Source organism: Malania oleifera, chromosome 7, assembly GCF_029873635.1.
Source record: "Malania oleifera isolate guangnan ecotype guangnan chromosome 7, ASM2987363v1, whole genome shotgun sequence".
NCBI lineage: Eukaryota > Viridiplantae > Streptophyta > Magnoliopsida > Santalales > Ximeniaceae > Malania > Malania oleifera.
The window spans coordinates 66,846,849-66,918,937 of NC_080423.1; the positions used below are offsets into that span (position 1 = coordinate 66,846,849).

Here is a 72,089-nt window from a genome sequence, read left to right on the forward strand (position 1 = left end):
TTGATGCAAATTGTGTCGAACAATCAAAAAATAAGAAAGAAAAGAAGAGAGAGTTGCCGCCGCATAGAGAAAGAGTTGTCCAGTCTTGATCAACTGCTCCGATCAACAAGCATTTGAGGTCCGATTGAGCTGAAAATTTGCAGGGATGTTCATGACACGTGAATATTTATTTTGAAAATGGAGATTGGATTTTGAGCATTCGGGGTTGTTTTTCAGCCCATGGACAGTAGCCTCAGTTTTCTGCCACCATATAGAGAGAGAGAGAGTTATTCAGTCTTGATCAACTGCTCCGATCAACAAGCATTTTTTGCCCGAGTGAGCTGAAATTTTATAGGGATGTTCATGACATGTGAATCTTTATTGTGAGCGGTGGATATTGGATTCTAAGCATTCAATGTTGTTTTTCATCTCGTGGTCAATAGCCTCTGCTTTTGTGAAATCTTTCTTTAATTTTTGTAGAAGTTGATTTAAGCCAAGAAATTCTATTTATTGAAGATAGTTACTGATTGTATGTCTTTAGTTGATACTAGAAAAGACTCATATATTTTTGTAATTATTGATAGTGGAATTGTTTAAGTGAATTACGGTCCTGTGGTTTTTACTTCTCACACCGAGAAGATTTTCCACGTAAAAATCGTGTCTTGTTCTTATGGTGTTTGGATATATATTTTCTGCGTATATATTGCTCTATTTTTATATTTTTCAGCAAATTTACACAAAGAGAGAGTTTGAGTATTGTTGTTTCTCTCAACAGGTTCTTGGTGCATCGTTGCTTTTCCTTTCAGTGACCCGTTCAATGGAGATGTTTTTGAATTTTGTCTTGGAAAATCCTTTTTGTTGTGAATCACTTCAATATTTTTTCCATCCTTTTCTAAAAATGCTAAGAATTATTCCACGGATAACATTCACTTTTATGACAAGACAACGTGTTGTGGAAATTGAATCAATAAGGGTGATTGATCACAAGATGATTGAAACCAGAATTATGGGATGCATCCATGATTGTGAGTCAACGTCATTAATTTCTCTTTTAGGTTCCCACAGATAAGATAAGCTGTTGCCGTTAAATTTTGGTCTGCGATTTGTTGGCTCGATCACGATCTCTATCTCCTAAAATATAGATTAAAAAAGGCTTGGAGAACCCACAATATATTCTTAGGAATCACTCCGATACTTAAGTCAAGAATTAAAATGGTAAGTATGGAATGACAACAATATAACACTTATTATTAAAAACTTATTAAATTTAATATATTTTTTTTCTTTCTAAAAAACATCTTTTCATTTAATATTATTAATACGTTTGATTTCAGCATATTTTCTTTTTAAATTTTTATTTTATTTATTTTCTTTCTCACTTATTTTGCAAACCAAACATGCAGTAAATCGATCACATATTTCCATCAACATCGAGACGTGCTTAATGGACATAATAGTGTCTATTTCACGTCGCTGCTACATAAATGTGAGGAGAAAAAAAAAATCATGACTTCCTAATACGACACAAGCGTGTTAATTGGGGCCCGGCTGTTACATCAATGACCAAAACTTGGAAGCGTGTTAATTGTCGTCAATGTCTGGTGCTTTATTCATTATCGGCCACAATTTAAACTATTATAATCTATATTCTGTCCCTTTCCCATTTTAAACTACCAAACATAATAATCAGTTTGTCCTGTTAATTCTGAAATCAACAATCAATGTACAGTACATATATAATGTGCATTGAAAACATCAATATGTAATAATAATAATAATAATAATAAAGACAAATTAGCTATATTTGGTAGTTTTCAGATAGAAATGAGAGAGTATATATGTAATAATCATGGGTTTGAATCGCGGTAGTGGGTAGCGTGCCATAATAATAACGAGTGTAACGAGAAACGATAATAGCGGATGTTTCATAACGGGAAGCGGGTGTAACAGTTGTAAATTTTATTTTAAGCATACATTACTTTATGCATATTAATGTAACTTGTGTTTAGTGACCCTAAGGTCATGAGTTCGGATTTTTCTTTAGAGTTTATCCTGATGAATTACTAGATGTGCGTCAATGAGCGGGCGGCTTTCACCTCTTTGAATTTGGTGTCGCACCATAGTGTCCAAAGTGACGTGATGGTGGTTAGAGTACACAAATTATATATATAAACATATATATATATATATATATATTAACATACTTGTGTGTTTAAAATTATTAATTAATGCATCTCTTGTGAGTATTTAAAGAAATAATAAATTTTGTATCATTGTCATCCTCATCATAAACTTTTCCCTCTCTCGTCACATGGTTTATTGAGAATGATTTATGAAAGAGATGAAAAAGTGAGAAGAAAGGTAAAAAATAAAATAAATTCTTTGACGTAACAATTCTGTAGCAGTTACATAGGTCGTAGCAGCCTTTACGTAACGGTCGCAGTCCATAACGACCGCTACAGCCGTAATTTTTCTTCCCTCCCATTTTGCGTTATGTAACGGTATCGAAAACTCAAAAAACCATTACGTAATGCCGTTAAGTAATGGTCCGTTGTTTAAAACCATTGTAATAATAGCTTAACTTGTCACTTTTAATAATAATAATAATAATAATAATAATAATAATAATAATAATAATAATAAGGAAAAATGCACTTATACCCTTTAAATTAAACCATCTACTACAAAACCTTAAACTTCTAAAAAAAACTACTTAGCACTTCTTAAACTATCTTCATAGTTGTAACAAAAAATAGTTATGTTTAGGGGATAATGTTATGTATATGGTACATGAATTGTTAAAAATATTTTAGACAAAATTACCCTTATAAGTCTTAAGGAATATTACTATTAATAAATTTTATGCAAGGAGTGTAGCAAAAATGTGGAAGAAAACAAAAAATTATTTTGGGGAGTGAACAACAAAAACAAAAAACAAAAAAAAAACAAAAGAAATAATATATTAAAGACTGAAAAATTAATTGAAGTATGATATAAAAAAAGGATAAAATTTCAAGAATTAAATAGTTATCTCTATAAAATAAAATACACTATATTTGCATCACATGGATAGTGTAATATATATTAATAAAAAAAACATATACTATATATTATAACTTTTACTTATTCACATAACATATATGTTAGGAATTACATTTTACTATCTAAACAAATTAATTAAAGAAATAATGTAAATTAATGAATAATAATTTTTTATTTGCTCATAAAACTTAATACATTTATACATAGTGAATATTAATGGTATTTGAAATCTTATAATTTTGATAGTTTTGCGGTTGTTTGGTTCTTGCTGTGAGAAGTTGATATCAAGTTAGATGGATTGAAATTAAAATTAAAAAGGTATAAAATTATTTTTATTATTTTAATCAAGAGACGTCACCTTTGTTATCTTTTTAATAGTTTAGTGGGGTGTGTCATTTTTTTAAAAAAAAATTAAAGGGACATTTATAATGAATGATATAATTTAGGGGATGCAAGTGTATTTTTCCTTAATAATAATAATAATAATTGAACCAACATCCTTTTTTCTCAATTTTTATTTGGATTATTGTATTATTAAATATGACTTTTACTTAACCTTGAAAGCTGGTCGGTCTCCAACTTGACCAGTTGAACCAATTGGTCCAAACTAGTTTATTTGACCTACATTTGATTTGTATTTCTTAAAATTTAAATTTTACTTCACCACATTCTAAAATCGTATAATACCACTATTTTGATGGCTAACAAGTTGCTTAATAAATTTCAATTAGAATATAAATTCATGAGTTGTGGCGCTAATATTACTATAGAGTATAAATCCATAAATCAACATCTAATGCAATCAATAAATAACAAAAACATATATAAATTGTTTATAAAATAATAATTAAAGTATCATAATATATATACATATAACAATGACACTAAAACCACCATCACTTCTTTCCAATATTCTAAAAAAATTTAGAATATAATTTAGAAACCAATGTTTCAAAAACTAACTCAATCATCCAATTCGTAAAATTGAGAACCAACTCACTTTCAAGCCAAGTTGATAAAATTAGAAAAAAGTCGATGAACTATCTACTATCCTATAAATTTGAGATCTTAATTTTAACCCATTCAACATTCACTAACATTCAACTTTACAGCAATAGTTGCAACGATCGAGCAATTGACAAGAGTCGGAGTCTGCGAGTGTTTTCCATCTCTAATGAAGTATTTATGTATACATTGGCTACTTCGTCTTTGAAGTTCGGTACTCGAGACTGCTAGAAACTTACTTGAGGTCGAAATTAGAGAGACACGGGCAGCTGTCAGAAATTGCCCAGTGCTAAGGCTATGTATTTGGGTGGTTGAGGAGAGAACATCGTTTGGAGATAGAGGAGGAAGTGTCGGTGATGTCGATCGGCAACTCATGTGAGAGGAGGCCGACCGGTGAAGTATCAAACACAATAGTTGATGGATTAATTAGTGATGAATTGAGCAATTCATTGAAGGGAGATATGATGAACGAATGGAAATCAATTAGTTTCTACAAGGACAATGAACGGAGAATATTAATGAAGAGAAAGAGAAAGGGACGAGACTGTTGTGCTGCGCACAGTATGTGGAGATGGCAGCACCTCCCCGCAGCTTACGTTGAAATGGAGACCTGCTGTAAATGGAGACCAGTAGCACTCCACCAACCTTGCCTACCATGGCTGACATTAAGCCACTAACCTTTGAATTTTACCTTCCATCCATGTATATATATAATGTGTGTGTGTAATCCATGTGTGGAGTGAGCAGAGCTGCGTGTATGAGTGTGTGAGGCAGAACAGAGAGTGTAGAGTTGTGTGCGTTGTGTGTGTGTGTGTGTGTGTGTGTGTGTGTGTGTGAGAGAGAGAGAGAGAGAGAGAGAGAGAGAGAGAGAGAGAGAGTTGAGTTGAAGGTGGTAGTCTCCTCCTCCTTGTATTATTCTCTCGGTTATAGTGAATTGGTATATGCTTAGTGGACGTAGGTCGATTCGGTTGAACCACATAAATCTAGTGTTCCATTTCTTATTATTTATTTTCACTCATGTGTGATTGTTGCTCCTAGATCCACCCTAATAATGGGTATTAGAGTAAGGTTGGAGCAAAATTGCTAGATTGGAGCCTCTATCCAGTAAAAAAAGTGGAACATTTTATCTAAGCTCCAATGCCTTTATGTCTATTTCAGTTGCTATAGGAAATGACGACAGCAACATCTAATACCAATGACTCGGTCACATGAGTAAGAAAGGACTCAGGATGATTCACTCAAAGAGAAAATTGAGTGGTCTATGATTGGTTGAGATTGGCATATGCAAGGATTGCATATTCAAGAAACAGAAGAGGGTCAGTTTCCAGACAAACACACGTGCCCCAAAAAAGAAGAGACTAGAACTAGTTCACTCAGATGTATAGGGACCGACGCCCGTCTCATCCATAAGTGGAAGGAATTACTTCGTCACGTTCATTGACGATCATTCTCGAAAGATATGAGTTTACTTCTTGAAGTATAATTCGAAAGTATTTGATGCTTTCAACGTATGGAAAGCAATGGTTGAAAATGAAACTGGTTTGAAAATCAAGAAGCTAAGAACCGACAACGATGGTGAGTATGAAGACACCAGGTTCAAGGAATTCTGCTATGAGCACGGTATTAGGATGGAAAAAACTGTGTCAAGTACATCTCAGCACAACGGCATAGCCAAGCGGATGAATCGAACGTTGACTGAAAGAGTTAAAAACATGCGTATACAGTAAAACTTACCATTACAGTTCTGGGCAGAAACAGTTAGCACAACAACATACTTGATTAATAGGGGTCCATTAGTACCATTGGACCACTGTATACTAGAAGAGGTATGAAGCGGAAAAGAGGTGAGACTTTTACATTTGAAAATTTTTTGTTGTGTTGCATATGTACATATCAATGATCATGTCAAAAACAAGTTTGATCTTGAGTCCCGGAAATGCACCTTTGTTGGTTATGATGAAGATGAATATGGGTATCGCATTTGGGATCATGAAAATAAGAAGTTGATTAGAAGTAGAGACGTGATTTTCAATGAAAAGGTGATGTACAAAGGCTGGCACACAGCAAAATCCATTGAACCATTTCAAAGAGAGTCAACCTATATAAATATGGATGATGTCTTAGAAGATATCGGGATGCAGCAGCAGAATGCCGAGAATCCTTAGGAGAAGGAACCAATAGAGTAGATCGTCGCACCACCGCCTCCTACTCTAGTTCCAAAGCTTAGGAGATCTTCTCGACCCTGTGTACCGAATGGAAGGCATACGGATTACTTACTTCTTACAGATGGAGGACAGCTCGAATGCTATGATGAAGCATGTCAGGTGGCAAATACGAAAAAGTAGGAGCTTGTGACAAAGGACGAGATGAAGTCCTTAACCTCCAACAAAACATAGGAACTAGCTGGGTTGCCCAAAAGTAAGAAGAGTCTTCACAACAAGTGGATGTACAGGATCAAAGAAGAGCAGGATGACTCTAGAAGGTGTAAGCCTCAGTTGGTAGTCAAATGCTTCAAGCAGAAGGAAGGGATTGACTACACCGACGTCTTTGCACCAGTTGTGAAGTTGACAACCATTAGATTAGTCCGTAGGAGTCCAACATATAGGAAGGTGGTGATTATATAGAAGCTGAAATTGTGCTCTTCAGTTGGTCTTCATGCTTAAAGACAGATATGAGCACATCATTTGCCTATACACTGGTTGAAATGGTGTCTCCGTCTCCAAGTGGGAGATTGTTGAACTGCGCACAATATGTGGAGACGGCAACACCTCCCCTGTAACTTACGTTGAAATGGAGACTTGCAGTAAATGGAGACCAGCAGTCCTCCACCAACCTTGCCTATCATGACTGACAACATTAAGTCATCAACCTTTGAATTTTACCCCCCATCTATGTGTGTGTGTGTGTGATGCGTGTGTAATCCATGTGTAGAGTGAGTAGAGCTGCGTGCATGAGTGTGTGAGGCAGAAAAGAGAGAGTGGAGCCGTGTGCTGTGTGTGTTGTGTGAGAAAGAGAGAGAGAGAGAGTTGAGTTGAAGGCAATAGCCTCATCCTCATTGTATTATTCTCCTAGTTATAGTGAATTGGTGCGTGCTCCGTGGACGTATGTTGACTTAGCCGAACCACGTAAATTTGGTGTTTCATTTTTTGTTATTTATTTTTACTCGTGTGTGATTGTCGCTCCTAAATCCCCCCCAACAGGGACAAACAGAGAAAAGATGAATGGTCAATTGAACAGAGAGACGTTGGAGATGAGAAGCATTGAATGGGTAGATAGAGATTTGTCCCCTTAAAATAATATTATTTTTTGAAAAGACTTGAGTAATGTGTTGGGAAAATAGTAAATTTAAATTGTTAAAAATTTTAAATTTGAAACTTCTAAAAAAATATTTCTTAAAAAAAAATTTAAAACGAATGAAGTCTGAGTTTTTTCCTGTTTTATCCTTTTTTTAAATATATTAAATAATACCTTTTTTGGAAAAATATTTCCCGGAATAACCCTAACGTAATCTCGTTACTTGGAGTAGCGAGATTTGCCACGTGTCATTCCTACAAAAAAATATTATTTAATAGATTTTTTTAAAAAAAATGATAAATCGGGAAATAAATTATTCTGCGTGATAAATTATTTCCCGATTTATTACACAGAATAATTTATTTCCCGATTTATCATTTAAAAAAAATATATTAAAAGAATTTATTGCATAATAAATTGAAAATTTGAACTTTTTTTAAATTACCAATGTTAATTGTACCTGAAATTAATATATATATATATATATATATTGACACAACAAAAAAAATTACTTTAATATTTATTCAATATAAGATTTTTTATCAATATCAATATCAATTAAGAAAAATACTTATTATTAACACTGCAAAACTACGAGCAGTAATTTCAATATTTATTCAATACCAGATTTTTTTGTGATAAAATGCTTCTTCACTGTACAAAAATGAATATAAAAAAATAAAAATGATACCATAGTTTAAATTCTAATTATTGAGATTAATTAGGCGGTTTGACGTCACTTGAGATGTTCCAAAAGACCCATACATATTAAAATTATGAGTAATAAAAAATAAAAAAATAAAAAAATTAGGGGATATTTTAATTCAATTAAATTATCAATTTTTGGGATTTAAAAAAAAAAAAAAAAATTAAAGAACCAAAGCAATGCATAGAAGGTAAGAATTACAGATAATTATATGGATATTTTAGAAACTTTTAAAATAGTGTAATATATATATATATATATATATATAGTATATAATAATTTTATAAATGATTTTTTATTTTAAAATTTGAATAAATTTTCATAACTTTTTATTATTATTTCTTAAAATAAGAAAATTTTAAATGTAAAAATAATTTTTTATATCTCCTATGAAAAATAATAAATATAAAAAGGGGAGAGACACAAGTGTTTTCTTATAATAAAATTTATTTTGGATCGTCATTAATACTGTCTTGCCCGCGGTCAACGGCTAATTTCAACTAATTATTATATATATAAATTTTCCAATCGCAGGACGGGTATATAAAGTTTCTCAAAACGTTCGCGATTTATAAATGCTAATTACTCAAAACTAATAATAAATGCTAAATTTATTATGCAGAAAAATTTATTTCCTGATTTATCATTTTAAAAAAAAATATATTAGAAAAATTTATTTTTCGATTTATTATTATTTTTTAAAATATATTAAATAATATATATATTTTTGGAATGATAAGTGGAAAATCTCGCTATTTCAAGTAGTGAGATTACGTTAGGGTTATTTCGGGAAATATTTTTTCAAAAAAAATATTATTTAATATATTTAAAAAAAAAGAGGATAAAACGAAAAAAACTCAATTATCTAACTTACCATCCACATTATATATAATTTTAATTTTTGAAAAGCACAAATTGATGAAAAAGGAAAGAGAATATCAAACTCCGTGAACAATCCACTAAGTGTGAACTTATCAAAGATTTATTTATCAATGAACTTAAATTTTAGAATTACTTCTTTCGTTTTCAGAAATTGAAGGAGTGAAATGTTAACACGGGAAGGGAATGTATAGCATAGTTTTCAGCATAATTTTGCATTCAGCTGAAAACGTTCCTCCAGGCGAAAAGCAAGAGAGGGGCCCCGGCGGCTTGCGCAGTGCGCATTAGGCGTATTTTAAGATAATACCCTGCCTCAAAGTCTATCGGCCAGGCCTGTTTTCTCCTCCCCTGCTTAGGGCTCTCCTGTTCTCCCCGTTCCCCCTCTCCCTTTCTCTCTCTCTCGCTCTCGGCTCAGAAGTCGGAAGTTCCGCTCGTCTCTCTCTCGATTTTCCGAAGGTCTGTCTGAATTTTCCTTTTTTTTTTTTTCTACTTTTGACGTTTTTGTAATTGTATTGTGCATTTTTTTTTTCAAAGGATAATTGTGTGATATATTCGTAGATTTTGTGTGATCTGGTTCAATTATTCCAAATTTCCGTTCGTCGTATTATAGAGGCATGCTTGGTTTTTTTTTTTTATTCGATTCGTGTTTCGTCTTTGCGTGTTTTGGTGGGACATGGAGAGGAAACTTGGAGAAACAAAAAAGGGGTCTGAATTTTTTCATAAAAAATGAATTTGCATTTGTTTGACAAAACAGCTCAAAACATGAGATTCACAGTTTTGGTTAGTAATCTTTTCTTGCAACTTTTGGCAGCTAGACGGAGTGTAGTTGTTTGATTTGATTTTCTTTTGGGTGGTTGCTCAAGCTATTAGGTTCTCCAAAAAATTTTAAAAAAAAAATTTGTACTGTCAGCTTAGAATAATGGATGGAAATTTACTAGGTTGTTTTACCCAGAATTCTTGTTTTGTGCATGGTATAATTGATTAATGAGGTATGCTTGGGTAATATATATTCGATTATGGTAAGCTAATTGAAGCAAGATTTTATATTTTTCCTTTCCAAGCATATATATATATATATTAAATAAAAAAATTGCAACTTTGTTTAACATAGTTTGATTTCATTTTCTCCAAATGATTTCCTTGTTGATCATTTTTTTTTCTTTCGAAGTGGTGGGGATCTCATGGATGTGTACCAAACTCCTTGGGTTGCTTTATTTAATATTTCTAGGATTAGCATTTATTAGGCTGTTATTATGGCAGTTGGCTTCAAGTATAATAATGACAGCATCACGATATTGCCATGAGAACTAAGCGAGCATAGTTTTTGAAGATTTATATCTATGTGAAAGCTAAACGGGAAAAGAATTGAGAAATTTCAATAACACTGCATTTGTGGACTACGGACTACCTCACTTGAGAATATTGCCTAGAAGCTATAGCTTTGAAAGCATGAAATTTTTTGCATTTCTCCATTTCATATGCAGTAGGTATGGTCAATGTTTGAAGTCTATTTCATCTATATCGTTATTGAAAGAATGATTGGATGAAAATTCTCCTCATTCTTTGGTTAAAACACACCTTCACACGGGTATACATTTGAACATAGGGAGTCAAATATTACTTTAATTTATTAAGGAATTAGTTTGTTCATTGCTGCAAGTGTCAGCACCTTTCCTTAAAACCCCAATAGTGCTGCTGTAATCTCTGAAGCATAAGAACGTGTTTGAATATTACTTTAATTTATTAAAGAATTAGTTTTCTCATTGAAGGGGAGCTTATGCTAAGGTTGTCGCTGTGTGACCTGGAGGTCACGGGTTCGAGTCATGGAAACAGTCTCTTGCAAAAATGCAAGGTAAGACTGCGTACTATAGATCCATTGTAGTCTGCCCCTTCCTCGGACCCCGCATATGCAGGACCTTTGTGCATTGGGCTGTCCTTTGAATTAGTTTGTTCATTGCTGCAAATATCAGCACCTTTCCTTAAAACCCCAAATGTGCTGCTGCAATCATTGAAACATAAGAACATGTTTAACTTTTTTCTGTATAATATGTACAATGGAAATAGTGAGTTGCTTTCATGAGTCCTCTGCAAATCATATAATGGCACATCTGATGTATGCAAAATCCAAAGGGTGTGTGTGACTTGTAAATAATTGGCAACAACTGATTTTTTTAATTATAAAAAATAAGTCCAACCATGGAGAACTGCAATCACATCCTTCCCATTAAAGTTTGGTGATTGAGATCCTTGTCTTGATATCATGTACTCTTTCCTCAACTAGACCACCCTTTGCCGCAGAAGAAGATTTCATTGCATGAGCCAAGAATGGCTCCAGGTGAGGAAAGTCCTTCACATGCAGACCTTCACTGTGTTGAAGAATTATCGTTACCACAATGTTGGACCATTTGGTTTATTTATCTTCCAGGTCTGATTGTGGGCTTGGGATTTTAAATTACTCAACCCAGCTAAACCATGATTGGGCTGAGATTAAGGTTTATACATACAAGAATCATCCAAATAAGTATAACACCATTGTTTAGATTAGGAATGGATAGCCCAAGAACATGCATACCCCAGGATAAAAAGATTTAGAAACCCTAGAGCATTGGTTTAATTCTCACTATTTTTTGTCCATCTTTTAGCTTAAGATGACAAATTCTTGGTGCTTGTTCCCATAATTATAAAGGGTTCTTTGAGAAATTGGTTTTTAGTGTCTTATAAACCCATTGAGATTCTTCTGATTCTTTTATTGGATCAGCTTCTTTAGTTTCTCCTTCAATTTATCCTAAGAACGGATAAGGTTCTCCATGTTTAACTGGTTTAAATCCTTTATTACAAATGAATTCATGAGTTTGGGTTCATGATGTGTAATAAGATTTTTTCTTACTAGTCAGCATAAGATAATCTCCCGTCATGCACATTGGATAATAACATTGGGATTTTTATATCCCCAATTGGATTTACTGGTGTAGAAGTTTCACCAATTTCGCCTAATTTTTTATTGGCTACTGTCTCCAAGATTTTTTTTTGTTTGGGTATTTTTTGCAAGGTCTATAGACTCTATGTTACCTATTTTATTTATTTTAGACTCTATTATCCTAGTATTTTTTTTCTTTCACACTATTTATTAGAAATCTTCTAATAGTTGAAAGTTGAAATTACACATTTACCCTAAAACAAACATGAAATTACATACCTCCTAAAATACACAAATATTACAAACAAGCCCCCAAATAAACTTAATCCTACATTAACTAAACTAAGCACATAATATAGTATTAACTAAACCCAACAATACTTGTCCCAATTCTTTTGAATTATTCTCCAACGAGGATCCACCCATGATCTTTCTTCTTTCCTATATCCAATCTCCCCAAACTAGAGAAAATTTGGCCTCGAAAAATGTTGAGGATCAAAAGTAAGAAGCAACTTGTGTTTGAGTGATGCACGAAACCCCGTGCCATTGGCACCATAGACTTGAATTGAGAATTAGCATTATCAAACATCAGGGAATGATAAACTCAACAATAGAAATGTTTGAGAAACTTTGGATGTCGTCATACGCTTGCATTTCCTTGCTTGTAGTAACTTCAAGTTGAGTAACTATGATTGATTCTTTGTCTTGGTTGATTGGTAGAGTGGGCTTCAAAATGGTCTTCTTATCTTTGTAGTGAAAATTTTGTGTTTTCATGTCCTTTGAGTCACACCCAAATCATCCAACCAAGGAGAACCATGGAGTACATGGACAATATTCATGGTTATGATATCACACCAAACATTATTAGAATAATCACCCATGTGAATAGGAACCAAAGATCTTTCACGAGCACGTAAAGTAGTATTATCAATCCAAAATATGTCATTAGGATTTGGGTGGAGTTCCGGATGAAGTTGCATACGAGTAACTCTATTTCTAGAAATCACATTCATAAGACATCTTCGATCAATGATAATTTTGCAAATATTTTCTCCACACTTAAGAAAGGGGTTAAAAAGCTTGAAATTGTGCCCAAAGTATGATAAATGACATTCTTTTTCCCAATAATTTATCACCATATTGCTGCAGCATCTCAATTTAGAGATGTGTATTTCAAAAGATTTAAAGGGAGATAATGATGGAAGTTTCATTGCTTTAGAGAGCCCAATATATTCAGGGAATGTTTTATGCGAGAGGCTAGGTCAACAACAATAAACAAATAGGGTGATGGATTAAATGAGTAAACTGATGTTGATAGTGAGTTTGCCTGTGATGTCCCTTTATTAGGTGAATTCCATGAACAATATGGGTGCAACTCAAACCTTTTAAGCACTATAGATCGTGGTGCTTTCATGTCAAAGATTTCCATGGAAGGTTTGGAAGGAATTCCCATTTTTGAGGATTAAGGATTGAGCATAGTTAGTAGGATTTTTGCACCACCTTGGAACCATGTCCTAGATCGCACGCATTGATTCATGATATGTTTGCGATTTGGATCACTTGGGCATGCAATTCAAATCACTAAAAGTGGGACCTAATTCTACTCCACATTCAAATGAACAAGAAAAATAGATAAATGGGATTTTAAAAATGACTTGGCCTTATTTCTTGCTTTTGTTCCCCTTTCATGGTACTTTCTGGTTCCGCTGTTACCATAGTTCTCTTTCTTATAAATTTTTTTTTTCTCCTTTCTTTAGCATTTTTTTTTTTCAAAAGATTTCCTGTCCCCACTTTGTTTGTAATTTCTGTTCTCTTTCTAATACACATTCCTTTTTTTTTTTTTATGGTTAAATATAAAGAAAAAGGCCTTATTTTTTGCTTTTGAATGGAAAGCCACGTCTAACTAGAAAGAGGGTGGGGGGAAGTGAGCTTGACCAGATTCGACGGGGAATCATTGCTGTGAAATACAGGCTTGAACATAATGATTGGGTTTCCCAGGCTAACAGTGGACCATATGGTGTAGGGTTGTGGAATTTCATCAGGAAAGGCTGCAATGATTTTGCTTCTTGTAGCAGGTTTCAAGTGGGGGAGGGGGCACAACATTTATTTTTGGCATGATTCGTGGTGCAATCAAGAAGTTCTTAGTGTCTTATTTCCAGCCATCTATAACTTGGCATGTGATAAAGATACCTGCATCAGTCAACACCTTTAAACCACATATCAGTGGCTCTTTTGGAAACATCCCCCTTCCTTAGAAATGTGGAAGATTGGGAGCTCAACCAACTCATGAACTTCTACAGCTTTCTTTACAGCTTCCAATACCATAATGACACTGATTTTCCTATATGGACCTTAGATGAGAAGGGGGCCTTCACTGTTAGATCCTTATACAGGAAGCTCTTCCCTTTAGATGAGGAGGGGGCCTTCATCAGTAACCTTTTGGTGCGTTTGGAAAGGGAGGAATAGGCGAGTGTTCAAAATTTCAACCTCAACAATCCAAAACAGCAAAGAACTTGTTTACTGCAGTCAATACCTGGAATAGTAGGACTGTATTTAATGATTATGATGTAATCTTTCATTTGTGTAACACCTTTCAGGGTGTTTGATTTTCTGTACCATGGGATGGTGTCCCCTTGATGCCTCTTCAATAAAGTTTCCTTTACTTATAATAATAATAATAATAATAATAATAATAATAATAATAAGTCAAGGAAATTTACTTATTATTGTTATTATTATTAGGATGGAAAAAGAAATTCATTAAGAAAGAAGAATGTACAAAATGGATGAGAAATCCTCACATAGCGAAAGAAAAGAAAAAACAAAAGGAAGCTAATATGAAGAAGAAAATAAAATAAAATTCAAGCTAATAGGACCAATCATTTGTTTAGATATCACAGAAAGCCATACTTCAAAAACATTCAGTAGAGAACAACCACAGGGAGCAAAAGCAATGCTGTCTCAAATTGAATATATAGATGAAGCACAATCTCAAAAAATCCAAGCATCTCTCTCCAGTTAGATTACCTATTTACAAAAATTTTGCGCTACCGCAAAACCCTCACCTTCTTTTGCATTCTGGAAGAATGATTCGTTGCAATGCGTGCCCTAGGCTTGAGAGTTGTCAGATTCTCTGTGATTTGCGTGTAACATTCAATTGTGGAAGTCCTCGGAGTCATTGTTTCAATAGGGAATTTGAAGAACATGTCACAGAAAATGAGGTTGATGGAGGATCACTTGTGGATAGTTCCATGTGATCATATTTCATTTGTATATCTAAAAATCACGGATTTTTTTGTACTAGTTTGGGGATGTTTGTTTTCTTCCGTAATTTTCAATTACTTCTGGTTTATTTTATGATTTTTAATTCTTTTGGGGTTATTTTGTAATTTTTAATAGTTTTATCTTTACAGTTTCATAGTTGCCTATAAATATAGGCTTATGATGTATGACTGAGCAGCTTTTTGATGATTGAGTTTCATGTATTTTCTCTCTCACAGCAGCCTCTTTCTCCCTCTCCCTTGGGTCTATTTTCTCCCTCTTCCTCTCTTTATTTTCCTCCTCTTTCCCTTCTCCTGTGTATTTCTCTCTCTGCTCCGTTCTATTTTCTGATCTGTTTCTAATCCTATTCTGTCCTGCAGCTGTTTCTCCCATTTTCTCCTTTTCTTCTGTTCTTCTTTCTACTCCTGTGCTTCTTCTTTCTGTTTCTGCCTCTCAATTCCCTCGCTCTGTTTTGGCTGTAGCTGTCCTACATCAATTGGCATTGAAGCATACTTTGTTCCATTCATGAATCCCTCATTGTCACCACTATAGTAAGCCCCCATTACTGTGCATCCCATACCATCTCATCTACGGTTCAAGCTTCACATCAATCCAACCATCTGCCTCCAGAAAAACCCCTAGAAAGCAAAACCCTGATCCTTTCCCCTTTAGAAAAACTCCAGGTGAAAAAAGATAGGGGAAAAATAAACTAACCTTTTCTCCTACAGCAAGTCCATGCCCCTCCCCCCCCCCCCCCCCCCCCCACAAAAAAATAAACAAAGCCCTAACCCTAATTTGTCCCCCTAAAGACCGTAGAAATCAAGATCCTAACCCTCATAGCAGAGAATTATACCTTGAAGTGGACGAGAGATCGCCATGGCGAAAAAATAAAAGAAAATAAGAGAAAAAACTAAAAAGGTAATTAAACAAAACTGAAAAATAAGCAGACTAATTAAGGAAACCTGTTTTTAAGCCCTTCCTTTATAATTGATAGAGCTCTATCATCTTGTTAGTTCCCACTGACCTTTGAGCCCCATATCCAATCAAACAGAGGAGACGTATAACAAATGTCCCCCAATGCGTTAGAATATTTGGAAAAAAAATCCATCTTCTTGCGACTCTTGTCAAAAACAGTCCACTATCAATAAAAATAGCAATTATTATTATTATTATTAACCAAGAACTCCAGTCCCCATACAAGGCCTTTGAAAAACCTAGGCAACACCAAACTGGAAGCAAAGGCTCACCTTCCAAGCATGCTAGGTTAGTAGAGAATTAGTTCTCATGCAGAATCAAACCAAGACCTCCTATTATCAGAGGGCTTGTAGCTTGCCCATGTCCACTTGATCCAAGCCCTGGGAACAGTAATACTAACAATAACAATTATTATTATTATTATTATTATTATTATTATTATTATTATTATTATTATCAGCAAAGGGAAATACTATTAATTGTAGGATAAAGTTAACCAGGGGATGCTGCCCAAGTACACTAGAAACAATGGAAGCAACACAACCCCGCTGCAAGGTGTCAAGGAAATCAAGGATTACAAAAATGTCCCTCCAACCAGCCACTTTGCCAATTAGAAATCATAGTTATCCAACAGTCTTGATGCCTGAAGGGGTGAAATTATTCCTTCAAGAGCTCTCCTATTCCTTTCCTTTCACATTACCGGAAAAAAAGCAAAGGGGATGAGGGAAAGAGACTTTTATTTGTCCTTGTTAGAGCGGATTCCTTTCCATGCCTATAACTTGCCCTCCACCATAGTTACAGTTGAAGGGACTTGCGGAATAGCCCTAAGATCCGGTTGTAGTGCATATGGAAAACAAAAAAAATGATCAGATCATGCAATCCCTAATTACGTGATTAGGATTATACCTGTGAAATCTGTTTGGTTTGGTCCCAAATCTGCAAGTACGAAAACGAGCTCTTGAAGATGACCAGGAATCTTCTACTGTATTCCTTGAACACACCGTGCTCCTGAGAGAGTGGGTTCATAAGCGACTGCTAGGGTTTTCTTCTCTCACGAAAATGTTTGCCTCTGTGAGAGTTTTTTCGTCTCTCCTAGCTGCTGAATGGAGTGCTTGTATATAGGCTACAGTAAGGACTTTTGGGCAAATATGACTAGGACTTCCCACTTAATTAAGAATTCCTAATTCGACCCGAATTTATCCTTAATTATGTTAATTATAATTCATACCACTAAAGAATTATAATTGCACTCCCTGTCATATTCGAAATTAAATTTCGAGCTTCTATTATTAAATTCTTATTTATCTTCCCACGTAAAGATTACTGATACCCATCTATTAAATTAAATTACTGACAATTTAATTAATTGACATATTAATTCCCTCAGACCTTCCACTTAACTTATTTGATGTGCCGGATTCAGAATCCACCTGCAGGGTTTGACACTAATACACAATCAAAACTTATAAGCTTCCTCAAGGGGGTATCATCAATGCCAATATCGGGACATGGATTCCATTAATAATTAATGTTCACCATACTCATAATGTCATCACCCAACTCACTAAGTATTTTGACCTATAAAGAATCTCACTCTTCTATGAATCAAAGTAATAAACACTATATGCGCGTGTCTAATAATCATATCAAGATTGAGAGCATAAGCACTCATAATGACCATGAGGTATTAATTGTTTTATATAGTCAGTATAAAAACAATTACCTCAAGATGGTCCTGTTACTAGCACAAGGAGTTGGAACTGTACCATTCCCAATAGTCAAGATAGACCTATTAGAACCTTATGCTACAGTCCTACCAATGGTGTCTCCAATTTCATTTAAGACTGTGAACAATAAACTTATATTCTATGAAAACTGATGATCTAATCTTCTGTGTATAAGCCGTACTCTACACACTACTATAAGAATAAAAGACACACATGCATAATCATTAAATAAATAATGTAAGACAAACATTTCTCATAAAGATTCTCATTAAAATGGAATAATTGAAGTTATTAATAAATACTAAAATCGATTACACAAAGCATGTCTTTCTGTATAAATCTCTAACAATCTCCCACTTAGACTCAAAGTCATGCTGCCATACATCTCACTCCCACTCCCTTTACATGACTATCAAAAGTCCTAGCTGATAAGTTCTTTGTAAACGGGTCTGCCAGGTTGCTTGCCAATGCAATCTTGATCACCATTACATCACCTCTCTGCATGATATCTCATATCAGGTGATACTTGCGCTCGATGTGTTTTGCCCTCTTGTGGCTCCTGGGTTTCTTTGAGTTAGCAACCGTCCCGCTATTATCACAATAAAGTGTAATAGGCGATTGTACCGAAGGCACCACTCCTAGATCCAATAGAAAGTTCTTGAGCCAAATAGCTTCCTTGGCTGCCTCAAAGGTTGCCACATATTCGGCCTCCATAGTGGAATCTGCAACACATGATTGCTTGATACTCCTCCAACTAATGACTCCACCTCCTAGGGCAAACACATTTCCTGAGGTTGATTTTTTGGAATCCTTATCTGACTGAAAATGTGAGTCTGTGTACCCAATGGGTACTAGATTATTTGCTTGATAAACCAACATATAATCCTTAGTCCTTTTCAGGCACTTGATTATATGTTTTACCGCAGTCCAGTGTTCCCGCCTTGGGTTAGACTGATAACTGTTGACTATGCCTACGGCAAAACAGATGTCAGGTCTAGTGCAAAACATAGCATACATGAGGCTTCCTATTGCTGATGCATAAGGAACTGCCTTCATGTTCTCTACCTCAATCGATGTTTTAGGACATTGATCCTTGGATAGAGAGATTTCCTGTCTGAAAGAGAGTAACCCTTTCTTGGAATCCTACATGCTAAAACGGGCAAGAATCATATTGACATAAGTAGCTTGTGATAAGCCCAACATCCTTTGCTTGCAATCTTGCAAAAGCTTGATCCCAAGGATGTGACCTGCTTTTTCCAAATCCTTCATGTCGAGCTATCCGGATATTAAATGAAGATAATACCCCTACATCGTTTCCAATGAGTAAGATATCATCGACATATAGCACCAAGAATACCACCACGTTTCCATCATGCTTTTTGTATGCACATGACTTATCAGGGCATTGATCAAAACCATAAGATTTAATTGGCTTGATCAAAACGGATGTTTCAAGACCTAGATGTCTACTTAAGTCCATAGATGGACTTCTTAAGCTTGCACAACATGTGTTGTTGGCTTATTGCTGCAAAATCATTTGGTTGCACCATATAGATGCTCATCAAGACTTCCATTTGCCAAATTTCATGATCAAAATGAGTTGCAATGGATAAGAGAATATAGACTTGAGCATGGCTATCGGCAAAAAAGTTTTCTCATAGTCGATTCCCTCCTTTTGAGTAAACCCTTTTGCAACAAGCTTAGCCTTGAAGGTTTCCACCCTCCCGTCTGCTCCTCTCTTCTTCTTATAAATCCACTTGTATCCGATGGATTTTATCCTCTCGGGTTGCTCTACAAGATCCCAAACTTGATTAGAGTACATAGACTCCATCTCTGATTTCATAGCCTTCTTCCAGAGTTCTGCATCTTTATCTTGAAGTGCTTCATAGTAGTTGCCGGGTTCAGTATCCAGTTCTTCAGGGATCCTATCATAAGACTCTCCTAAGAACATATACCGTTCAGGCTGGTGTACAACCCTCCTACTACGACGAGGCACGTTTTGCTATGTTGATCCTGATCCTTGTGCACCATCATTCTGCCCTGGTTGTACAACTAGCGTATTGATGGCAGTTGCATGTGATGGGTCAGACTCAACTCGAGTTATAACATTCCTCCCACTATGACGAGGCAATGAGATGTCAATAACTCTGTCTTGTGGTGGTTCTTCTTGCACTATTGGTATAACTAGTATATCTCTTCTCAACTCTTCTAGAACAATCCTACTTCTGGGTTTGTGGTTCATTACATAGTCCTCTTCTAAGAATCGAGCATGGTGCTAACAATGACCTTTTGATCCTTAGGACAATAAAATAAACCACCTTTCATTCTTCTAGAGTAGCCAACAAATAAACAGAATTCTGTCCTTGATTCCAACTTATCTGTTTTCCCTTTTAGCATGTGTGCTAGACTACCCCATAACCAAACATGTTGCAGACTAGGTTTGCGCCTAGTCCACAATTTTGTGGGTATAGTAGGTACTGACTTAGATGGGACCAAGTTTAGAATATAAGCTGCTGTTTCTAGTGCGTGCCCCCAAACGAATTAGGCAAATCTGAATAACTCATCATAGATCTGGCCATGTCCATAAGAGTCCTATTCCTTCTTTTTGTTACACCATTCTATTGTGGCATACCAGGTGCAGACAACTGGGATTCAATTCCCTCCTTTGATAAGTAATCCACAAATTCTCTTAAGAGATACTCGCCACCACGATTAGATCGTAGTTTTTTGATACATTTACCCTGACGCTTCTTCGTTTCTGCCTTAAATACCTTGAATTTCTCAAAGCATTCAGACTTACGGCGCATTAAATAAATATACCCATACCTTGAGTAATTATCAATGAAAGTAACGAAATGCTCAAAGCCACCTGTAGCCTGGATATTCATGGGGCCACACAAATCAGAGTGAATCAGTTCTAATGCCTCTTTTGCTCTATAGCCCTTGGCTGAAAAGGGTCGCTTGGTCATCTTACCTTCTAAGCAGGATTCACAGACTGGTAGTGCCTCCACTTCTAATGAGCCTAATGGTCCATTCTGAACTAGCCTTGAAATCCATCTCAAATTAATATGACCTAAGTGTAAGTGCCAAAGATAAGTTTGGTTCAATTCAAAAGGTTTCTTTCTCTTACATAGTAGTTTATCAGTGTTATTCAATTCATTTAGTTGTACTGTGGGAGAAACATGATTAATAATATAAAGACCATCCACCAATGTACCAGAATAGATAAAACGTTTGTTTAACTTAATAACAACTGAGTTATTAAAATAAACGGAATATCCGTGTTCAACAAACTTGGAAATTGAAATCAAAATCCTTCTAATGGAAGGTACATAAAGAGTCTTTCAATATTAAAATCCAAAATTGCTTGAAAGAGTTAGGTAGCGGCTGGAGAACGATATCGACCTGGGTTTCCCCATTGATTTCAGCTCCAAGGATCTCTAGCTCATTGAGAAGACCAATCATCTTTAGAACATGATCCTTTATTGGGGTCCCTTTTGACATAGTAGTATTCATAAGTTCCTTCATAGCAGTCTGCCTAGCAGCACGATTTTGATCCCCAAACATTTCTTTGAGGTTTTGCATTATGTCATAGGCAGAAGGCATAGACTGATGCTAATGTTGTAGAACATTCGACATAGACGCCAAAATGTAGCACCGCGTCATCTCATCCACCTTAATCCATTTCCGGTAAGCCTGCGTTTCCTCATCGGTTGTCCCTTCGCCGGGTTTCTGTGGACATACCTCTACGAGCACATACTTGTACTCTGCAGTCAGCACAATATCCAAGTTCCTTTTCCAGTCAATATAATTAGGTCCAACCAGTTTGTTTTCTTTGAGAATAACAGTTTGGGGGAATTGAAAGCCATTTTAATCTTGAGAATCACATATTATAATAAAATATGATGAGCAATAATAAACTTTTAATTCAATTAAAAGAATATGGTTCCCTCTACCAATATTTTCTTTTAAAGAGTCTATCAGCAACCTAGCACACCGTGAGTAGTATACCTAATTACGTAATTAGGATTAAACTTGCGAGATCTGTCTGGTTTGATCCCGAATCTACAAGTATGAAAACGAGCTCTTGAAGACGACTAGGAATCTTCTACTGTATACCCTGAACACGCCTTGCTCGTGAGAGAGTGGGCTTGTAAGTCGTTGTTAGGATTTACTTCTCTCACAAAAACGTCTGCCTCTGTGAGAGTTTTTTCATCTCTTCTAACTACTGATTGGAGTGCGTGTATATAGACTACAGTAGGGACCTCTGGGCAAATATGACTAGGGTTTTCCACATAATTAAGAATTCCTAATTCGACCAGAATTTATCTTTAATTACGTTAGTTATAATTCATATCACTAAAGAATTATAATTGCACTCTTTGTCATATTTGAAATTAAATTTCGAGCTCCTATTATTAAATGCTTATTCATCTCCTCACATAAAGGTTACAGATACCCGTCTATCAAATTAAATTACTGACAATTTAATTAATTGACATATTAATTCCCTAAGACTCTCCACTGAACTTATTTGATGTGCTGGATTCAAAATCCACTTGCAGGGTTTGACACAATCCAAACTTATAAGCTTTCTTAATGGGGTTATCATCAATCCCAATACCGTTCCATCAATAATTAATGTTCACGATATACATAATGTCATCATTCAACTCACTGAGTATTTTGACCCATAAAGAATCTCACTCTTCTATGAATCAAAGTAATAAACACTATATACACGTGTCAAATAATCATATTTAGATTAAGAGCATAAACACTCATAATAACCATGAAGTATTAATTGTTTTTATACTTTATATAGTCAGTATAAAAACAATTACCTCAAGACGGTCTTGTTACTAGCACAAGTAGTTGGAATTGTACCATTCTTAATAGTCAAGACAGACCTATTAAAACCTTGTGCTACAGTCCTACCAATAGTGTGTTCAATTTCATTTAAGATTGTGAACAATAAACTTATATTCTATAAGAACTGATGATCTTATCTTCTATGTAGAAGCCGTACTCTACACACTAGATCACCTACTATAAGAATAAAAGACACACACACATAATCATTAAATAAATAATGCAAGGCAAACATTGCTCACAAAGATTCTCATTAAAATTGAATAACTGAAGTTATTAATAAATACTAAAACCGATTACATAAAGCATGTCTTTCAGTATAAATCCCTAACAACAGTGACCCACTTTTGCTTGCCCATGGAGATGGCCTAGTCCCAGAGGTTTTTGGTCCAATAACAGTGCAGACGAATATGTGCTCTAGAGTTTCATAAAAAGCCACCTATTAACATGAGGTAAGACCTTTGGAGGTTGTAAGTGGTAAGGATCCTCTCAAAAGTTGCCTCCCTCCTGAAAAAAGAAACCTTTGTGGGGCTATTGTTTTCCATTCCATGGGAATTTGATACTGCATTCCACTGGAAAGATAAGGTGTTTATAGATGTTTATAGTATGATCATTGTTCAGGTCTGGCACTGGATTTTGTAAAGACTTGTAGAAATCTTTCAGTCTTTCAGATTATTAATCTCCGAATCAAAGACATTCCTGATCAAGGGAACTCTCCAAAACATCCCCTGATTAGTGAACTCCAGGTCCTGGCAAATGAGGGCATCTTTGTCACAAGAGAGCCTAAAGATAGAATGGTATTAAGTGCTGAGCCATAACTTGCCACACTAGATCATTTCCAAATGAAAATAAATGAGAGAAGAAATTTTCCCATCCTCTCCTAAATCCTGATGTATCTCCAAAAAATTTGTGCAGTGGACTTCATTCAATACTTTTGAGGCCCAGCCATTGATGGAGGCCATATTTGGGGGCAATGATTCCCCTCCAGAATTGATTCTTCTCTATCATGAATCTCCTAATCCACTTCCCAAAAGGGCCAAGAGATTTTAGGCCTAAACCTCCCTTTTGTATGGTTTGTTTAACCATCCACCATATAACAAGATATTTAAATCCTCACCCATATTCTCCATAGGAATTTCTTTGAATACCTTCCAGTCTCTTGGCTATGACAGTGGAAATGGGAAAAGAGAAATAAAATAAAATAAACCGGGGGATTGGATAAAGTACTTCTAATGAGTGTGAGTCTACCACCTTTTGACAAATAATTCCTTTTCCAACCAGCAAATTTCTTTCAAATCTGCCTAGAGGTCCCAAACTCCCTTATCTTTGAACTTGGCTCCCAGGTGGAGACTGAGATAGGTCATAGGAAAGGCTCCAAGATTGCTGCCTAAAAGACTCGCTAGCATAGGCCTGCAATTACAAGTCCCCATTGGAATGATTTCACTTTTGCACAGGTTCACTTTTAAGCCTAAGACTGCTTTGAACCCGAGGAGTCTCTAAGGCTAAAGATTTTCTCGGGCAAAAATTAGATGGGCTACGATAATTTCATTGTTTCTTCCGATGCTAAGCCCCTTGACTAGGCCAACTTTGTTGGCATTGATTATCATAAGGCTCAACACTTCCATCAAAGTGATAAACTAAAGGGGAGAGGGGGTCTTCTTCTCTCGGACCAAGAGATGATTTGAAAATCTGTAGGGCATCCATTTACAAGCACTAAGAATGAGGGGGTGGAGGTACATCGACAGATATAGTTGCACCAAATTTCTCAAAACCTATTCTCCTAAGAATATGAGGGCGGACCTTGGATCAACAGTAAGGTTGCTCCTTTGTGACCGGTTGGCCATGGGTTCGAGCCTAAGGAAACAGCTTCTCTACATAAAAGTAGGGGTAAGGCTACATACATTGTGACGACCCTCCTCTTACCCTCGTGAAGCGGGAAGCCTTATTGCCTGTGGATGCCCTTCTATTCTCCTGAGAATATACTACACAAAATTTCAGTTCACATGGTTAAATGCCTTCTCCATGTCCAACTTGCATACTGCTCCTCTTTTCCTACCCTTATTGTAGGAATCCACTACATCATTTGCAATCAGTGCAGCATCCACGATCTGTTTGCCTGCTACAAAGGCATGCTGGTGTTTCCTAATAACTTCTGAAATTGCAAAATTAAGCCTAGTCACGAGGACTTTGGGAAAAAGTTTATACAAGTTTCCAATTGGGCTGATAAGGCGAAAGTCTTTGATGTTGTAAGCCCCTGATAAATTAAGGATCAAGGAGACAAAAGGTTGATGCTAGACACAAATTTGCCTGTTCTATAATCTTTGAAAATTCCAATAATTTCCTATTTGAGAAGATCTTAGTTCCTTTGGAAGAACACCATCCTGAAGCCATCAGGATCAAGAGCTTTGTCCCGGTTGCAGCTCTTGAGGGCTCGGACAATTTCCTCTTCCTCAAAAGGCCTCTCAGAGTCTCAAGCCACCAAGCTGTGGAAAAGCTCAGGTTTCTGGAAATAATGCCATCAGCTGTTGACCTCCAGGACTCTTGCTTGGTATAAAGATTCTCGTAGAAATTGCAATTGCTCCTTTTGATTCTTCATCCACTAGAATCTCTCTCTCCATTTTAATTCTAGTTAACATATTGAATCTATGCTACACATTAGCAGCTTGGTGGAAAAAACTAGTTTCCTGCTCCCTCCTTCAACCAAAGAACCTTGGATTTTTGTCTCTAAGCAATTTCCTCTGAAGTGACAACTTTGGCAAGATCTTTTCTGATAGCAAGTGTTTTAGACCTATTCTCTGCTTTAAGGTCCTCTCTAAGCTCTTTTTCGTCCAGCTCCTTAATGATGTTTACAATCACACTTTTCCTCAAATTGATGTTACCAAAAATATTCTTGTTCCACCACTTCTGTTTCTCTTTCAGCATTTTCAGCTTTGAGGCAACCACAAGGCTGCCCTTCCTTTCTAACTGCAGCTTGAGCCACCAATTCTTGATTTGATCACCAAACCCTCTTCATGTTTGATTCACATATTCTCGAAGAGGGAAGGGGTTGGCCCCCACTTGATTCATTCCATGTCAAGGAGGGGAAAATGGTCCAAGATGGGCCAAGGGGGCAAGGACTGGGTAACTTTTGGGAACTTTTTCTCACAATCAGAAGGAATTAAGAATCTGTCATTCCGCGAGTGTGAGGGAGTCTCCCTGGAGTTTGACCACATGAAAAAGCTTCCAGTGAGGGAGAGGTCAATGAGGGCTTAACCATTCATGAAGTCATGAAACTCCTGCATGCTAGTATACTCAGAGGATCTCCTGCTCCTTTTAAGGATGTAAGATCAGGTTAAAATCTCCCCAAATGACCAAAGAGGCACCGCAATTGGCTCTAACCTCTGCAAGCTCATTTCACGAGAGAAAAGTCTTCACCTAGACCGCCCTATTGAAAATCCATAAAAAGTTGTCTTCCAAACTCTTAAACAAGCAGGAAAATGAGAAGGCATTGATGGAATGATCCGACATTTCCACAACCAGATCATTCTGCATTATGAGAATACTTCCTGCATTGTCTGCTGTATCCAACACAATCCATTTACAGATCTTAATCCCCCATATTAACCAATCAACTATTTAGAGAGTCAACCTTGGTTTCCTGAAAGCAGGTGACAAGAAATTACCTTATTATGGACTTTTGGTTTTGTCATTTAGTCCTCCTACATTCCATGAATTTAGTTTACTCAGCATAGGTTCAATACACCAACCTGCTTCTTCCAGTCCCTCCCGTCTGAAATCCTTCCTGACTTGTCATAGTTGACAAAGGATTCCAATCTCTTCAGTTCCCTACTTGTACCTTTCTTATTGCTGCTTCCTTGAAATTTTTTATGAGTGATTCTTCCTTTATTATTTTCAATTTCCTCGAATGAACAGATCGCTCTTTCCTTGAAGCCTTATAAAGAAACCCCAAGTCTTACTAATCAGGTTCATTTTGCAAAGAACCCAATTTGACACCTGCGTTTTGAAGCTGGTACTGCTAAAATCCAGTCTATTGAGCTCCTTCAAAGATGGAGAAGAGAAAGAGGAGAAAGCAGCTGGGTTATCAGGTGGTGGACAAGAGGAGACCCAAGTATGTGAGAATCTGAAATTTGAAGAATATGGGCTGAACTTTTATGGGCCTGCAAAGAGCCCAGCCCCTAAGTCTTTAAAACTGGCAAAATAGGTGGGCCGAAGCCGGCTTAGCAGATTAAAAAAGAACAATTATTTGGAGTCTTGCTGACCCTGCCTTCTCCCCAGATGACCCGTGCAAAGGATTGTGCGTCTTCACTTGCCTTCTCTGATACCTTTTCTGCAATTTCTTGATGGAGATATTGATACAGAAACCAAGTGAGGGCAACCGTAGTCCACCTCTGAAATTTGCTACTTTGGGGTGAACTTGGTATTTCGGCTGATACAGCTCAGTCAAAGATTTTGTCATACTCAACCAAGTCTTGGAGCAAGGTGGTTTGCTAGGGATTGCTCTTCTTCCCAGCTTAGATGTGGCACTGATGATATTGGCCCATCCATTCGAGTTGAAACACTCTAGAATGGCTATGGCCCTCCATTCCTCCAACCACTGGCATTGATCTCCATTAGGGCAAGGAACTTTCCAAACTTGTTCACTCTGAGTTGAAGCATCAGTGTTTTCTCCTTTGACCTCATGCAACATAGCCAAGAAGGGGATAGGAGCCTGTCCTTATAGCCGCTCCATAAACCATTCAGCATCACAAGGAGTCATTCGATTTCCCCCACCACTAGGTAGATGGAGATCCTCCTACCCTTTCAGTTCTTTGTGATTCTAAGAAGATTGACCTCGCTGTCGAGCACTAGGCCGAAAGATTTTCCCTTGATGAAGATTGATGTCCTGCGATGATGTTGCATGGCACAGAGAGAGAGAGAGAGAGAGAGAGAGAGGCAACCATTGTGTTGTATTATTATTATGGTACAAATGCAGAAACCTCCCCTTTCTAACTTTTGCATTTAGCTGCACCAAGGTTTTTAGAAACCCATTATGGTCCCTTGAGGTGTAACATCCTTGTTGCAACTTGTGATACCCCGTTCAGTATAGTACTAAATTGTTAATGGCAAATAGATGGGAGCATTGGGCATGTTGGGTTCAATTCAGGTCGAATTAGGTTCGTGTGAACATGTGATGTCAAAGCCATGATAATTGTATTTAAAAATATGAAAAATAATTTTTTAAATAGGGTAAATTACATCACAAGTCCCTGAAATTTTATTTAATTGCGCTTCACTCCTTAAGGTTTAATATTTAGGTTTGTTTAAGTCATTAAATTCTCATGATTTAAACCTTAGGGAGTGAACTGCAATCCAGTGAGACTAGGTATTTGTTATTGAAATTTGCCCTTTAAAATAGAAAAAATTAAGTGCATAAAATGCATATATAGTATATTAATATATATAAAAATATATATATATTTGAATACTTATTTATTCTACTCTAGCGTGAATGTGTTGACATGGGATTATATACCTTTCCTTTTGCCTAGGCCTACCTATTTTCTGGCTGGGTAGTTGCTCAGGTCTAGTAAGAAACAAAATGCTTTGAGCAACTCAATTGAAATTTGGAGGACAAACTATTTCATACGCATAAATACATGATGTTAACTTAAATGTCAATTGTCAAGCATAAACAAAATCATGTTTCTTAAGTTTTGGAACATCAATTTTGTAGTGGGAAATATGGCGGTTGATGTGAATGATATTATCTTCGAGGATTTTACACTTCTCGTTGCTATCATTAATAAAATTGTGGAATCAAGTCTTAAAGAGGAGGTAAGTGCATTTTTTGAAACCTGGGGAGAGATTAATGCAACCATCCGAAACCTGAGAAGACTACACAGTTTGCATTATCATTTAAGATTTCTTCACCTCTTAATTATAGCAAAAGGGTTGATTTGACCTGCCCAAACTAAGAGATTAGAAAAGTAGAGGGTATCCCAAGTGCTGCTATTTCCATTTTTGTATTAGTCATCTGATAAAATATTGTTGGGTTCTTAAAAGTCAGAGACAGAAGTCATTAAATGATGCTGTAATTAAAATAGACCCTCCTAAGCAACATGTAAAGTCACTTCAAATCAAATCCTGTATTTGTGATAGTTGAGGATAATAAATCTCAAAAAATACAATGTTTATTATTATTATTATTATTATTATATTGCCATTATTGCCTGTTGTTGCTGCTGCTGCTATTTTTTGTATTTTGATAAATTTTAGACCCTGAATGAAAATTGCGAAGGAAATTTTGTCAAAAAATTGATGATGACAGTTGTAATGTAAATTTTGACGACTATGGAAATTTAAGGCCGTGCTTGGTTTCAAATGGTGCAATTAAGTATATGCTTCCTAATTTCTTTTATATAATATTAATTAATTTTCTGAATGGTTGTCCATTATGCTCAGAACTGTGGAACATTGGAGAGTAATTGGGAAGGGACTCGGTTTTCCCTTTGGAGTTGTTGAGGGAGAGGGTGAGGGAGAAGGAAGCATGTCAGGTGTCAGGAACACCCATTGGTGTTACAGCTGCAGGCGTCCAGTTCATGTCCGAGGGCGTGAAGCAGTTTGCCCCAGTTGTAATGGAGGATTTGTTTTAGAACTTGATGATACATCAAGCATCAGCTCTCTAGATTTCTCTGGCCTGGGTCATGATGACGATCATGGCCAGAGGTTCGGAATCATGGAAGCTTTTGCAGCTTACATGAGACAGCGATTAGATGGGGAAAACCATAACTATGATATCAGGAGGAGATCATCAGGTTCCGCTCGTGATCACGGTTCAGGGTTTGGTCCCCTCTTTGTTTTTGGTGGCCAGTTCCCTGTTAGGAATGGTGGGTTTGAAGTTCTTTTTAATGGCGCTCCTGGAATTGGGATTGCACGGGGTAATGTTGCAGATTATTTTATGGGTCCTGGACTGGAGGAACTGTTGGAACAGCTTGCTGTTAATGATCGACGAGGCCCTCCCCCAGCATCAAGGTCTTCGATTGATGCAATGCCCACTATTAAGATTACACAGAAGCATCTTCGTTCAGATTCACACTGCCCAGTTTGCAAAGAAAAATTTGAGCTGGGGTCTGAAGCAAGGCAAATGCCATGTAACCATATCTATCACTCGGACTGTATAGTCCCATGGCTAGTTCAGCACAATTCTTGCCCTGTTTGCCGTCATGAACTCCCACCACAGGGATTGGGTGGTAGCCACGGTTGTCGAAGTTCAAGTGTTGGAAATAGAAGTAGCAATTACGGTAGTCGTGCCAATGGAAGAGTCAACAGCAGGGAGAATCAAAGCAGGCGGAACCCATTCTCATTTTTGTGGCCATTCCGCTCATCCAATTCTGGCCACCGTAATGGAACTGCTGGAAGCAGCTCATCAGCCGAGCATGAGGATAACCGGCATGTGGGATATTCTGGATGGCCTTTTGACTAAGGTTGGCATGCTTATACTGGGATTTGCCTTTCTTATCTCCAACCCCCTCCACCACCCCCCCTCCTCTTTTTTTTTTTCTTACTTCATCCTTTTTCTTTTTCTTGGCTTTGGTGATGATTATGTGACTCGATTGGCACCTTCAGTCCAACTAAGCAGATTGCTTCGACTGGAAGTGGTTTGAAACCTCAAGAGTCTGCGAAAGTTTAAAGTTAGATGAATGTGTGTGTTAACCCTCTTTCTATGTAAATGATTTTTTCTAGTGTTTTCGTTCAGGTGAATCATCTGTTCTTGAGTGCCTCTGCCATCTGTTTGTTGCTTTTTGGTGGTTAAGAGTCTGAACATAGTATGACATATTGCATGTTCTTTGTTTTCTACTCGTGCATGCTTCTGTTCCCTCTCTAATTATTCATAGCACGCCTTCTAGCCTTTGTGCGCAAAAAATTATTTTTACTGTTGGGAGTGAAACACTAGTGTACTCATGCCTATGAAGTGGGTCAATTCTATGTGAGAACTAAAGCTGCATCTTGGACTTTATTTGCTGAGTAGCTCTTCTGGAAAAGAAAATAGTCATGATAATATAAATTTTTGGTAGTTTACACAAGAAAATGTTCTATCGCAAATAATTTATGAGTACATAACATGTAATAGAAAATAAATAATTATTTTAAAGTTGTAATATGAAAATGTTTATTCATATTTTATTTAATCTTTGAAGGAATAACACATGTAAATTTAATACTTGAAATTCGTGCTGACAAGGAGAACATTCATAAAGTTCACACGAGGGATTTTGTGGCAACATCTCGGAGAAGGATTCGAAATGGTGAGTAATAATAATAATAATTTAAGTCTGATGAAATAGTCACTAACCTGGTATTTATTTTGGTGCGATTAGCTCACCTAAATATTACTTATTGATTGATCTTTAGACTAATTCTAGGCGAAGGAACTTATAGTTTAGTCTGCTTTTATTAGAGTTGGGATTAACAGTGCAGTTATGCAAGAGGAAAGTACTAGTACTTTTTACACACCTGTTTTACGAATGGTACCTAATTAGTTATAAATTATTCTTAAACTAATTTTAATGGTCTTTAATTCTTTAAAAAATAAATAAATATTTAAATTTTTTTAAAAAATATATTTAAATTTTTTATGTTTTTTGATTTTTTTTTTATATTTTGTATATTAGGTGTACATTTGCATTGTGCGTGAAATACTGTGTGCATGTACAAATATTAAATTTTAAATAAATGAAAAGTTAAATATGTTATAATGTTGATACATCAACAGGAAGGTTGAATGAATCCATGGCATTTGGAAATATACGAGAAGCTTAATGGATTAACATAAGTTAATTTTCACTTTGAGTTTATCAAATATATACGAGGAGTTTAATAGATTAGCTGATTGCTTTAAGTAATAATAAATTCACTTGCAAACCTAAAGTGCGAATAAGAAAGCAAAGGGTTAGTCTCTCTCACTGGTCCCGTCAGGTTATGTGCCCCGAAGGAGAGAGCTTGCTAATAATGATAGGGATGAGAGGAACTCAATGTAATAAAATAAAAAAGAGAAGAAAAAGAAAGCAAAGGCTTAGATAGACTCAAAAAATGGAAAGAAGAGTAAAACAAAAAATTTATTCTACTCTCTATTTTTGGACACTCTTAGGTTTATTTTCAGAATCATAACAAGCATTTCTTAACCAACTAATATATAAAATAATAATAATAATATTAATAATAATAATAATAATAATAAATATTATAATTATAAAAAAAAATTTCAAATTTTAATTTGTCTCTAAGAGAGAGAGAGAGAGATGGATGAAGTTTTGCAATTGAAGTGTAAAGTATCATTAAAGTATATTGCTACTACAGAAAAATACAGTCTTACCAAAATCTTCTCAATGCAGCTTGCTTGTGAGTAAATAATGAAGTTGTCTCATTTGGATTAAATTATTTTGGGAAAAAATCTCTATCCATTTACATATGAAGTATGGTTGTCCTAAAACAAAAAGAAACACACACAAGTATCAAAACAACAAAAAACATTTATTAGGGTATGTTTGGATGAAGGATTTTCTTTGAGAAAAAAAAAAAATAAAAATAAAAATAAAAAGGGAACTCATTTTTCATTATATTTTTGCTTATATCAAATACTATAAAAATAAACATTTGTTCCAATGCGATTAAAAATTAAATATTATCAATGTGTAAAATCGAATTTTCGTTCATTGATTTGCTATATTTTTTATTTTCTTTCTCACTTTCCTTATTAACCAAGCATCTAAAAGTGAATTTTTTCGTATTTTCTTTCCGTATTTTCTAAATTCCAAAAATATACAATTAGTAAATTGGTTGGGGGGAAGGGAGAGCCAAGGAAGACAGGATAATCATGTCATTCAAATTCATATCATAACAATTTAAATTAATTTTTCAGGGCTTTTGTCTAAATCATATTCAAAATTTTTGAAATGCTTGATTTATGTAAGTTTGAACAAAATTTTAGTTAAATTCAAGACAGCAAGCCTTGTCTTTGAATAAGATAGACAAAGCATTTTTCTTTCATTTTTTTTCTAGCATGTGATCCTAGTTACAAATAGGAAAATGACTTCCTTATTGGGGTAGCACTAGCAGTGCACTTCCTTTTTTTTTTCCCCATCAGTATCATGAATAGGGTTTGTGAAAATGAAAAGTTTACATCACTTGATTATTGTAGAGAAGAGCAAGTTATATATTGACAGTAATTTGGAAAGTCACAAGAGGACTACCAAAAGTGTTCATGATTGTATAAGTACTAGCAATGGAACATGATGCCCAACTTAATTTAAATAAAAAATTTAATAAAATTATAAGTTATATAAATAATGTTTTTTATATAATATTTAGTTTTATTATATGGGTAATTTACATATAATATTTATATATGATATTTAAATATATATTACATTGGAAATTTTCATTATTTATGTAGATAATTTTTTTTTTTTAATAGAACCCCAAATTTATTGATAGCCCTCACTTATGATGTTGATCAAAGACGAAATCTTAGAATGCTCAAGTTATCCATATGAATGAGACCTCTCATTTATGTAAATAAACTTGTGCCTAATATTGAGTTGTATTTAATATCATGGCGATCCATAAGTATAATATGACATTAATTTGTTGGATTTTCTGATTTTAAAGTTTTCAACTTGTCATGATTTTGTAATTGAACCATTAAAGTACTACAAGTTACTAATTATTTTTTAAACAATTTAAAGAACACCAAATTATATATAATCAGCTAGTATAAAAATAAAATAAAATATACTTATTCAATTATTTTTTATTCAGTCTTTGTAATTATCTCATTTAAAGTCAATTCAATTAATATTTCTAAAATTGTCAATTAAATTTAAGATTTTCTTTTTCATAAGATTGATCATATGCAAAGGAACTAATTGTGGAAGACATTGGAGAATATATTTATAACCAAGAGTCTGGAAAATTGGCTCTATTTGAAAAATAAATTGTTTTGCTTCCAGTATCAACCAGGTATTTTGGTTAATGACCACATAAATGCTTTCAATAAAATTTTGGTCGATTTGTTAAATTTGGATGAAAAAGTGAAAGATGAGGATAAAGCCATATTGTTACTGAATTCTCTTCCTGATGAGTATGAACATTTGACTACCACTTTATTTTATGGGAAAGATAAAGTTACTTATGATGTTGTTTGTGTTACATTGATTAGTATTGAATGCAGAAAGAAGGATCAGAGGGTCCATAAGGAAATAGCAGAATCACTATCAATAAGGGAGGTTCTCAGAGTCGTATGCCTAGAAGGAAGTGTAAATCTCATGGGAGGAGTAAATCTCGTGGGAGACCTGCTAAAGATGAGTGCGCCTTTTTTCGTGAGAGAGGGCATTGGAAGAAAGATTGCCCTAAATTATAGCAGAAGAATAAAGGCAAAGCAAATTCCAATGCCAATATAGCCGATGATGATGGAAGTGAGTCAGATTTTTCTCTTGTTGGAACATCTTCGTCACATTATTTTTGTGAGTGAATTTTGGATTCTGGTTGTTCCTATCACATGTGTCCCAATAGGGAATGATTTTTTAATTTTGAAGAATTAGATGGTGGGGTTGTGTTTATGGAAAATGATAATACTTGTAAAACAACTGGAATAAGATCAATATAGTTGAAATGTCAAGATGGAACTATTAAGACCTTGACTGATGTTAGGTATGTTCCAAGCCTAAAGAAGAATCTGATTTCATTGGGTGCCTTAGAATCTAAAGGGTTCACTATCACTTTGAAAGATGGAACCTTAAAGATTAAATCAGGTGCACTGGTGGTGATGAAAGGAATAAGGAAAAATAACTTGTATTATTTACAAGGTAGTACAACTATTGGCACAGCAGCTGTTGTTTATGAGAAAGATGCAGGTTCAGATACAACTAGGTTATTGCATATGCGATTAGCACATGCAGGAGAAAAATCTTTGCAACAATTAGCTAAACGAGGTTTGTTAAAGGGTGCAAAGGTGTGTAAAACTTGAATTTTGTGAGCATTGCATTATGGGAAAACAGACTAAAGTGAAATTTGGCACTGCAATCCACTAGATTGAAGGTATTTTAGACTACATCCATACAGATGTACGGGGGGCCAAAAAAATGGCTTCGTTAGGTGGTATGCATTATTTTGTCACTTTTGTTGATGATTTTTCCAGAAGAGTTTGGGTGTATTCTATGAAGAATAAAAATGATGTGTGTGATATTTTCCTTAAATGGAAAAAATTAGTTGAAACTCAAACTATAAGAAAGATTAAATGACTCATATCAGATAATGGTGGTGAATACACGAGTGACCCATTTATGAAGGTATCTCAGGATGAAGGTATTGCTCGACACTTCATAGTTCGAGATACACCATTGAAGAATGGGGTGACAGAGCGCATGAATCAGACTTTGCTAGAGAAAGTTTGATGTATGTTGTCTAATGTTGGATTAGACAAAAGGTTTTGGGCTGAGGCTGTTAGATATGCGTGTCATCTTATCAATCATCTACCATCATCTGCAATAGGGGAAAAAACACCCTATGAGGTATAGTCTGGAAAGTCTGCTAGTGATTATGATTCTTTACATATATTTGGTACTATGGCTTATTATCATGTTAAAGAATCTAAGTTGGATCCAAGAGCCAAGAAAGTAATATTCTTGGGGATACGTGTAAGAGTCAAAGGATACCGTATTTGGTGTTTAAAGATGAAAAAAATGATTTTAAGCAGGGATGTGACTTTTGATGAACTTGCGATAATGAAGAAAACAATACATAAGGAGTCACGAGTTGAAGAGAAGACTAGTGGTACTCAACAACAGGTGGAGGTTGAGACAATTTTGGGAAACCCAGTGATAAATGAGACTACACAAGGTAACTCTCCAGTTACGGTGGGGAATAGTGTACAAGAAGAGGAGATTTCAATTCGAAAATCTTCACAGCAACAAGAATCAATTGTTTCTCAGAGGCCAAGACGAGAAATTTGAAAACCTGCTCAGTATACTGATATGGTGGCCTATGCACTTCCAGTTGTGGATGATAATGTTCATTACACTTTCAAAGAGGTAATGAGGAACTCTAAATCAGACAAGTGGAAAAGAGCGATAGATGAAGAAATGCAGTCTCTTCATCAAAATCAGATTTAGGAGCTAGCCTAGCTACCCAAGGGTAAGAAAGCAATTGGTTGCAAATGAGTTTATGTAAAGAAAGAAGGATTTCCAGATGCAAATAATGTTCGCTTCAAAGTTAGATTGGTAGCTAAGGGCTACGCACAGAAGGAAGACATTGATTATAATTAGGTATTTTCTCCAGTCGTTAAACATTCTTCCATTCGAATTTTGTTGGCTTTGGTAGCACAATTTGATCTTGAACTAGTCCAACTCGATGTAAAAACTGCATTTTTACATGGTGATTTGGAAGAGGAAATCTATATGACTCAGCCAGATGGATTTCAGGTTGTTGGAAAAGAAAATTAGGTATGTAAACTAGGCAAATCGCTGTATGGTTTAAAATAATCTCCAATATAGTGGTACAAACGATTTCATCAGTTTATGATGGGTCAGAAGTATATCAGAAATAAACATGATCATTGTGTTTATTTTTGCAGACTACAAAATGGATCTTTTATATATTTACTTTTGTATGTTGATGATATGTTGATAGCTTTAAAGAATAAAGAAGAAATCAACAAGCTGAAAATTTAGTTAAATCAAGAGTTTGAGATGAAAGATTTTGATGAAGTAAAGAAGATACTTTGCATGGAGATTCGCAGAGACAAAATGAGAGGAAGAGTTAGTTTGTCTCGGAAACAGTATTTGAAGAAGGTAGTACTGAGTTTTGACATGTCTGAGCAGTCAAAACCAGTAAGCACTCCTCTTGCTCCCCATTTCAAACTTAGTGCGACTTTATCTCCTAAATCAGATGAGGAACGTAAGTATATGTCACAAGTTCCTTATGCAAGTGCTGTTGGTAGTCTGATGTATGCAATGGTTTGTACTAGACCTGATATTTCACAAGTTGTTAGTATGGTGAGCAGGTATATGCATGATTCGGGTAAAGGACATTGGCAAACTGTGAAATGGATTTTGTGATATATTATGAATACGATTGCTGTTGGTATAATATTTGAGAAAAATAATACTATTGATCAACATGGTGTTGGATATGTGGATTTTGATTTTGTAGGTGATTTGGATAAACGTCGATCAACTACTGGATATGTTTTTACATTTACTAATGGTCCAGTGAGTTGGAGTTCTACCTCATAGTCTACCATTGCCTTTTCTACAACAAAAACAGAGTACATGGTAGCTTCAGAGGCTGTTAAGGAAGCTATTTAGTAGCAGGGTTTACTTAAAAATTTGGAAGTTGTTCAGAAGCACATTGTTGTGTTTTGTGATAGGCAGAGTGCTATTCATTTGGCAAAAAACTAAGTCTATCATGCACGAACAAAGCACATCGACGTTCGGTTTCATTTTATGCAGGATATTATTGATGGAAGCAAGATACTTCTTCAAAAGATTGCTACAACTGAAAATCTTGCAGATATATTGACAAAGATTGTGACAACAATCAAGTTCAAATATTGTTTGGATTTGATTAATATCTTGCAAGTTTGAATATTTTTTGAAGGCGTCGATGATGTGGAACTCCAAAAAATGTTGGTGACTGAAAAATTTGTTGAATTTATCGTCAAGGTGGAGATTTGTTATTTTTGGTCATACATTGGTAGAATAGTTCCACATTAGTATAAAAAGTTGTTTTGAATTTTTTGTATTATTTGTCCTATATTGGAGAGAAGTGTTTTTTGGACTTGAGGTTGAAGTTATATAAAGAGCTCAACTCTTCATATGTAAAACAGACCTCAAAGTTGTACTTTGTCAAGAAGTAGTGGATTAATCGCCGGCACCCGAGGACGTAGGTAATTCTATACCGAACCTTGTTAATTTCTTATCTTGTTCTTTTTACTGTTTTATTATTAGTTTATGCATTGCTTTAGTTTTTTATATATTCAATAGCAATAGTTATAGTATTTGTGTTTGGCACAAGTGGGGTACCCGACACAACACCTTAGATATATAAAAAAAATATTTTCTTATAAATTCTGTAGTTTAACTTTATATGTCGACTTGTATAAATTAGTTATGGGCACGTGCGTTGCATGTAGGGCATATTTTACATGTTACAAAAAATATTTAAAATTTTTTTGGATATGAAGGATTAAACATTTTGTAAATCTAACAATTTTGTTAATATAATAAGATGCAATTTTGTACTATTGATAATAATAATTTAAGCTATAAAATGAAATTCTACAATTTGTACAATTAATCATTATATATATTTGTAATTAATTGGATTTTTGTAAAGCTATCAAAAATTCTATGGATTAAACCTAGTTTACACATAACAATATCAATTTTTTAACCAAAATTTTAGCCACTACTGCATGCTTAATATCTTGAAAGTAATATTATCAATACAAATAATAACTTAGTCTTAAGAAAGAATAAAATTACCACAATAAGAAAAAAAAAATAGTCCTGTCATATTCTCATCCTTGGTTTGCACATTTCATTAATTTCTTGTGCAAAGTAGATATTTTTTCCTAAAGGTACAAAGTCCTTGTGTAAAGTTATTGCATAGCATTATCTTGAAGTTAGTTGTTTGAACTAAAATTTGAAATATTTGGTTTGTCATAAGATGTCTACTAAAAGTTGAATAAATATTTACAATAAACTCATAAGTATCCTTCAGAGGTAAATAAAAAAGAAAAAGAAAAAAAAGTTGAGATTGCAAACAATCCTAATATCAAGATCATGAATTACTGAATCAGAGTACTTTTACACTTCCCCAATATTGAGGAATGACGCACTCCATGGCAAAAACCAAGGAACCAAAGCACGGATGAAGTCATGTAAATTTTCCTAAAAAGAAAAGTCAACAGATCATTTCTATTTTGGAAAGGAGCATACGGATTGATTTTCTTTTAATTACATGTTTCCAAGTTCTTTGTATAAATAGGGGGTACAGAACTTGAAAACACATAAATAGCAACTCATTCTTTTCTATCTTTTATTCTTTATTTTCCTCTTCCTTCCTTTTGCTCTAGTTTTATCATGGTATTAGAGCAAATCAATCCTTGAGAGGCACAATTCTTGTTTGAGGATAATTCTGTAGGAACCCGAACCAAGAAAAGAAAAGAAAAGAAAGGAAATGGTTTAGGACAAGACCAAACCATCGACGGTTTGAGGAACCTCAGGAAAATCATCGATGGTTTCAGAAATCTCAGGAAAATCGTTGACGGTTTTCCCTGGGCTGAGCTTACTTAAGTGAGAAGTAAGTTTAAATTTTTATTACTCTCATATTTTTTCTCTCTCTCATTAGGGTTTTAGAGTCTCTCTGTCCCCTCTCACCCTCTAACTTGTCTCTCTCTCTCCAAAGCTCATCCGAAGTCCTCTCTCGCTTTTCGATCGTCTCTCTCTCTCTCCTTCTGATTTTCTAGTCCTCGTCCTCGGCCAGCTAAGAGGCTAGGGTTTTGTTCTCCAAAGATGTAGGCAGTTTTTCAAGAACTAGTAAAGGGATTAGATTATGTCAATTATTTTTGAAATGTGAACTGTTGGAATTGGTGTGATCCCAAAAGGGGGGTGAATTGAGTTTTATGTAGAGACCCGAACCCGTAAAAAAATAAGGAAAAGTATAAAAGGGGGATTTTGCAGGCTTCGTGGACGAAGCCAATGTTTTTGTAGATGAATGTCCTTCAGCGCTTCGTCACCGAAATTCAGAGTCTCGTCGACGAGGAGATCCTAACCGATGTGAAAAATATCAGGCTTGGGTTCGTTGATGAGGGAGGAGGTTCGGCGACGGACAACCTTCTATGTCTCGTCGACGAGGGACCAATTCGTCGACGAGTTTGACCGGGTAAAAAGGCCTATAAATATCATTTTTCATTGCTTAAGGGTTATGACACCCAAAACTCTCTCTCTCTCTCTCTCTCTCTCTAAAACCAACAAGTTCACTCACTCTCTCTCTATCTCTCTCTCTCTACCATTCTTTGCCGTTCATCACTCGTTTCGACGATTGAAAGTTATTGCGAGGATCAAGAGCTAGGATCTACAGTTCTAGTGGATTAGATATTCGATTTGGTGAAAAGGTCGGAATTTGGTTTTTGAGCGTTTGATTTCTGTTTTGAAATCAGGTAAGGGGATTATGTTTAATGCAGTGTTTAATCGTTTTTGACCAGTGGATATGTTTATGGTATGAGTATGTTTATGTTTTCAGTTATTCTTTTGAAAACCAACAGTTCAAAGGGTTTGTTTACAAACCTAAAATATATTATATGATATTTTGAATAGAAATGAATGGTGGAAAGTTCGGTTTGATCTTACAAACCATTTGTATGGAGTTTTATTACTTGTCTACAGGCTACATATTAAATAAAGAAAATTGTGTGGTAGGTGTATGTTGTTTTGTGAGCTATGGAAATACCAGAGAGGGTATGTTGTGTAATACTGAACTGTTTGCGAAAATACTGGAATTGTTTTTAGAAATGCAGGAACTTATGAGAGGGCCAAGGTTGAGTTTGTATTAAATGATCAAGGCCAGGTTTTATAAATAGCAGAGTTTATTGTGAGGCTGAAGTTTGTATTAAACGACCGAGTTGTAACAGAGGGGCCGAGGCCCAAGATTGTATTAAATGGCTAAGGCTGGAGTTTATTTCGAAAAACTAGTTTTAAAGTACAATTTTAATTACTTAAATTGCACGATATACTTTAGTAAACTTGTGAACCCAGTGTTGCGAGCGTGGTACCATTGCTAGAGAGAGTTTCACCAATTGACCGCATGCGCCCACATTTACGAGCGTGTGGTGTTGGGTGGTCCTAGCCGATTGACCTAGACCCAATCAGACCCGTAAGCGAGCTTGCGAAAGCCTGCTGACGTATATAGCAGGGAGTTGAATTGGCTTGGGTTGATCCCTCGGGTTTTTGTCCAGCCTTTGGGCTGCATAACCCTGACCACGAGGGTTTATACATGACAAGTAGTTCTAGGGCGTATCTTTTATGCATATCTGTATATTTATGTAATAATGTAAATGTTTTCTAGTATTGTTATATGTTATAAGAAATGAGAAATGAGAAATGAGTATACATACTATGTTTAGTGAGAGAAAGAGGAATGATTCTAGTATACATTGAAAAACATGCTGCCACACACTGTTATTAACTTAATCTTCCTTACTGAGAGGTGTCTCACCCCGTTGTACAACATATCTTTTCTGGGAATCTAAGAGATTGAGTTTAGCAGGATCCAGGGGGTGGAGACTAGTGTAGTCATTTTTGTGAGTGTCTTCAAGAACTCAGATATGAGTATTTATTGTAGTATGCCTTTGGGCTTGTATTTATGGTCATGTGGACCGAGTTTGTGAACTTTTTAGATTGAGATGTAATATGAGTACGGGAAGACCTGGATGTATGTTGATATTTAGAATTTGGTAATAGATTGTGAAAAATATTTTATTTATTCCGCTGCATATTTTATATGCTGAGATGATATCAGGTACATAGACGTCACTAAAGTAGCACCTGGGCCCACGTGTTGGGTTGGGGCGCTACAGGTGGTATTAGAGCCTAGGTTTGCTAGGTTCCGCAGACTTTGATGGTTAGTGTTAATTACCAGAGTATAGGTTGAGATAAGTTAAGAATGAGAAATGGTAAGATAGGTCGAGTTTTAGTCTAGAGGTTTGGAAACAAAATTCTGTCAACGGTCTTCTATGCTTTTCCTGGAATGACGATTTTAGCAAAACCATGGTAAATCCATTGATGGTTTTGGTTCTAGGTTGAAGGACTGGACTTGAAAAGTATGTACGTCGTGTTATCATATGTCTAGGGTTGGATATTTTGGAAGTCTTGTAGTTGAAATGTACATGTGGGTTATTTAAACTGCAAACTTATGTGTTCTATCTGTTAGTCATTCTATATTTGTTTTCACCATGATAAATGTGGAATTTCTAAATCAGGTCATATCCTATCTTCAGGATGGATTCTAGAGGAAAGGGAGTCATGGGAGGGAACAATCACGTGGATACTTCCAGTAGTGATGATGTTGAGGCCTTGTTCATACTGCGTAGTAGGGCATGGCAGGCCAAGAGGGAGTCTCGAAGAGATTCTAGGGAACGGAGTTAGCCAATGGCTGATAGAGGTTGCACATTCTAGCAGTTCTTGCGGACGAATCTGCCAGCATTCTTAGGAGGACTAAACCCGATTGCGGTGGAAGATTGGGTCTAGGAGATGGAGGAGCTTTTGGAAGTGTTGGAGTGTACGGAGGAACAGAAGGTACATTTTGCTGCCTTCAAACTGGTGGGGGAGACAAAGAGATGGTGGCGATTGACAAAGCTAGTAAAGGAGCAGCGTCCGGGGTATGTATCAGTTACCTAGAGTCGATTTAGGGAGGTCTTCTTGAGTAGATACTTCCCCGTTGCCACCAGAGACGTAAAGGTGGAGGAGTTCCTATGTTTGACACAGGGATCTATGACCGTACGGTAGTATGCGGCCAGATTTGTGGAGCTATCCTGATTTGCTCCACATATGGTCCCAGATGAGCTGAAGAAGGATCGAATGTTTGAGAGAGGACTGAGACACTCCATACATGAGCAGGTGGCGGCGTTGATGGTCTAGGGCTTTACAAAGCTGGTGGACCAAGCCATGGCAGCTGAAGCTAGTATATAGGAAGGGGAGAAAGAGGCAAATTAGAAGAAAAGGTCTCTATCTCAGAGTTATTAGTCCAACATTGGCTAGAACTCCAGGAAGTGGCCTAGGAGTTTGTTGGGCCAGCGACAGGTGTCAGGACCGCGAGCCACTCAGGGAAATTCTTAGCGCCTTGCCTGTCCTAAATGCAACAAGATGCATACAGGCCAGTGTAGGGCTAGTTTTTTGGGTTGCTACCGTTGTGGTAGTACGGAACACCAGATATGGGATTGTTGCGCTGTACATGAACCACACACCTTCGTAGTAGCAGTATGGAGGAAGTAGTTAGGTGAATAGAGGAGGTCACCAATGGGGCATCGCGCATGCGTGGGTGTACTCATTGACACTGGGTGATGCAGAGAACGCCGACAATGTGGTGACAGGTATGATTTCATTTATGTCACATAATGCTATTGTACTATTTGACTCAGGGGCTACCCACTCATTTGTATCCTGGAGATTTGCTAGAGTATGTGGAATTGAGACCTAGTTGTTAGGGGTCAAGTTATGAGTGGCTACACCGACAGGGTCAGTTATTGTGTGTAGTAAGGTGGTTAAAGACCATCTGATAGAGATTCAGGGGAGCAAGTTGTTTGCCAGTCTCATTGTTTTGGAGATGCAGGGATTCAATATTATTGTAGGGATGGATAGGTTAGCATCTAGCTATGTGAGCATAGAGTGCCGAAAGAAGGAGGTAGTGTTAAACCTCCGGGGGAGGAAGAGTTTAAATTTGTAGGGTTGTGTGTGCACTCTGCACCACAAATCCTCTCAGTGGTGCAGGCAAGGATGTTACTTCTGGATGGCTGCCAAGGGTATCTGGTGTGTGTGAAAGCAATACCAAAGACTAAAGCTAGCGGATATTCTAGTAATTCTTTCCCAAGGACTTACCAGGGTTGCCTCTAGATTGGGAGGTGGAGTTCGCTATTGAGTTAGCACCAGGGACGACACCAATCTCCAAGGCACCGTATAGAATGGCTCCAGCAGAGCTAAGGGAGTTAAAGGGGCAACTGTAGGAACTTCTAGATAACAGCTTCATTAGACCGAGCATATCACCCTAGGGAGCACTGGTGTTGTTCGTGAAGAAGAAGGATAGGTCGATGAGGATGTGCATTGACTACAGAGAGATAAACAAGGTAACTATAAAGAACAAATACACGTTACCATGTATTGATAACCTGTTTGACCAACTGAAGGGAACTTGGATTTTATCTAAGATCGATCTGCGATCCGGGTATCACCAACTGAAGGTGAAGTCAAATGACGTATCGAAGATGACCTTTCGAACCCGGTATGGCCATTATGAATTTTGGTTATGCTATTTGGTTTGACGAATGCCCCAGCAACATTCATGGACCTGATGAACTGGGTATTCCATGAGTACTTGGATCAGTTCGTGGTAGTATTTATAGATGACATCTTGATCTATTCAAGGAGTCTTGCAGAGCACAAAACTCTTTTGAGGCTAGTACTTCAGGTACTTAGAGAGAAGAAGTTGTTTGCTAAATTTAGGAAATGCGAATTCTGGCTTGAGCAGGTTGCATTTTTTGGACATGTAGTATCCAAAGAAGGAGTATTAGTAGACCTGAGCAAAGTAGAGGTAGAGTAAACTGGGCGAGATCGAAGAACGTTCACGAGGTCAGAAGTTTCTTAGGTCTGGCAGGGTACTACCGTCGTTTTATTGAGAGCTTTTCTAGGTTGTCAGGTCTGTTGACACAACTTACGAAAACGAATAGTAAGTTTGACTGGACTTGTGATGGTGAGCAGAGCTTTCAGGAGTTGAAACAACGTCTAGTCATGACCCCAGTGTTGATGGAATGGTAGCTACGTGATTTATAGCTACGCATCCCAAAAAGGACTCAGGTGTGTTTTGATGCAGCAAGGTAAAGTTATTGCTTATGCTTCTTGCCAGCTCAAGGAGTACGTGAAGAACTACCCTACGCATGACTTAGAATTGACAGTAGTGGTGTTTGCACTAAAGATCTAGTGGCACTACGTTTACGGTGAAAAGTGTGAGATCTTTATTGACCATAAGAGCCTCAAATACTTCTTCACCTAGAAGGAACTGAATATGTGGCAACGTAGATGGCTCGAGCTGATTAAGGATTACAATTGCACCATTAGTTACCACCTAGGAAAAGCTAATGTGGTGGCTGATGCTTTGAGCCGAAAGTCAGTGAGCGTGTCGGTTTCAATAGTTGTCCTACAACATCAAATTGTGATGGATCTAGAGAGGTTGGGGGTAGAGTTGGTGGATGAAGATCCACAGGCATTATTTGCCATTTTAGTTGTTCAGCCAACCTTGTGAGAGAGAATCAAGACAGCTCAGAGGGAAGACGCGGAGCTGGTAGAAGTCATGGAAGGAGTGCATAATGGATTGAAGCCAGATTTCAATGTCTTTGCTGATGGGATGTTGAGATTCGATACCCAGATTTGTGTACCGAATGACGCTGATATTAAACGGGTCATTCTAGAGGAGGCTCACCGCTCTCTCTATACTGTGCATCTAGGGAGTACGAAAATGTATAGGGATTTGTAGGAGTCGTTTTGGTGGAGTAATATGAAGAGGGAAATTGCTAGATTTGTGGAGCAATGCCTAACGTGTCAACATGTTAAGGCAGAACACCAGAGGCCAGTAGGACCATTATAGCCACTTGACATTCCTAAGTGGAAGTGAGAGCACATCTTGATGGATTTTGCATCGGGGTTACTTGCAGTGCTGCATGGGTAGAATGCCATCTGGGTTATAGTGGATCGGTTGACGAAGACTACACACTTCATTCCTATTAGAGTTAGCTATTCCATGAATAGACTGGCAGAGTTATATATGCAGAAGATAGTGCGGCTCCATGGCGTCCCTGTTTCTATAGTTTCAGACCGAGACCCACGATTTACCTCTTGATTCTGGAAGGGTTTGTAGGATGCCTTGGGATTGCAGCTCACTTTCAGAACCTCGTTTCACCCGCAGACGGATGGACAATCAGAGAGGACCATTTAGACCTTGGAAGACATGTTGCGGGCGTGTGTGCTAGACTTTGGGGACAGTTGGATTCGGTATCTACTGCTCGTAGAGTTTGCATATAATAACAGCTATTAGACTAGTATAGAGATGACACCATATAAAGCATTGTATGGTCATCGGTGTCGATCTTCGTTTTATTGGGATGAGGTAGGAGAGCGGCAGGTGTTGGGATCGAAACTGATCTAGCAGGCCTCCACAAAGGTCGAGCTTATCAGAGAAAGAGTTATAGCAGCTCAGAGTCGGCAGGAGAGTTATGCGGATACTCGCCAATGAGAGTTAGAGTTTAAGATCAGGGATAAGATATTCCTGAAGATTGCCCCGATGAAAGGGGTGATGAGGTTTGGTAAGAAAGGTAAGTTGAGCCCTCGGTACATCGAGCCATTTGAGACCCTAGAGAGGATTGGTCTAGTTTCTTACCAGGTGGCGTTGCCCCTAGCACTATCCAAAGTTCATGACGTGTTTCACGTATCTGCTGAGGAAGTATGTGCTCGACCCTTCGCACGTGCTCAGTTATGAACCTCTAGAGATCGGAGACGCATTATCATATGAGGAGGTACCGGTTCAGATTTTGGACCAGAACGTACAACAGTTGCGTACTAAGGAGATACCTTTAGTGAAAGTATTGTGGCGGAACCACACAGTAGAGGAGGCTTCTTAGGAGTTAGAGGTTGAGATAAGCCAGAAGTACCCACAGCTCTTCGGAGAGGGTTAGCTCCAATAAGGTAAGGAAGTTGTGTAGTTATTAGTTATTTTCATGTATTTGAGAGAGAGGATAGTATAAGAGTGTGATGTAATGAGACTTTATGTTGTATCCACAATATTCCTCCACCATAAGCGAGGGTATGTAATAAACTTAGGCTTGAGCCACTTTGTGGGTGGCTGCCGACTTTTTCTAGAGAGGTAAGTTGTAAGTTAAAGTACATTTGGTATCAGTTAGCAAATTTTGAGGACGAAATTCTTATAAGGAGGAGAGATTGTAGAGACCCAAACCCGTAAAAAAAATAAGGAAAAGTATAAAAAGGGGATTTTGCAGGCTTCGTCGACGAAAGCCAATGTTCTCGTCGACGAAGAGATCCCGACCAACATGAAAAATATTAGGCTTGGGTTCGTCAACGATTTGGTGCTGAACAGCCGTCTGTGTCTCATCGATGAGGGACCAATTTGTCGACTAGTTTGACTGGGTCAAAAGGCCTAAAAATATCATTTTTCATTGCTTAAGGGTTAAGAACCCCAAAACTCTCTCTCTCTCTCTCTCTCTCTCTCTCTCTCTCTCTCTCTCACCTACGAGTTCACTTTCTCTCTCTATACCGTTCTTCACCGTTCATTGCCCGTTTCGACAATCGAAAGTTACTACGATAATTAGGGAGCTAGTATCTATAGTTCTAGCGGATTAGATTTTTGATTTGGTGAAAAGGGTTGGGATTTGGTTTTCTAGTGTTCGGTTTCTATTTCGAAATCAGGTAAGGGGATTATGTTTAATGCAGTGTTTTATTGTTTTTGACTAGTGGATATGTTTATGGTATGAGTATGTTTATGTTTTCAGTTATTATTTTGAAAACCAACTATTCAAAGGGCTTGTTTACAAACCTAGGATATACTATATGATATTTTGAGTAGAAATGGATGGTGGAAAGTTCGATTTGATCTTACAAACCATTTTTATGGAGTTTTATTGCTTGCCTACATGCTATATATTAAATAAAGAAAATTGTGTGGCAGGAGTATATTGTTTTGTGAGCTATGGAAATACCAGAGAGGGTATGTTGTGTAATACTAAACTATTTGAGAAAATACTAAAATTGTTTTTAGAAATGCAGGAACTTATGAGAGGGTCGAGGTCGAGTTTGTATTAAATGACCGAGGCTGGGTTTTATAAATAAGAGAGTTTATTGTGAGGCTAGAGTTTGTATTAAATGACGGAGTTGTGACAAAGGGGTCGAGGCTCGAGATTGTATTAAACGGCCAAGGCCAGAGTTTATTTTGAGAAACGAGTTTTAAAGTACAATTTTAATTACTTAAATTGCTTGATATGCTTTAGGAAACCTATGAGCCCAGTGTTACGAGCGCGGTACGATTGCTTGAGAGAGTTTCACCAGTTGACCGCGTGTGCCCACATCTACGAGCATGTAGTGTTGGGTGGTCCTAGCCGATTGACCTAGACGCAATCGAACCCGTAAGCGAGCTTGCGAAAGCCTGCTGGCATATATAGCAGGGAGTTGACTTGGCTTGGGTTGATCCCTCGGGTTTTTGTCCAGCCTTTAGGCCGCACAACCTTGACCACGGGGGTTTATACATGGTGAGTTGTTCCAAGGTGTATCTTTTATGCATATCTGTATATACATGGTGAGTTGTTCCAGGGTGTATCTTTTATGCATATCTGTATATTTATGTAATAATGTAAATGTTTTCCAGTATTGATATATGTTATGAGAAATGAGAAATGAGAAATGAGAAATGAGTATACATACTATGTTCAGTAAGAGAAAGAGGTATGATTCTAGTATACACTGAAAAGCATGCTGCCACACACTGTTATTAACTTAAGCTTCCTTACTGAGAGGTATCTCACCCCGTTGTGCAACATATATTTTCAAGAAATCTCAAAGATTGAGTTTAGCGGGATCCAGGGGGTGGAGACTAGTGTAGTTATTTTTGTGAGTGTCTTCAAGAACTCATATATGAGTAGTTATTGTAGTATGCCTTCGGGCTTGTATTTATGGTCGTGTGGACCGAGTTTGTGAACTTTTTAGATTGAGATGTAATATGAGAACGGAAAGACCTGGATGTATGTTGATATTTAGACTCTGGTAATAGATTGTGGAAAATGTTTTATTTATTCCACTGCATATTTTATATGTTGAGATGGTATCAAGTACATAGATGTTACTAAAGTAGCACCTGGGCCCATGTGTTGGGTCGGGGAACTACATTTTAAAACTTTTTCTCTAATTTAAACAGTTACGCCAATTCACCACATCTTATATCCCATTCGAAATAAAACATGTATGTAAAGTAAGTGAGCAATGTGTGCATACATACACGTGTATTGCATATCTCATTTAAATTAATTCTGTGTGCATGCAAGATGGTTATAACAAAACATGAACAAATATACACATGCTGAAATTAAAGTGTAGAAAGTAAATGAGATACGGAGAGAGTGACATACGATATTTGCTATCGAGGTTCAGCCAAACCAGCCTATGTCCCCGCCTTAGGCATACCCCCAAGGATTACACTAAACCTGCTCACTTAAATGGGCGGAGTAGAAGCCATTTACATCCTCTCCTTATAGGGCGAGGAAAGCTCTAGCTCAATTACAAGACTGAGCTCAACTTCTCTCACTTACGGGAGGCTAAGACTCCCTAGTTCAAATTTCGAGCTGAGCTCAACTGTATCATTTACGGGGCCGAGACTCCCCAGTTCAATTAATGGGTTGAACCCAATCGGTATATTAAAATTATTTTTGTACAAAATAATGCTTCTGAAAATACAAGAAGGGATGTACGCATTTAAGCTCCAACAAATGCACTCTAATATGATATGAGTTATGCTCAGTAGAGTAAGGGTGCTTTTCTAAAAATGATTTTGCACAAAACAAAAAATACAAACATTTGATATTTAGTGTGCAAATCAAAGCAAGGATCTATTTTCTCCAATATAATATTTACCATGGAAATATATGGAGAAATATCAAAGCAAACTCCCAAAATGATTTTCAAAGTGAAAAGGAAATGAGAGAGTTAATGCCTTGAATGAAAAATAAAATGCCTATAGAAATTTCTCTCTTGTAAAAATGATTTACAAATAAATGAAAGAGAGTTTTAGAAAGTAAAAGATTTGCCCCAAGAAAAGAGTTTTGTAATAAAAACGTGTTTTGGGAGAACTTTGATTAGGATAAAATTAGAGAGAAAAGTTGGCTAATCAAAGTTGCTAATCTAAGTTATGAAAGGGGTATTTATAAATTTTCTCAAAAATATGACTGTTGGGGACCTATTGGGAATTTTGGAAATGTTTTAATTGAGTTTTAACCCTAATTACTCTCGTAAAAAAATGGTAGCCCGAGAGGTTTGGTCGCCTAGTCCTTAGGGATGGTCACCCGAACAGACACAGATAGAAAAGTTATTTTTCCAAGTTCGGGTGCCCGAGGGAAAGTTCAGGTGGCTGGGCCAAGGTGATTTTCTAAACGCTCGAGGTTCAGTCGCCCGGTGAACAGTTCGGTCTGCCAAACTTCATAATTCGGTCGCCCAGGGTGATTTTGAAATACACGTTCGAGTGCTTGGGGATAGTGAAAAAAAGTGACTTTAGAAGTTCGGTCGCCCGGTGACGTTTAGTTCAAAACTAGGGCGGTCGCCCGAGCCTTAGTCAACGAATTGACCTCCAACTAGTTCGGTCGCCCAAACTATTTTAACTTTCTAAGTTCGGTCGCCCGAAGCTCAATTTTTGACGTTCAATCATCTAAACCTTTTGTATGATTTTGGCTTTTATGAAAAGATTTGTCTTCCAAAATTTTAGGTCTCCTAAGGTCAATCTATGGCCAATTGAGTTAACCCAAAAAATCCGACGTCGATTGACCGAAGATGAACCCTAAGGTCAGTTTACCGTTATATGGTTCCCTATAGTCAATCTATGGTCTACTATGAGCAAATAACCATGTCATATAGATGCATGCACTATAACAGACAAAATAATAAAAAAAAATAAATGCAATACAAATGAAACATGTCTTCTACTTCTCCTTTGCTCTTTGACATCATGGAATGTGCCAGTTTTGAGCTTTTAAGTCTTGTGTTGGCTTCTATGTTCCCTTGATCTTATGTGTGACCTAAATTATACTTGTTTAGCACTTAAAAACACACATAAGAGACACTTGTGTTTGTCAGAATCAAAACAAAGATCGGACTCAAAAAGCCAACATGAACCGATTAAACTGAAGTATACAAATACATGTATACTAGGTATGATTTTCTGATTGAATCAGGCATATGAAAATGAGGATTTTGGTATTTTATACGTATTTGGGGGGAAAACTAAAGTGAGTAGGGTGATCATCTCTTTTTCCTAAAAAACCTATGTGTTGAAATGTGTTGAACTAAACCTTAGAGATGATCATACCTTTATTTTCAGCAAAATATATTTTTCTTGAGTAGTTTATTATATTATGATATATCACTCAAATCGTGTGGCATGAGAATGTTTATGGTTATTGCGTAATTAAACCTGATGGTTTATGGTATTATACAGAATTATGAAATGACGATTTTTTTTATATCGAGCTATGATATGACATGTTTTATACAGAATTATGAATATGCTAGTTTTATACCGAGTTATGAATATGACGATTTTATACCGAGTTATGAATATGATGGTTTTATACCAAGTTATGATATGACAGGTTTTATACAGATTTACGAACATGACAGTTAATTTGATTTATAAAAATGAGATTGTGTTACAGTTTTTACTATGTAAATTATATATATGATTTACGAACCCTGAGGGACTAGCTCTTATGGAAGCTCAATACCGTAGCTAGTATGATATGTTAGTGCAACCACATTGTAGTGGAAGTGTAGGCTATGGGATAGTCGATTTGGCCACGAAGAGTTGTTGTTACCCTCTGGAGTCCGGACCAAGCTAGGTAGGCAAATCAGACTTACAGACGTACATGTATGACTTAGCCTGGTGGTGGGCCATCCATGGCTAAGTCCAGTCTTTAGATCGCACAACCCGATCATGGGGGTTATTCATGATGTTTATGATGACCCAATAAGCAAGGTTCTCTAATCATATATGTAATTTATGAAAAATGGGCTATAATGAGCTGAAAGTATGTTATCAGGGAAATTATGTAGTTTCAGTTATATAGGTGTGATTATAGTCTTTAAATGCTTTTTCACCTACAGTTAAATATATGAATGTAGTATAATCACACTAACACTCATGTTAGCCACACACTATTGATAATCTAATCCATCTTACTACAAAGTGTCTCACCCCAATATCCAATCTATTTTTCAGGACCTACAGGGAATTGAGCCTAGTGGGCTACGGGGCTGGGTTTAGATTTTGTAGTATTGTAAGTGTAAGTGAGACACTTGTTTATCACGTTTTTGTTTATTTTGGGATGTAATATATAACGTGGAGATCAATATGTGTAGCTGAGATGGTTTAGAACTCTGGTAATGTGTTTGAAGTTTAATTATCTTCCATTGCATGTTTTATATGGAGTTATGGACAGGAACACTCAAGACCCTTTTCGGGTTCGAATCGTTATAATTATGGTATCAGAGATATATGTATGGGAAATAGTATTCTGGGCCCCATAGGGTTCGGGGCGCTACAAATTCTCCTCAAGTTCTATCCCTTTGTCTTTGAATACCGCAAAGCGGAGCTTGTTTTTTTTCATCTTCTCTCACATCAACGTTACTGTCAAACATTGAGTGTGAATTTTAATTTTCAAAATTTCACTGCTCTTGATTGTGAGATTATTCTGATGTTATTTCTTTGTCGCTTGGTTCGATCAACTTGTTCAATTTGATTTCTATTTTCATTGGGCATTCTGTCAAACATTTGAGGTGCACAACCTACACATTCTCTTTTTGTTCTAAGATTGAAGAAGATCAGATTTGGGCTATTTTCTTAGGCTTCACACTATTATGTTTTCAAGGCAAATTGCACAGGCCCAATCTAAAGCAATTTTTCTTTTGGCCGCATTCTCTTTCTCTTCATAGATTCTAATTTGAAGCCTAGACCCACACCCTTAACTAGACCTGTCTCACAGACCCAAGCCACACCCTAGATTCGACTAGCACCCAGGCTGACCTGCGCCCCTGTTCAAACCACACCCTAGTCCGGTCTGACTCGGTATGTATGATGATCCCAATCATCATTTATGCCTCAAACAATCAGATCAACCTAGCATGCTTTTAGTTTCTCCACCACTCACGAAGAACAATTGTTCCACATGGAGCCACGCGATGATTCTCGCACTTCAAGCAAAGAACAAAATCTGCTTCATTGATGGCACACTACCTCCACCATCTTTCGAATCCTCCGAATACTCACAATGGAGACGATGCAACGTATGGTAATTTCTTGGCTTCTCAATTTAGTTTCGAAAGAGATTTCTAATGGTGTGATCTATTGTGAAACTGGCCCTATAATATGAGACAATTTGAAAGATCAATACTTCCAATTGAATGGCCCCCGCCTATACAAGATTAAACAAGATATTTCTAATCATGTTCCAGGATCTTTATTTGTAATGCCCCGACCCTATAAGTGGGCCTAGAGTGCTACTATACATACATAACATGCATATCTCTGATACCACACATATACTATCCGCTCAAATAAGGGAAAACGAGTGTTTCATACTGAACTTCACATTTATACACAGCGGAAAACATAAACATACATCCTCTAATAAAACTTACCAGAGTTTCTAACTGCTTCCTCACATACATCCATACATACTAAAAACATAACCTGCTATTACAACCCAAAAAGATAAGCTGGCCAAAGCCCAGTACATATACAAGAGCTTACATAGACTAACAATGACACTATGCTCTGAATCCCTCTAGAATGTTAGAACCGATTTCCTGTAGGACCTGAAATAAGATTTGTATATTAGGGTGAGACGCTTCTCAGTAAGGTAGATCATATTACATCAGCGTGTGACCATATGAGTTTATTCCAGTAGAAACCAATTACACATTTAAATCATTCACAAACCTGTAATATAGAAGATATCTATATAATTCCTGCATACGATAATTCGACTCATTACAAGCGAAAGTCCCCGAGGTTGGGGTAGGGTACAGGCCCATACATTGTACAATCCCTCGGCTCGGTACTCAAAGCTATAACTTTACCCATTTTATTTTTAAATCATGTATATGTATAATGAACTCATCTCAACTTTGAAACATTATAACTACACCATTTACTTCCCCCATGGCATGGGTTGCGCGTTTACAATGCTCTGATCTAGACCTGGGGTCACCAGACTAGTCATGCTACTTTCTCCAGTCCAAGTTGGCCCACACCACCCTGATCCATGATCAACTAGTGGCCCTTCTTACCAAGTCGACTAGTATGATACCCATACTTAAGAATAACGTGTGGTTGCATTGTACCTTTCATACAAGCAACGGTACCGTGCTTTCCTGGTAACAAGCTTTCTTAAGCGGTTCATATATCATATATACAATTTATAATGAAAGCACAATAACCTGTTTTCATTCATAAAGCCTTTAATCAGTTCCAGTATTTTTCACATTTCATTCATTCTTTCATCCATTGGTATAAACTAGCATACACAACTTTTGGTTTAGCCTTGGTATATACATAGCTCTGTATTTAACTGTCATCTCTTCCCACATTTCCTGATAAGCATTTTGGAACTCCAGTTCCCATATCTCATAATCATATTTCTCAGTTCAGTATATTTCCATTTAACATCTCATGTCACACTCATTTGGTTTAAAAAGCAATAATTATAGTAAGTGGTACAGAATATATCATTTAAATTGAAAACAAGGGTTTCAAGCACCTCCTACTTTAGGTTTAACACAAAGAAATGAGTTTTTAGGAAAAATGGAGGCTATACCCCAAAACCCTAGTTTTTACCAAAATCGTAAAATCGAAAAAATCGGTAATTCTAATTGGTAAAATTTTTCAAATAAGTAGTCATATCGTACATATAAACATAAATTACAATTCTATTGGTTTAGATTTCCAAAATAGCTGATGTAAAAAAATCCACTTACCTATTTCTTGAAAAATCACCTAAGACGCTTTTCCTTGAGATTAAGAATTTAATCTGCTTGACTTGTAGATATTCACTCCCTGATCCTCGTGGTAACTTCCGATCGTTGAAACGGCCAACGAACGACAGAGGATCGAAGAGAGAGAGACGTTGGGCTTGGGTTCTAGAGAGAGAAAGAGAGGAATTAAGTTTCTTAATAAAGAAGCAAACAAAACTTCTATTTATAGACCCTTGACCTGGTCAAATTCTTCGACGAATTGGCGCTTTCGTCGATGAGCCACTCAAGGCCATTCATTGACGAAGGAAGGACCTCATCGACAAACCCTAAGCTTGATATTTTTTGGACGTTTTGGATCTCTTCATCGACAAAGCTCTAAATTTTGTCGATGAACCTCAAAAGGGCCTTCGTCAATGAGAACATGGAGTTTGTTGACAAAGCCTGCTAAAAACTCATCTTTTTTCTTTTCTTATTTAATTTTCCTTATTTTCCTAGTTCGGGTCTCTACATTATTAGTTAGTGGATACTTTGCCAAATTGAAGAGTTATTGGGATGAATTATGCACAATTCAAGGAATGTATACCTACACCTGTAGCACACGCAAGGAGACTCTCACATAACAAGAACTAGATCATGTCTTGAAGTTTTTGATGCGGCTCAACGATTCCTACATTGCAATACTTATGATTGATCCACTTCCCACTCTCAACCAAACCTATGCCCTTGTGCTTCAAGAAGAATGCCATCGCAACATTTTGTCTACACCATCCATAGAAGGCATTGCTCTAGCCACCACCAACTATCAGCCACAAAAGGAAGGATGCCCCAGTCCACCTAGGAAGTCTCTCAAATGTACTCACTGTGGCAAAGAGGGTCATATTGTAGATCGATACTACTGTATCCATGGCTTCCTACAAGGTCTCATAACTCTAAATCCAATCAGGGTCCCAAGCATAGTGCTCATCAGGCTTCTTCAAATCCATCTACCAGCAATCTTCCTTTCACCCCTGAACAATGTCAGCAGCTTTTGGCCATTCTCAACAACTTCGCTCCCCTTCAAGCCATGGCACACCAAGTAGGGTAGTGTCAAATCTTCATTGTCAGGTAAATCCTATAATGATCTCTTATGGATTTTTGACAATGGCACAACTGATCATATAGTTTGCTCACCCACTGCTCTCACCTAATATTTCCCAGTATATGGTCGTACTATTCAATTACTGGAATGGATCTCATGCCACCGTCACTCATATTGTATCAGTTCACTTATCTTCCAATCTTATTTTAGATAATGTCCTTTGCATCCCGACTTTTCATTTCAACTTAATTTCTATTCGTAAATTATGCAAAATCCATTATTGTCTCATTATTTTTTCTTCTGATTTTTGTTTCATTCAGGACCTACGCTTAATGAAGATGATTGGGATGGGAATTGAGCAGGACAACTTATACCACTTCACCAACAACAGGAATGCTTATTGTCAGGTGGCTATAGCCACATCCACTTCCTAATTTTGGCACCTTCATTTTGAGTCATTCGGTCAAATAAAAATCTATCTTTTCTTTCCAATAAATTCCCAAAAATTTATAGGTCCAATTCGAATTCATGTTTAATTTGTCCATTGGCCAAATAGGCTCATGCACCTTTCCCATCTGGTCCCTTCCACTACTAGTGCACACTATTTTCTCACCATTGCTAATGACTATACCTGTTGTACCTGAGTTTACTTAATGCGCCACAAATGTGACACCCGCTCTCTCTTTCAATTCTTCATCCACCTTATCGAAAATCAATTCTCCAGCACCATAAAAATCATCCAAAGTGATAAGGGGCCCAAGTTTGACATACCCTCATTCTATGCTCCCAAAGGCATTATACATCAAACCAGTTGCATCAACACTCCCTAAAAAATTGGAGTAGTTGAATGCAAGCATCATCACCTTCTTAATGTTGCCCATGCATTAATTTTTCAAGCTCATATGCCTAAACATTTTTGGGGAAATGTCATTCTTACCGCAACTTATCTCATTAACCGAGCCCCTTCTCCTCTTTTAGTTGGTTTGTCTCCTTATGAAAGATTGCATAATGTAAAACCTGCATATATCCATATGTGAGTCTTTGGATGCTTATGTTTTGCTTCCCCTTACTCGTAAAACCCATCTAAGTTCGATCCAAAAGTAACTTGATGTGCTTTTCTTGGTTATCCATATTGTCAAAAGGACTATCGACTTTATAACCTTACAACACATAAAATCTTTGTGTTTTAAGATGTTCTCTTTCTTGAAGATTCCTTCCCCTTTGCATCATCTACTCCCAAACCCATGGAATCCTTCCTAACTTGTCATATTCCTTCTCTTGACAACATCACTGAAATTCTCCTTTCGTCACCATATTCACCACCTACCTCTCCTCCATCCTCATTGAATCCTTTAAGCTCTTCTCCATCACCTCGATGATCCAGTCGTCCTATTCAGCCATCGACATACTTGCGAGATTTTTATATGGAACATGTTTTGCCATCTCGGCCCACTCAATCGTATGACTCTACAATGAACCATTTGTTAGGTAACCTTATTCTCTTACTGATTTTCTCTCTTATTTGCGCTTATCTCCCTTTCACCGTGCTTTCACCACAACCCTCTCTCTTGTCAAAGAACCACAGTCATTTTTTCAAGACATGACATATCTCAACTTTCGTACTGCCGTGCGTGCTGAAATTGATGCTCTCGAGTTCAACAACACTTGGCACCTTACTCCTTTTCCTCCTGGTAAGAAACATATTGGCTGCAAATGGGTATACAAGATTAAATACAACCATGATGGATCCATTGAATGATATAAGTTGCCAAGGGCTACAATCAACAAGAAGGCATTGACTGCACCGAGACATTTGCTCCAGTTGCTAAAATGACCATCATTCGTACCATTTTTGCTCTTGCTTTTGCTCGTAATTGGCACATTTATCAACTCGATGTCAACAATGCTTTTTTCTATAGCGACCTTGATGAAGAAGTCAATATGCAGCCTCCCCCGAGAATTTGCATGCTTATTAAGTCTATGTATGGTCTCAAATATGCTTCAAGGCAATGGTACGCCAAACTCTCATCCACTTTCATTAATGCAGGATACAAACAATCCAAGCCAGACTGTTCGTCCGATCCAATGAGGGCAATTTCACTGTCATTCTAGTCTATATGGATGATGTTATTATTGTAGGAAACAGTTTGGAGCAAGTCAATGAGATCAAGAAATACCTAAGCGATCATTTCAAACTCAAAGATCTTGGAATTCTAAACTACTTTCTGGAATCAAAGTGGCTCATTCAACCAAAGGAATATTTTTATCTCAAAGGAAGTATGCACTCGAGATATTAGAAGATATATGCTTCCTTGGAGCTAAACTTGGAAGCTTTCCCATGGATCAAAATCTTACATTCAATGAAAGTAATGGTGAACTTATATCAGATCCTTCATCATATAGGCGACTTGTTGGAAGATTAATTTATCTAACCATCATAAGACCCACCTTAGCTTATTCAGTGCATGTACTAAGTCAGTTTATGGACAAGCCATGAATACCACACTTGGATGTAGCACATAGGGTCTTACAATACCTTTAGAAAACCCCATGTTAAGGAATTTTATTATCTGCTTCTAGAGAAATTCATCTCTATGCATACTATGATGCAAATTGGGCACGATATAGGGGCACCAGATGATCGGTCACCGGGTATTGCATCCTACTCGGAAAATCACTCATTTCCTAGAAGACTAAGAAATAAACAACAGTTTCATGCTCCTCAGCTAAAGAAAAATATAGTTCTATAGCCTCCGCATGTTGTGAGGTTACTTGACTAAATTCTCCACTTTCAAACCTTGAAGCAATGCATTCTCAACTAGTCAGTTTGTACTGTCACAACAAGGCCGCTATACACATAGCTTCAAATCCAGTTTTTCATGAACGAACCAAGCATATCGAGATAGAATGTCATATGGTTTGAGAAAAACTCCAGAGTGGCATCATCCAAATAGTTAACATGCATACAAGCCAACAACTTGCTGATATTTTAACGAAAGCTCTTGGATTCGCATAGTTTAATTATTTACTTAGCAAGTTGGGTGTCATAAATATCTGCACCAACTTGAGGGCAGTGTTGAGGAATGTCGCACTCTAAGGAAAAAACCAAGGAACTAAAGCACAACTGAAGTCACGTAAATTTTCTTAAAGAGAAAAGTCAGTAGATCATTTCTATTTTGGAAAGGAACATACAGATTGATTTTCTTTCAATTAAATGTTCCCTAGTTCTTTTTATAAATAGGGGGTTGTACAAAGATTGAAAACACATCAATAGAAACTCATTCTTTGCTATCTTTTATTCTTTATTTTCCTCTCACTTCCTTTTGCTCTAGTTTTATCACCCAAAAAATTGATGACAATATAAATAAATGTCTTCACCTTAAAATAAAGTAAGAATTAGTAGGCTCCATTGGGTCTTAATTCTTCTAATTAACATTTGCTCCTTAATGTTTCATCTGCTATTTCTCGACCCAAAATAAAGAAAGGAAAGGAGAGAAAGGGAGTTTGACATATATAAATATATACTTTAGTAGTTAAAGAAAAGAAAAGGGAAAATTATAGAAAAACTGGCAAAGAGTTACATCATTTTATGTATCGTTGATACTTTTTTATGCAATGTGAGCTTTTAATCAAATTATTACATAGGTTCATAAGCATGTGAATGAATTAGTTAGCGATCATGTCTTAAGAAGGCAAGAAGAAGTGTGAAATGTTTATTCTATAATAAGGGGAAGATGAAAAGAATGGAGAGGTGAAGTGTTGGAAGGTGAACATAATGGGGAAATAAAGTGTTAGAAAATAAAGGGTTGAGAAGGAAAACCGTGTGGAGTAAAAAAATTTAAAACGCCTATTTTAGGCATTATGTAACAAGTTAGGACATAACAAGGATTTAAATTTAAAAAGCCCATTCCTAGTAATTCCCTACCCAAACCACAAGTGGGAATCGAACCTGAGACTTTGAGGTCACCAAACTCCAACTTCACCTTTACTATGATCATTTTTATGGATCAAACAAATATTAAGTATGCAAGTAATTAGATGATTGAATAAATTTGAGAAGTTGCAATTAAATTAAACTAGAGTATGATTGGTTCAATATAATTATGTTTTTAATTTTGTTACACCTCAATGATTAAATTTAAAGTGTAAAACTGAAAATAAAGACCAAAAGATGGAGCAAAAATAAATGAAGGATAATGAAAGGAATATTTTTAACTTAATGTTATTTTTGAATTTTTAGTATGCTCATATATATAATATGGTCGACATTAATTAACAATATATAGTTTTTTGGTTCATTGACAATAAATTGGGCCTATCTATCCAATGAGAGAGTCTATTTTTCATCTCATATACCAGTCCACCTCCTCTCAATATCAATGAAAATATTATTGATAAGATCTTTTCATTTGTAGGTGATATCTTATTATGAATAATTTTAACAATTTTGGGAGAAAAAAGACATTTACCTATTATAGATATGATGTGATATGATTGATCCTCTTGAATTCTATATTTAATGAAGTTACCGTAGACATTAAAAAAATTGCAATGCAAATTTTAAAAGAAAAATAGTTTAATTAGTCAAATTAAAATACATAAACATTTGACTAATTATACTAATGGACTCAAATTAATAAAATTACATTGGACCACATAAATGATGGGCTTAACAAAGGGACATGGGTTTAACCAACTAAAACATGGTTAGCTAGTGCATTAGCACAAGCTCCATACACAAAGACACATGGTAGGAGATGGAAGTTATTGGAATTTAACTTAACCCTAATCTTGGCCTATAAAAACCTTCCCCTAGCTTCTCAAAAGAGGACCCTGAAGACAAGAAAAAAGAGGAAAAAAGACTTGATTTCGAAAAAGAAAAAGGCAAACACAAAATCGAAGATCAAGCATCAAGTTTTCATTCTTCAGCAATGCCAAAAATAGAATAATACTCAAATTCTGATCAATATCAGCTAGTCGATTCTTCTACCAAGCATCCATTTCTCATGATTAAGCCCTTGGCTCATGAAAATTGGTTATGAGTTCATCTTTCAATGAATCACCAACCATGTCATAGAAGAGATCCATCTTTGTCTTGATTGAGAATATGCTCTTTTGAGCCATTAAATTGATAGATCTCATCAAACAAATCAAAGATTAAATGAATCCACCTTCCTTTATTGTCAAATTAATCCTTCGAAAGATCTACCACCATGCCCTCAAATCGAAAAATTTTGTTGAAGGTTGAAAGTCAAATAAATTCACCTACCTTCTCTAAATCATGATTTACCATCTGAAAGATCCAACATCAACTCGTTCGAGAACAACCTCAAGCTTTCAATTGGAGATCTCAAAAAATAAGATCAAAGATTAAAGCAATTCACTTTTCATAGATCGTCAAATTGATCCTTCAAATTATCTATCATTCACTTCGTCAAATCGATAAATCTAATCAAATTAATCTAAGATTAGAAAATTCAAATTTTGAAAAATCATGAAATTGATCCTTCAGCAGAGCCAAAGATATTGAATCAGTGGATGTACTTTCAAAGAGATTAAATTAGAGGACATTTTACTTTATTGTAGAAAACACAGAGATTGTACCCATTCTTTTGTTCAATATATAATTAACATTTGTTCCAATTGTTTTATTGTCTTAATTTTGAAGGCACGGATTTTGACATTACAAATTTCTAGCACGCCCCATGAGACTTCTTTGCCTCTCATCTCTTACTCCTTTAAATTTTTCATCATCATATCTAAAGGCTCCTAAAGAATCAGGCCAATAAGAATGTCACCGCACCCTTTATGACTTCTGGATCTACAAGTGATGACACTAATACTACCAAAAACTCTAATTTTGCAAATCCACTTACTAGAAACAAATCGAGAGCCCTTACCTTAAAAGGTTCTCAACCAGCCAAGGAGACGGAGTCAGAATATAATCTCCTTGCTAAAAAGATGCCAAACTTGGAGGTTCCTTCGATCTTCGAGCAATCCAAGGGTGGGAGTAAAACATCAATCCATATGTCAAAAGAATAATCCTCTAAAATCTTATAGTCTAAATTGTTTATCGGGATTTATGTCGAAGAGATCTATCCTACACAAGTGAATGTCCCTCATCTGTTAACGTCATGCCAATTATGATGACCAGTACTGCCACCATGGAAGAGAAGATTGTGGAAATGGAGAAAAAGACCCCACTCCTTACCAAAATGATTAAAGATAACTATCTTCAAATTGCCTCACTTATGAACAAACTGGATGTGCAAAACAATGCTGAATCAAGCCAAGATCCAGAATTTTCTATTGTTTTTGCTTACAACATTGTTACTAAAAATAAAGGTAAAAAGAAGGAAGTCCTCGAGATTCTCAAATGACTCACTCTACCTTAGTTGCTTCAGTAAATGTTCAAAAACTACAGGATATGATGACAAATATGATTCGAGCACAATATGGTGATCTATTCCAAAGCTCTCATAAGTATTCAAAGTTGTACACCAAACATATCAATATCATGAGGATGCCAAATGGATATCAACCTCTAAAATTTAATCAATTTGTTGGGAAATGCAACCCAAAACACATATTGCTTATTTTTTCAAAACTTGTGAGAATGTTGAAACTCGTGTTGATATCCTTGTTAAACATTTTTTCAGATCTTTGAGAAGCAATGCACTTGATTGGTATAGAAATCTAGAATAAAAAACCATTGATAGTTAGGAGCAACTCAAAAGAGAGTTCTTAAATCACTTTTATAGCACTTGCTATAATGTTAGCTTGATGGAATTGATAAACACCAAATAGTGGAAATATGAGGCCATTGTGGATTGACATCAATAGGTGGTGGGCCTAACCCTCGATCGCAAAGAGCGGATTTCAGAAATTTTTGCAATAAAGATGTACATCTGAGGTATGCACCGGGGATTGTTATACTTCCTTAAAGGAATCAAATCATGTATGTTTGAAGAATTAACTATATATGCATATGACATGGAGATAAGTATTGCAAGTCATGGTAACCAAACCCTTCCTGTGGCTGATCAAAAAAGGGAAAATAAGGAAGTAAAGAAAGATACTAAGCCTTCAAAAAGTCCAACCAAAGACTTAATGGTTGTGAACACTGTCCCCATCAAGATAACTGGTAGATAATAAGAAGGAAGGAAGGGAATTTAGTTATCAACTAAATGGTGAAAGGAGACGCCCTAGTTTAAAGGAGCAAGGGGAGAAATGGTATCTATTTTCGAATTTAGATGTTCCAGAAATGTTTGATCAATTTAAAAAAAATAAATTAATTTAGTTTCTGAAGTGTAAAAGACTTAATAAAATGGGGAAAATCAATGATCCAAATTATTGCAAGTACCACCAAATTCTTAGTCATCCTCTTCAAAAATTATTTGTTTTCAAAGATATTGTCATAAGGCTTTCTAGGAACATAAAGATAGATATTGAACTTGATGATGTAGTTGAATTCAATCATGCCACCATTGTTGTTGGGGAATGAATATAGCATATTCATTCCCTTTAACAAGTGAATCAAAACAAAAAGTTATATCAACAATAAAGCACATGCTTATCCAATTTGGTTTTCTTGAACCTATTATAGTTGAATGCCCGCTAAAATTCTTAGAAATCAAATCTAATGATGAAATTAGATTAACATTAGAGGATAAGGAGGGATGGACACTGGTGTCAAGAGATAAGACAAGGAAACTACGACTTGTCCAACTAATGCCTACTCCACTAAAAAAGCAAAAAAAAGAAAAAAAAAAAGAATTTCATATGCCCACTTAAAGAGAAAAAAGGAAAAAAAAAAAAAAAAAAAAGTAGCTAAGAATGTGACGCCCTGATTTTTTTTTCTACCCATTTTTTTTCAATAAACAATAATAATAAATTATCATCTGTCAACTAACTCTAATACTATATATTACACATAACCTGACCCTATGGGGGGTACCGGGCATTCAGTCCATCCAAACAAACTATCCACGTAGAGGAATACATACTGTGTTTGGGTCTAAAATACAATACCATCCAAAACACATTACAATACCAGAGTGCTAAGACCTCTACACACATATATGCACCCCCACAAATCCATAAAATAGTCTAGGGGTTACACAAAATACATCCTATACTCAACCACTTACCTTGAATACTAGGGTACTACGGTCTCCTCTACCTCGGAGCTCTCTTTGCTTGTCTGTCCTTACTTCTTAAAATGTTTAGATTCTAAATGAGACACATCTTAGTAAGACAGAATAAATTATTGACAGTGTATGGCACATGATTTTAAATATATTAACACATCCATTTAAATAATTATAACAATTGAGAAAATATACCGATATGTACTCATAATCATATATAAAACATAGTGTCATAAACTTTCATATCATTTTCATAATCATATACATACTCATTCATTTCTTATATCATGTACGTACTCTGTCGTTTCTCATATTTATAATCATACTCTAGCCCATGGGTATCCACTAGCATATAGCACAACGCGTCTGTATCCCATGGCTGTTCATTTCCCATATCATTTTTTCATTTTCATATTCTAGCTCATGAGTATCCACCAATATAGAATACACTACGTTTGTAACTCATGGTTGTTCATTTGACTTTTCACATCCACCAGTATAAAATACACTACGCGTCTGTAGCTCATGGCTGCTCATAATCACTTCGTCATGTATTCACCCCATATGACCGGGTTGTACGACCTGAAGGCTGGACCTAACCGCGGTTGGCCTACCCAGTTAGATCAAAATAGGGAATGCGTCTATAGTACAATTGGCCTACCCAATCCTGGTCCAGACCTCGAGGGATAATACAACCCTTCATAGGCCCAATCGACTGTATCGCCACCCTCTGTACCAGACGCATGGTTGCACTAAAACAATGCTAGCAATGGTACCGTGCTCTAAATATAACTCTGGTCCATTAGGGTTCTCATTTTCACATTTTAGTATTCATATTTTATTATGTCTACATATTTCTCATCACACACACACACACACACACACACACACACACACACACACATATATATATATATATATATATATTATATCTCATCATTTCTGTATAATTCTCTGTTTAACATTTCTATACAAAAAATCTTTAAGTATTTCATATATCATCATTTCAATATAAAACACATCTGTGTATTTCTCATTTCATCATTTTTGTAATTCTCATTATTTCTATATAATTCTCATCTCATTTCATCATTTCTATGTAAAACATATCTGTATATTTCATATATCATCAATTCTCAGTAAAAACATATCTGCATATCACATTTCATCATTTCTATATAAAATATAATTAGGTTTCTCATATCATCATTTCTGTATAAAAATATTTCTAGGTTTCTCGTATTTTCATATCTGCAAAAAATATAGCAGTATATCAACATTTCTTAGTACAAATCATATATTTCAGTATCATTCACATACCCAATATAAAGCTGTTATTTCATATTCCTCATGCCACACAATTTTAAACGGTTATTCACAATACAATGATCATAAGGAAAATATTCATATCATAATTTTCCAATACTATATACCATATTCTCATTTTCACATACTTTAATCAATCAATTAATTTCCCAAAAATATTTGTTATAATTTATTCCCCTTACCTGCTTACTGAGAGAATTCCTGCGAAGATCCTAAAACCCAAGCCAATGGCAATTTGGAGCTCAAAACCCTGAAGTCACATTTCCCCAGTTCAATCAACTCAGCCCCAGAACTACAATTAATTATTTTTATATTTCTTAAGCCCACACTCCCAATAACTAATTAAACATTAAAAATAATTAATGGATATAATTTCATTATCCTTACCCTAACCTTGGAGTGGTGCCTAGGAAACCCAAATTAAAAATTTGCTCCAATTAAAATAACTAGAATCGAAGTTAGGACCCCGTGGTGGTGTCCGATTGTCAATTTGGCTAAAGATTTAAGGAAAAATTGAGGAGAGAGAGAGAGAGAGATTACCTTATCCCAGGAGTGGTGCCTATGACGCCCTAATCACGAATCCACTCCGGTTAAAATATTGGCGTCCGAGAATGAAACCCAGTGGTATTTTCCATTCTTCAATCAGCCAAGAATAGGGAAGAAATTGAGGAGAGAGTGAGAGTGAGAGTGGTTGAGGAGAGATAAAGAGAGAGAGAGAGACTATGCTGTGTAGGGGGGTCTCTTCTGCTTCAGGAAAAGAATTTCCTTTTGAATGTGTGTGTGTGTGTATATATATATATATATATTATATTATATTATTTAATTAATAGTTATTTATTTATTTTATTTTATTTTATTTTTTTTGGAATCACAAAAAAGAAAGTCATAGTCAATAATGATGATGTTCTGCAACAAAAAACCTTAAGAGCTTGTTACATTTGGAGAATATTTTCCATGATACTTCTTTTAGGATGGTAAAGTTGTGGTAAATGTGGTGACCTGTATGAGATCCATGATGAAGATGACTAAACTAGAGGAGATGATGCTACAAAGTCCATTGATGAGTCTCATACTCTTAAACAACTTAGAGGTTTGTCATCTTGTTGGTGATCTCATTAACAAACTTCCTAAAGTTGTCCGAGAAAAGCTTGTACATATCCTTCCTTAAAGGTATGGAAGACATTAACCCTCAGATGCCTTCAAACCTTCAAAACAAGGAAGATGACACCTTTTATGCCAATTGTTGGTCCATAATCTCCTTTATAGATGGAGATATTTTATTGGGCTTAAAACCATATAATCGACCACTTTTTTTTTTTTTTTTTATTACATTTGCGAACAAAATGTTATAGAAATTCTTATTAATAGTGGGTCTACAGTCAACATCATGCCAAAGGGAACAATGAATGGATGAGTTGTCCCAAAGTTGTTTAGTAATTCAAAGATATAATATAATCAAGGAGGTCAGCCTACAATTGGCATGGTTTGTTTAGGACATATTACAAGTGACCTGCAAACTCGTATCATGTTCCATGTCATTCGCAACGCCTCGACCCTCTACGTGGGCTCGGAGTGCTACTAATCCATTCATTTACCTGATAATCTACATTCTAATATCATGTATGTAGCGGAAAACATAATCATAATCTTCCAACAAATATAATACCAGAGTTTTCTAAATCTATCTACATACCATAATAAACCATGCATCCACCTGTATTCCCATATATACACATATCTCCCAAAAATATTTAGTATTCACAATACCAGTATGTTTCACAACCATTCATAATATCTAGAAGACTTAAAATATAAAACATAAAATATTTGCATTCTCAAAAACATCATTAAAATGTTTATATCTTTTTTTTTCTTATATCTCCCAAAAATACTATAAAACCTTGAGCTCTCTAAGCTTGATCTCAAGGAGGTCCTGAAAAAAAATACATTTATATTCGGGTGAGATACATCTCAGTAAGGGAAGAAACAATATATTAAAACAGTGTGTGGCTAACATGAGTTTATATAATAACATATTAATAACATTTTCAAAACACTTCCATAAACACTGAAATAATTCTTTGAACCTAATCAAACACATGCAAAGGTTTAACCCATGAGATTACCTAAGGATAGGGGTGATTACCAACCCATACAAGTAGCACCCCTCTGCTATGATATTTAGGCAACCCGAAGGTCACTACTAAAGCATATCAGGGCACTCACCTTACTCAGTAATCCCTCAAGTATTAGATTAACCTCGTACTCAAACAGTTCAAACAAAAGTTTACCAGCGAAGATCCTAAGGATAGGGAAATCCACCTGCCTATACAAGTAGGTTCCCTTTGCCCTAGTACGTTACGTAGCTACTGCCACATCTGAAGTTACTAGTGCACTTGCCTTACTTAGGAAGCCCTCAAGCAAAGAGTACACCTCGCCCAATCATAACATGTTCTAATAGCATAAATACTTCTAATAACATTCTTTTTGCCATTATTCAATCATTCACATCCATTCTTGTTCATAGCTTAAGCGTAACATTACATTTTACTTTAAGTGACTCTTTCTATTCATATCGTTCACGTTTCATATTTCATTCCTTTACCATTTCATTGGCATTACTGTAACATCCCGGACCCGCCATGTGGGGCCCGAAGTGTTAAGAGACCGACACGCGTCTCTGATACCATTAACACAGTAGATAATAATAGAGCAACCTCGAACATAATATACCAGAGTTCTATAATTATACATCATCAAACTCATTTCACTCATCCACGTTCTTTATAATACAAAACCTGACAGAAATTTAATAAAGCATAAAAACTAAAACATAGCCGTTTAAGTCTCACTCACAAAACTACCCTGCCTTGAAGCTATCTAAGCTCGATCACCCGGATAACCTGAAAAGATTTAACATATGACGGGGTGAGACACCTCTCAGTAAGGAAGAAATAATTTTTAACAGTGTGTGGCTGAAGTGTTTAATATACAATCAAAATATCTATGCAAAATGCATCCACGATCCACAAGTAACCCAAAATATCGTGCCCATAATAACACAAAGTCAATGACTTTGCCAACCAACCACATTCCACAATCATCGATATTTTATTGGTAATTCCCAAAAATAGAGAAATCTACTCGTCCATACAAGTAGTTTCTTTCTGCTCTAGTGCTAACACCACGGCACTCACCTTTCTTAGTAAGCCCTCGGGTTATATATTTAGGTAAAGTCACCGAGAATAGGAAAGATCACCCGCCCATACAAGTGGCTTCCCTCTACTCTAGTACCCACAATTAATTACCAGAGTACCCACCTTTTTCAGCAAGCCCTCAAGTGGAATAATCTACTTTACCATAAATACTTAATTAATTAAAGTCACACTTATACCCATATCACAATCAATCCACATAGAATATTTATACATTTTCCAATTTTTATCCACACAGGGTTTACATCCACATTGTTAGCTTTACCGTGATCCTAAGAGGGGGGGGGGGGTGAATTGGTATCTTTAAATTTTAAGCTCTAGGTCAATCACCTAATACCAGTATATTCACAACCCTATGGTAAATTTAGTGCAAGTAATGTAAATGTATACCAAAAAGTAGATAAAGCAATTTAATCAAACATAAATGCACCAAAAAGCAGTAAAGTAAGGGTGACACATAGAAATGTTATCGAGGTTCGGCCAATTGCCTACGTCCCAGCCTTGGCTAACAAGCACAAGGATTATCACTATAACTTGCTCACTTAAATGGGTGGAGAGGCACCTATACAAAACAGGTCAAATTAGCACAAAGTTGATCTCAACCTTTACAACTAAGTCAATTATCACAGGGCTGACCTCAACCTACACAATCTTTACCGGGCTGGATTACCGCCCCCTAAGGCCACGCCTGGAACACTCAAAATTACAATCAAATGGTACAATCAGAATGCTTTCATGTAAAGCGGATATGTACCCAAATAAGCTCAATCAAATACACCATAATATGATTCAATATGTAATCTCAATGTGATCTTATATTTTAACTCTCAAATATGTTTACTATCAATGTAATGAGTGCGTGAGAGTATCAACAAACAATCTTTGTATCTCAAGATATTCAAGCAATCGTGTTCACACAAAGATGTCAATCACACTTCATATATTTCAAACAATAAGTTCTCTCAATATAAGTATATGAAGTTTTGTATAAGTTTGGTTTGCAAAAGGGTTTTAATCTTTGTATCCAATAAAATATATAACTCAATGAATATTTGACATAAAGATTTTTATCACACAAACAAATATCCATTCAAAGGTTTGTCAAAACAAAGCACACTAGATATTTGAAAGTATTTTGAAAATATTTTGCAACCAAAAACAGATACAATCTTCTTAATATGTTGCAATGAAAGTGCAATTCTCAGAAGATCAAATAATGTCTTCTTAGGATGAACTTATAAGCAAAGTTCCCTAAGAATTCTTTTTGGTTTGGCTCTTAAGAAAATCGTGTCAATCAAACAAATCAAGGAGAGCAAACCTTTCCAAGCAAAACACTCAATCGACTTACAGCGTGTTTAGACAATAGTTGCAAGTAAGTATAAGTGGATGGATAATCGAAGTCGCAAGATAAAAAGTTCTGGAGAAATTTTCTTAATCGTATATTTTCAATTCGTATCAAATTTCTCTAAATAGCAGGTATATATAGGTATACCATAAATGATGCTCGCTGGGGACACAATTGGAATTATTAGAAAAGAATAATACCGTTTTTAGTAATTAATATAGTTAAATATGGAACTTTTCAAAATAACCTGAGAGCACCAGTCGACTAGAAACATTTTCGGTCGACCCAAGTTCATATGAGTCGGTTGACTAGAGGAGCATGTTTGAGGCGATTTTTCCAAATTATCGAGATTTGGTCGACTAGGGTAAAAATGAACTAAGGTCTCGGTCAACCGAAAAGAGGCAATTTTTTGATTCTCCGAGGTTCGGTCAACCAGGACTAGAATGAACTAGAATGGTCGGTCGACCAGACCGTTGGATCCCACACATGGGGATTTGGTCGACCAGGTTGGTGTAGTATAAAAATCTCTCGGTTGACCGGGAGGTCAAAATGTTGACTCCCAGGTGGTTTGGTTGACCGGGGTCAAATGAGCTGCAGTGGCTCAGTCAACCGGATAGTGGTCAACTTCTTGACCCAGACCGGTTTTGGTCGACTAGGAGAAAATGACCTGTGTAGGTCGGTTGACCGAAAGTAAAAAACTAGTACATTTCTATCATTTTTCAAGCATGCAATCACCCAAATCAAATGATTAATCATATGTATGCATAAGTGAGTGTCCTAGGGTCATTTCAGGCCTTTTTGAATACACCAAAAAAATTCAGTGTCAGTTGACCGAAAGGTCATTCTAAGGTCATTTTCATTATGACCTTACATATTTGACCATGCATGTGATGTGTGTGATTGTTACAAGTAAAAATCCTAATTACTATTACAGATCAATTACATGACTGAATTATATATATTACAACACAAAGTAATTTGTTCTTCAATAAAAATTTGATCTTCAAGCTTCACTCTCTCCATGTGCATTATGATTAGTCAATTTAAGTTCATGCACAAGGTCTCAAATACTCATTAGTCACAATGAATATTTGTCACAATCAAAACCGGGCATGACCTATAAGGACAACAAACATATCATGTAATCGTCCACACAGGACCTTAGCAAATCACAACCTAAATGTCCACACAGGACTGGTCCACACAGGACTAACCAAAACATAGCATAAATTTCCACACATGATTGGTCCACACAGGACTAACCAAATCAAACAGGTTACAACATAACCACTTCGTTCATAGTAAATAGGTAAACAAGCTCCTCATACCACTGCCAATGTTTACCTCCCAATATAAACGTCCATATAATGACCTCCTTATACCACTGCCAACGCTATATCATAATTTACATGAACCACGACCCAAATCAACAACAACTAATCAATCAACATATCCATAATTCTACCATAATTAAACACCACATCAGCATATTCCACCAGCCAGAATTCACAATCAAACAATATTCGCATTCTCAATAATTCTTCATTCCACAATGTCCACAATCATTTAATTTATCAAAAATGGTTTCAACCACACAATTTTTCCCAATATAATTTATTTATCTAAAAACAACATTTCAATACCATCAAGGTTTAGAAAATTATACCTGTATATATATATACATATATATATATATATATATATAAATTTATACTCAAAACTAGTCGTTTAAAATTATTAAAAAGCCATTATAAAATATTTCCCCTTACCTACTTCTCGAAATTCGACCCAAAATTAACAAAACAAGACCCTGAAATCCAAAATTCCAAGTTACTCAAATCTTAGTATAATACTCCTATAGTACTTCCTAAGCTCCAAAGGAAAATATTTATTAAAGAAATTCTAAAATAATTCACTTACCTTGGTTTTGGGATGTTTTCCAAACTACTCAAATTAAAGATCCACTCCGCCTATATTGTAGAGAATCTTCCTAGGAGTCTCGTGGTAGCTTCTGATCATTGAACCGAGCTAAATCCGGCCCGAAAACGAAGAAAGAAGGTGGTATGGCTGAAGTTCTTAGAGAGAGAAGGAGAACATGTACGAAATTTGTGCTGAAATGAAAGAAATCCACTATTTATACACGGGGATTCGTTGATGAGACACGTCAATTCGTAGACGAGATAGCCAACTCGTCGATGAATTTCACTCATGTGAAGAACCCCTCTTGGTAATTCCTCGTTGACGAGACACGTACCCTCGTCGACGAGCTAAGAAGAATATTCGTCGACAAATGTTTGCTGCCACCTTGTCAAATTTATTCTTCCTTCCCTTCTATCTTCGTTACTATTTCAAATTATTTAAAATTTTCCAAGTTGTTACATTCTCCCCCTCTTAAAAGAATTTCGTCTCCGAAATTCGTTAGTCACCCATTCACACACCATTAAGCTAATTAACCACAATCACAAATTCCAAACAACTCTAACATGTGCAACATCAAATCATGCGAAGTCAAACAACATTAACACACATACCAATGTAAACATATTACACATAAGCATATTACCTGGGCCTTTAGTGTTTCCCTTTTCAGGTGTACCCAACATATAGACACGCGTCGGGCCTTCGCGAGGCACCAGATTGTTCCTTTAATTTTGATTTTGGTTCAGGCCTGGTGCATTATTCGGCGGTTCTCGACATTCCCGAGTTATGTGACCCTGTTTGCTGCACCTGTAGCATATAACACTCCTACCTCGACATTCTCCCCAACGTTGCTGATT

General features: G+C 36.2%; 1 protein-coding gene across 1 annotated transcript; it reads left to right on the forward strand.

Annotated features, from left to right (window-relative positions):
* Positions 1-9,211: 9,211 nt before the first annotated feature.
* On the forward strand, positions 9,212-30,493 carry LOC131159679 (probable E3 ubiquitin-protein ligase RHC1A). Its single transcript, XM_058114762.1, has 3 exons — positions 9,212-9,361; positions 29,099-30,120; positions 30,263-30,493. The coding sequence occupies exon 2, from the start codon at positions 29,184-29,186 to the stop codon at positions 30,117-30,119; it is 936 nt and encodes a 311-aa protein (XP_057970745.1). The 5' UTR covers positions 9,212-9,361; positions 29,099-29,183; the 3' UTR covers position 30,120; positions 30,263-30,493.
* The last annotated feature ends 41,596 nt before the right edge of the window (positions 30,494-72,089 follow it).

Coding starts and splice junctions, on each gene's coding strand:
- LOC131159679 (XM_058114762.1), top strand. CDS start 29,184: ATGTCAGGTGTCAGGAACACCCATTGGTGTTACAGCTGCAGGCGTCCA.